This window comes from Populus nigra, chromosome 17 (genome assembly GCF_951802175.1).
Source record: "Populus nigra chromosome 17, ddPopNigr1.1, whole genome shotgun sequence".
NCBI classification, from domain to species: domain Eukaryota; kingdom Viridiplantae; phylum Streptophyta; class Magnoliopsida; order Malpighiales; family Salicaceae; genus Populus; species Populus nigra.
The window spans coordinates 1,527,914-1,597,751 of record NC_084868.1 but is presented as its reverse complement, the minus strand read 5'-3'; the positions used below and the strand labels follow the sequence as shown (position 1 = coordinate 1,597,751).

At 32.2% G+C, this 69,838-nt stretch overlaps 10 protein-coding genes and 1 long non-coding RNA gene across 15 annotated transcripts in view; 2 read left to right on the top strand and 9 right to left on the bottom strand.

Annotated features, from left to right (window-relative positions):
• LOC133677027 (uncharacterized) overlaps positions 1-1,426 on the bottom strand; it is a 3,538-nt gene extending 2,112 nt beyond the window's left edge. The window contains exons 1-4 of the mRNA XM_062098850.1: positions 1,240-1,426; positions 1,045-1,128; positions 694-751; positions 1-595 (exon numbers count right to left, since the gene is read on the bottom strand). The exon at positions 1-595 is cut by the window's left edge and continues 2,112 nt beyond it. Coding sequence (XP_061954834.1) covers positions 236-595; positions 694-735 — 402 coding nt within the window. The 5' untranslated portion in view covers positions 736-751; positions 1,045-1,128; positions 1,240-1,426 and the 3' untranslated portion in view covers positions 1-235. The remainder of the gene's footprint in view (positions 596-693; positions 752-1,044; positions 1,129-1,239) is intronic.
• An 18,938-nt stretch (positions 1,427-20,364) lies between these two features.
• Positions 20,365-22,736, top strand: LOC133676550 (uncharacterized). Its single transcript, XR_009835629.1, has 3 exons — positions 20,365-20,617; positions 21,330-22,294; positions 22,365-22,736. It is a non-coding gene; the product is annotated as an uncharacterized LOC133676550 (long non-coding RNA).
• Positions 22,737-24,471: 1,735 nt separating this feature from the next.
• On the top strand, positions 24,472-31,355 carry LOC133677346 (protein DETOXIFICATION 44, chloroplastic). Its single transcript, XM_062099327.1, is given in 14 exon segments — positions 24,472-24,562; positions 24,565-24,898; positions 25,005-25,126; positions 25,217-25,354; positions 25,438-25,580; positions 26,439-26,574; positions 26,940-27,036; positions 27,165-27,265; positions 28,078-28,241; positions 29,252-29,323; positions 29,441-29,557; positions 30,055-30,150; positions 30,230-30,351; positions 30,889-31,355. Coding segments are annotated over 14 exon segments (1,797 nt in total). The 3' UTR covers positions 30,953-31,355.
• A 176-nt stretch (positions 31,356-31,531) lies between these two features.
• On the bottom strand, positions 31,532-33,489 carry LOC133677347 (dehydration-responsive element-binding protein 2B-like). Of its 2 annotated transcripts, none has more exons than XM_062099328.1 (2): positions 33,218-33,489; positions 31,532-33,059 (listed from the first exon to the last, which is right to left on the bottom strand). In XM_062099328.1, the coding sequence occupies exon 2, from the start codon at positions 33,037-33,039 to the stop codon at positions 31,654-31,656; it is 1,386 nt and encodes a 461-aa protein (XP_061955312.1). In that variant the 5' UTR covers positions 33,040-33,059; positions 33,218-33,489; the 3' UTR covers positions 31,532-31,653. The 2 variants fall into 2 exon arrangements, with proteins under 2 accessions (XP_061955312.1, XP_061955313.1); XM_062099329.1 differs by having other exon boundaries at positions 33,248-33,489.
• A 1,772-nt stretch (positions 33,490-35,261) lies between these two features.
• On the bottom strand, positions 35,262-38,082 carry LOC133677588 (uncharacterized). Of its 2 annotated transcripts, none has more exons than XM_062099670.1 (3): positions 37,092-38,082; positions 36,789-36,885; positions 35,262-35,631 (listed from the first exon to the last, which is right to left on the bottom strand). In XM_062099670.1, the coding sequence occupies exons 1-2, from the start codon at positions 37,965-37,967 to the stop codon at positions 36,832-36,834; spliced, it is 930 nt and encodes a 309-aa protein (XP_061955654.1). In that variant the 5' UTR covers positions 37,968-38,082; the 3' UTR covers positions 35,262-35,631; positions 36,789-36,831. The 2 variants fall into 2 exon arrangements, with proteins under 2 accessions (XP_061955654.1, XP_061955653.1); XM_062099669.1 differs by having other exon boundaries at positions 35,262-35,579; positions 37,092-38,081.
• Positions 38,083-39,256: 1,174 nt separating this feature from the next.
• Positions 39,257-44,454, bottom strand: LOC133677211 (probably inactive leucine-rich repeat receptor-like protein kinase IMK2). The gene is made up of 2 exons (XM_062099104.1): positions 40,589-44,454; positions 39,257-40,152 (listed from the first exon to the last, which is right to left on the bottom strand). Exons 1-2 carry the CDS (start codon positions 42,441-42,443, stop codon positions 39,536-39,538), a joined length of 2,472 nt encoding a protein of 823 aa, XP_061955088.1. The 5' UTR covers positions 42,444-44,454; the 3' UTR covers positions 39,257-39,535.
• Positions 44,455-44,606: 152 nt separating this feature from the next.
• LOC133677212 (PRA1 family protein B4) lies at positions 44,607-45,639 on the bottom strand. The gene has a single exon (XM_062099105.1). It carries the CDS (start codon positions 45,521-45,523, stop codon positions 44,840-44,842), a length of 684 nt encoding a protein of 227 aa, XP_061955089.1. The 5' UTR covers positions 45,524-45,639; the 3' UTR covers positions 44,607-44,839.
• Positions 45,640-46,458: 819 nt separating this feature from the next.
• Positions 46,459-55,244, bottom strand: LOC133676869 (uncharacterized). 2 transcript variants are annotated; one of them, XR_009835675.1, is made up of 4 exons: positions 55,054-55,244; positions 53,984-54,184; positions 53,567-53,693; positions 46,459-46,633 (listed from the first exon to the last, which is right to left on the bottom strand). XR_009835675.1 is itself a non-coding variant. In XM_062098648.1 (3 exons), exons 1-3 carry the CDS (start codon positions 55,162-55,164, stop codon positions 53,658-53,660), a joined length of 348 nt encoding a protein of 115 aa, XP_061954632.1. In that variant the 5' UTR covers positions 55,165-55,244; the 3' UTR covers positions 53,371-53,657. The 2 variants fall into 2 exon arrangements, 1 of the variants encoding a protein (XP_061954632.1); XM_062098648.1 differs by lacking the exon at positions 46,459-46,633 and having other exon boundaries at positions 53,371-53,693.
• On the bottom strand, positions 46,649-48,331 carry LOC133677505 (uncharacterized). Its single transcript, XM_062099587.1, has 3 exons — positions 48,192-48,331; positions 47,080-47,280; positions 46,649-46,879 (listed from the first exon to the last, which is right to left on the bottom strand). Exons 1-3 carry the CDS (start codon positions 48,300-48,302, stop codon positions 46,649-46,651), a joined length of 543 nt encoding a protein of 180 aa, XP_061955571.1. The 5' UTR covers positions 48,303-48,331.
• Positions 55,245-59,292: 4,048 nt separating the features above from the next.
• LOC133676878 (uncharacterized) lies at positions 59,293-60,870 on the bottom strand. Its single transcript, XM_062098657.1, has 3 exons — positions 60,512-60,870; positions 59,751-59,951; positions 59,293-59,591 (listed from the first exon to the last, which is right to left on the bottom strand). The coding sequence occupies exons 1-3, from the start codon at positions 60,623-60,625 to the stop codon at positions 59,556-59,558; spliced, it is 351 nt and encodes a 116-aa protein (XP_061954641.1). The 5' UTR covers positions 60,626-60,870; the 3' UTR covers positions 59,293-59,555.
• A 2,947-nt stretch (positions 60,871-63,817) lies between these two features.
• LOC133677031 (uncharacterized) lies at positions 63,818-65,500 on the bottom strand. 2 transcript variants are annotated; one of them, XM_062098862.1, is made up of 3 exons: positions 65,307-65,500; positions 64,616-64,816; positions 63,818-64,289 (listed from the first exon to the last, which is right to left on the bottom strand). In XM_062098862.1, the coding sequence occupies exons 1-3, from the start codon at positions 65,394-65,396 to the stop codon at positions 64,254-64,256; spliced, it is 327 nt and encodes a 108-aa protein (XP_061954846.1). In that variant the 5' UTR covers positions 65,397-65,500; the 3' UTR covers positions 63,818-64,253. The 2 variants fall into 2 exon arrangements, with proteins under 2 accessions (XP_061954846.1, XP_061954844.1); XM_062098860.1 differs by having other exon boundaries at positions 65,286-65,494.
• Between the last annotated feature and the right edge of the window lie 4,338 nt (positions 65,501-69,838).

The window sequence follows — 69,838 nt, the reverse complement described above, 5'->3', positions numbered from 1 at the left end:
ATACCTTAAGCAATTCTGTATACAATTTGCTTTGTTATTAAACTCGCAGGTGCTGTCATTATGAACAGCATCAAATTTCTCCAACAAGTTACCCCTGAAATGACTTTTTTTATTATTATTATAGGGATGGCCAGACATGGTTCGCAGATAATTTAAGAGGTGAAATGAAAGTTTTTGAGATATGTTTACTCTATGAAGCTTCTGGATGGGTACATGCAGAGTAAAAAGAATTTTCCTAGTTTGATGAAGCCTCATCAAATATAATATCTTCAAAAACTGAGAGACCCATATCAAATGCATCCCCCTCATTTAAGAAAGCTCCTATGTCTGGGTCACCAAGAAGACTCCTTGCACGTTTCAATGCCTCAATGGAAACGGAAAAGGATCTTCCACCAGCAGTGTGGAATTTAAATGGTGGTGGTTTGGGAGCAGAATATTGTGCTTCAGGTTGCAACAAGTCTGTATCGACATCCTTTACCAATTGGCTTTTTAATATACCAGACTTGGAAACTAAAAGAGACCTGGGAACTAGCAGATCATCACCAATAACCCCATTATTTCTCACACCGGCCTTCATCCCTGAATGTGATAAATCCTGCAACACAAATTGCTCAACAGTGGATGGTTTCCACGCAAATTGCTGAACAGAAATTGCTTTCGCGATCAAAGATTGTCTCAATAGAACCGATTTACCTGATCCTGTATGGAAAATCGGTGCATTTCCATCATCTTCATTCGCTTTCTCCAAAAGCTACAGAAAACCAAATTCGTTATCTCCCCCACATGCTTCAACTGCCAAACAAACAAAACCATTTCCACAACAGTACAATAGACAACCAACAGAACGCTAACAAATTATTTCACTATCAATTTTAGGTGCTTAACATATGGCTTAAGCATTATAAATAAACTTAAAACGCTAAATCTAATAAAATAAACAAATACTTCAATAAGAAAAAATCACTCAGCAATTTAGATTCCTTAGGGTTTGTAAATAAACTAAAACCTAAAATGAAAAAAAAATTCATAGAGATGAACACGCACCGTCTTCGTTGTCTTCGCCACCGCCGAGGACAGCTAACGCTTTCGCAATCGAAGATTGCTTTAACGCAACTGATTTCCCTGATCCTGTGCGGAAAATCGGTGTATTTCCGTAAAGCGGACATCCTTCACTCAGACAAAAACACAATCCATACGTGAATACATGTATTACACGCGTATTTATACAGCTATACATACCCATATTGAAGAACCTTGGCGTAAGAGATCGGCCATAGAAGGGAGGTCAGTTTTGGTGCTGGGAGTGGAGTTAGGGCTCCGTTTGGTCTAGGTTCGGGTTTGGTGTGGATGATTTGACCGGGTATTTCCCATCGGATATTTTTTCCCCGCGTCGGAGAAGATTTGTCACGTCTACATTTTCCGTGAAATTAGGGATTTGTTTTTCTGCTGAGCGAGGTGGTGCTAAAAAAAAAAAAAAATTTGGGTGTGTGAAGAGGGCGGGAAAAGTGAAGAGTGTATTCGGAGGGGGAATTGGATTGAAGACACACTTGGGCTTGGATGTTTGGGTTATTTAATTGGGCTGGACCGGGGGAGTTGAGGCCCGTTAGCACAAAGAAAAGGAGTTTACTTGTGTTTATAAAAACCATTTAATGTTTTCCTAGTCAATGAATTATTTTCATGTGTGTCATTAATTTCTTGCCAAATTTTATCCATAGGTATTGTTGAGTTTATTTTAAAAAATAAATAGAGTAAATTCTAAGCTTTTATTAATGAGTTTGGTAGCAAGGAATATAACGGTAGGAATGGAAATGGAAGTCTAATTTCTATTTTTTATAGGAGTTTTGTTTAAAGAAATAAAATAAAAATGTGAATAAACAATGGAAATGAGAATAAAAGCTCATTTTATGGGAGTAATATTCAAATAAAAAACAAAAAAACCAGAATTATTTTTTAAGATAATATTTTATTTCCATTCATAAGAATTATTTTTTAAAATAATATTTCATTTCCATTCATTTAACTGCTTTTATTATATATTTTTCAACTCTTGATGTATATTTTATGAAAAATAATATTTTTCTTTCCTAATAAATTCTTCAACTCAACAATAAAAAAAAACCGGTTAACACATGATTCTCTAATACATATATAAAAGGGTAAAAAACCTCACAGCTTGACTTTTTGTTTAATATTTAGTTTAATCGCAAAGCCTGTGACCTCCACGATGCCAACATGTGTTAACCAATTAAATCACCTAATAAAGTTAATGACACATATTCCAATAATACATTAAGATTGTCTTTGTTTTCAAAGAAAATAATGTGTCGTCCACGAGGCTACACATGCTCTAACTAACTAAGCCACCAATCAAAATTAATGACAAATAATTCAAACAATATATCAAGCTAGTTTACTGTTGAGTGAAATCAACTCTCACTATTTTAATTGTGTTTATAATAAGCTGAAAAAAACTAAATTTAGGATGGTAAGTCCAAATCAAGGGATTATTTAATTATTTATGATACTAAATACAATAATTAAATAGCTATGATAAGCTAAAAAAAACTAAGTTATAATCTCTCTCCTGATGGATTAAAAAAGGAAAACGAAAAAAATTGTGTTTTTGATAGAAAAGTGCATAATACTTGTCTTCATATTTTTGAACTCATGGGGTGAAGAATTACGAGTAAAATTAGAAAATCGGAAAACATTTAAATCTGCGAGAGGTTTTCTCTCCATTATTGGAGAGAACCAAGATGGTGGGGGACCCACATGGGAAGATTGTCCCTCATTTCTCATATGGACAATTTCAACCACTTCGAATTTCAGTCCTTTCTCCCTTTCTTTCTTTCCACGTTTTATGCAGAGAGCATGGGGTCAAAGATTTTAAAGGTAAAAAAACAGAAGAATTTTTACCTTTTCTTTCTTCTCTTCTCTCTTTTTTTGTCTTTTATCTGATTTTGTACCAAGAAATTTTTGGCATTTACAAATCCTATTTTTATATATATAAATTCAACTTCTAGCGATGGTGATGAGCAAAAAATTTAAAACACCGATTAAACTGATTAAAATTTTAAAAAAACTAACTGTTTGATTTTGATTTTATAAGTCTAAAACTAAAAAAACCGAACCCAAATAAAAAAAACCGAGTCAAATCAAAAAAATCAAGTCAAACTGGTTTGAACTGATTTTTTCAAAAAAAAAGAAACCGGACTGTTTGAACCAGTTTCGATCCCGAGCCAAACCGAAAAAACCGAGCAAAACCAGTTGGAACCGGTTTTTGTCAAAAAAACACCAAAATCGGTCGGTTTGAACCGGTTTTGGTTCGATTTTGATTTTTTTAAATCGATTTGGTTATTATTTTTAATAAAAAATAAACCAAATCAAAAATGATTACCTCTAATTCTATTAGGATCGTTGAGCACTTTGATTTTTAATCTCTTGCTAAATATCTCTCAATAAAAACTATATTCAATAAAAGTTTTAATCTCTTGCTAAATATAGCCTTGAGAACATCGATGGTGTTTGAAATAATAATAGTATTAGTGTTTTAAAATAATTTTTTCTGAAAAAATTTTAAACTTATATTTATTTTAATTTTTTAAAATTTAATTTTTATATCAGGACATTAAAATATTTAAGATTATAAAAAAAATTCTAATTACACACGCGGGATCTTCCTGGGCGCGCGGCAATGCCTCAAGTGTACAGCTGGATCTTGATTTCATCAAAGTGGAAACTTGAAAAGTAGTCGGACCCTCGTAAAAGTCAATCCCTTTGTCCTCTCCAACACACTCCGAGGAGAAGAAAATTATAATAATTGCTGGAATTACGTATCGTCAAGGTTAAGTATGATAGGAATAACAGGACATACCTCACACGTATCAAGGATTTTGGGGATTGAGAATCTGAGATACCTCCTTAACTCGTCCGGTTTTGGCAAATACAAAATTGATCGCATTTACATCGAAGCAGCAGACAGTTGGCTATGTTTTTTTTTTTTTTTTAAATTTAACATTAGTGTCCGGATCAATTTGCGTGTATCTCGATTAATTCTACAGGTCTGAAGTTAACGACCATGTAACTTTCCAGTGGCCATCATATGAGCAACCACAGAGCTTGAACCTGATACCACAAAGAAAGCAAACCTCTTAGTCCCAAACTTTTACCATTAGACCATCACCTAAATGATTGACAGCTAACTATGTTTGTTTTTATGGCTAGTGTGATAAAATATTTTAATCTAGTTATATATTTTAAAATATTTGGTTTACTAGTGTATAATATAATTTTGTATGGGTTTTATTAAAAATTTTGTTTTAAAATATAGTTTAAAAAACTATAATTTGTAATTTTTTTTAGACTTAAAAACTATCATAATATCCAACAAACTTAACTTTGAATCCTCAAAATGAAAAGTTGGTATTTAGGGATGAGAGAAGTTGCTATTGTTGTTGTATAACTGAAGATCCACTGGCCATTCAACCTTTCCATGTTATAAAAAACACACACATAAAGGCTTTTATTCATTGATATTTAACATTTTTTTAAACGCTTTCTCACAATTTTGCAAGTATTTACCCTTATATTTTTAGGAATATTGCAAGGATTATAACTAATTAATTTAACAAGGATTCTAATTAATTAGTTTAATACAAATCTTTTCTAGACAATGATTCTTTTTTAGATTAGGATTCTAACCAATATCTAATAATCATTCTCTTGAATCGATGTTCTTAAACACTTAGTTTAACAATAAAAGATTTTAATTTCTTTTAACCTTGTATTGAACATCCATTCAATAGTCTTTTATCATTTTGAAAGCTCTGTCAATTCCCATATCTTTTTTTTCAATTGTATCAATTTCATAATCATAATCTTTTGCCAATTTTTTTCTTTTATGGCATTTTTGGAAGTTATAGTATTGCAAAATAAGAATAAAGCAAAATGAGTAAATAGATCATTAAATTATTCGATTTGGGTTACCTCATAATCACTCTTTCAAGCTAGTCTTTTTTCTAACACATTATGATTATTAATAATTTTTTAGTGATGTTACAAGTGGGATTTGATCATTTACTAGTTATAGTATATTTTCCATAAGCTTCTCCCTTTCTAAAGTAACTTTTTCAAACTCTTTTTCTATGAGAGAAGCAATACATTGAAGTTTACTTTTGTTTTCTAGCTCAAAAGCTTTCTATTTATCCTTTTAATAACTTTATATCTCTTCATATGCTTTTTTATCAACACAGCTCTTCAGTCCTTTCTTTGGCATCTCAATGCCTAACAATAAGTATACATGTTCATTCTGAATCACGTTGAACTATTCAGAGTGTTGCTCCATTTTATTTATGAAATCTTCACGTTCATGATTAAATGACTCAACATCTTACTTTTGTTGATCTTGTATTGCTTTATTCTCTAGTATAAGGTTATGACGCTTATCTTCGAGCAACCTATAAACAACTCTCTGTCATCAACTACATGTTCTTCCTTCCTTAGATCTCCTATTTCATTTGAAATCTTTCCTTCTAATTTTTCAGTTTGTCTTCCTCAGCCATAAGTTCTAGCTTTATAGCCTTAAAAATGTCTAAGTACCATAAATTTTGTTAATTTTTCTTGTTCATATGACAATACATCAATAAAGATGTTTCTTCTTTCTTTTCTGTATTATGGGTTGCTAAAAACAAAGTTTCATAAGCATATTTATTAGTCTTTATAAATTTTACGTGCATTTTTCCATTATTTGAGTTTTTTAATCAGCAGTCGCACTGATATGACCAAGCTTTTTACAGGGAAGACATTGAATATAAGACTTACAATCTTTTTGAAAATGGTCATACTTTTGAAATTTATGGCATTAGATTTGAGACTTGCTATTCTTATTTGAATCTCCACCACCTCTATTTTTATACTTATAATGTATCCTTGATGCTGATCAAATCTGTTATTTCTTTGACCTTTGCCTCCACTATTTTGACCACATTAATTATGCTTAATCTTGTTTAAGATTTTCTTTTTAGTCATCATGTTTAATTGAGATTGCAATGTTTTTTTAATGGCTACCACAAACTTTTTCAAATTCAAGCAATGTTCATGACCTGCTAATAAATTTTGTAATTCATTAATTAACATCTCACTCAAATCTTTTGATTATACAATAGTTACTATCATGTACTTAAGCGAAGTATTAGACTTTAAAAACTTTTCTTTATAACTAAGAGATCTATCATTTTTTTTTCCATTGGCTTTCATCTGATTAACTAATTTATGTGTTCACGAGAATACTCATCAATAGTCTCATAATTATTTATTCAGATAAGTCCAAACTCTATGCATAAAGTCTACAACTTTACTCTTTTTGCCTTGTCTGAAACTTTGTAAGATTTGTCTAAGACATCTAAAGCTTCTTTTGTAGTTTCAAAATGCATGACCTTCTCAAAAATAGATAATTTAACCTTTTAAAAAATGTGATATTGAGCTTTTTTTTTTCTTGGCTTGATTTGTTTCTTGCATATTCACTAACTCTAGAACTTCATTTTTTACAACATCCTAGGCATCAATATACCAATAAAAAAGATTGCATTTGAATTTTCCAGGGTTCAAAGTTGTTTCTGCCATCAAATTTGAACACTGAACAATCTATAAATTTTATATTGAAACTCATTCTTTTATTTGAATGGCTTCGCTACCAATTGTTAAAACACACTAATCCAAGATTTGATACTAGTTGTTACAAACAAAAACACACAAGCATTTAACCTCTCGACCTCATATTCATTTATATTCAACACTTTTTTAAACACATTTTCATAACATTTTAAATATATTAGCTCTTATATTTATATAAAGATCACAAGCTTTGACTGTCATAATTTATAAGGATTCTAACAAACTAATTTAATAAGGGTTCAAATAAAAAAGTCTAACACAAATTTTTTTTAGACAAAGATTCCTGCTTAAACTAGGATTCTAATTAATATCTAACATTCCATCATGATTATGTCATCCAAGTACTTTATCTTGATACTATGATTTTGTTTTTTGGTTGTAACTAACAAATCCACATGCATAATCAATTTTGATCAACAAAATAGCAAACTCATTTAGTAACTAAATAGAAATTTTAAAAGTTTTAATTCACTTTTTTTCTATTCCCATTACAATACCCTAGGCCTTGTTTGTTTCATAGAAAGTGTTTCCTGAAAATTACTTTTCAAACTTTTCAGTGTTTGTTTATCATTAAAAATGTTAGTCGATGAAAAACATCTTCCAATTAAAAAAAACAATAATTTGGTTTTTAGAGAAGTGTTTTCTTTTTATTTTGAGCAGAAAACATTTTCTAGAGAGTTGTAAAAAATTCAAAAATATATTTTTATTTGTTAATATTATAAAATTTAATCCTCGAACTTTTGATTGCTATATATTTTGTTTTGACTATTTTTTTTCAATTTCATCCCTTAAAATTTGATTTAATTTGATTTTTATACTAATTTTAGGCATAATTTTTTTTATTGTTATTTATGTTTCTCTTATCCTTTTTTTAATTGAGATTTTTTATCTATCAAATTTGATCTTTATTATTTTTATTACTATTTATTTTATTTAAAATAATTTTCGAGTCGAGATTATTTTTTTCAATTTCATTTTCTATTATATTTTTTATTTGTCAAATTTGATCTTAATTCTTTTGGTTGCTATTTGTTTTCTTTGGAATAATTTATGAAATTAGATTTTTTTTAATTTCATCCTCCTCCAACTTTTTTATGTGTCAGATTTGGTACTCATTCCTTAAATAAACTTGTAAAAAATATTAATAAGTTATTTTTCATCTTATTTTCAATGTCATATCTAAACATTGAAAAGTAATTTTCAACTTCTTTGAAATAATTTATGAAATTAGATTTGTTTTTTAATTTTACCATCCTTCATTTTTTTTATCTGTCAAATTTGTTACTCTTTCCTTTAATAAACTTGAAAAAAAATATTAATAAGTTATTTTTTATTTTATTTTTAATGTCATATCTAAACACTGAAAAATATTTTTGAATTAAATTTTTATAATATTATTAAATATTAAAAAATAATGATCTCTATAAAAACTTCTTCCTAAAAAAATATTATTCTCAACAAACAAACAAACAAAAACGCTATTCATAATATTTTTCAAACACATGGGGCGTAGTTCCTATGACCATAATAAATAAAGCGTATGACGATTCATCGTTGAATTCCAAACCGAACTCCTAAGGAACCTCTGAATCTCAATGCGTATAATGCGATCTTTTGTCTCTTCTCCAACTGCTGGTATCGACAAGTGTCAATAGACATAAACTTTGTTCAATTTAAAGATACATAGTGGGATCACGAGATGAATTGTGTTATATACTCGGAAGAGAACAACAAACGACGTTGCATTTTGCAAGATTTAATAATTTTTGAAAACTGTGATGATTTTTTTTTAAAATTCTAGTATTTATAAGTTCATTACACCCTAATTACTTTGGTTAAGTTAGACAATCCATTAAAAGATAAAACTCTTTCAATAATAATATACTTCAATTACAATACTTGAACTCGAGATTTTATTTAAAACTTTAAAAGAAATAAATACCAAATCACTTGAACTAACTAATCGTTATTGAAATTGTGATGATATTTAACATGTGTGGTTTAATTAATAAGGTTTTGATTAAATTTTTAATTATTTTTTATAATTTTAGATTGTTTTATGTAATCATATTAAAGATAATTTTTTTAAAATAAAAATATTAATTTAATATATTTATAAATAAAAATACTTAAAAAATACACACCACCGGAATCTTAAAATTTACCTTACTTTTGATTTTTTATTAGGTTGAAGACTTGAAGGGGCTAGCACGTGGCCCTAGAGTCATGAATCGCATAGGCACAGCTAGCCCGTGAGAAGGCAAACCTCTGACCACCACGTGGTGTATTTAGAATGAACCAGAGGCAGTATGGTGTGAACACGACGAGATCACAGCACTTCTCACCAAGACCGGCCTTGCCGTCTCTGGCTGGTTTTGGGCTTCCAGATTATGATATAAAAAACATCACGTATAGTTTTTTATTAAAAAAAACTCAATATTTATTTAGTTTTGAACTTGCTAGAATTTAAGAATAAATATTATTTAAGAAGTATAACATATTTTAATAACTGGTAAACGATACTGAGGTAATTAATTATTATCTTTAGAGCTGATATATATAAAAGAGATCTTAATTTTAGCTGGAGTCTAAAGAAGGTAACAAAAATATTTTTCCTGACAGTTGTGTGTTCAACACATTTTTTCATTGAAAATAGATTTGAATTTCAATAATTTTATCTTTTTTAGTAGTAATTAAGAAAGTAAGGTTTTTTTTTATTATTAACATGAATGTTCGGGCTAACTCGCATGTCTCCCAGCTAATCTCATGAGTTTTAAAATTAATAAACATGTAAACCTTTCCGTAATTTAAAAAGAATTCAAACTTATAAGTAACTATTTCTTAAAATTAAAGTAATGTTATTTTAATCCCTCCTAACGTAAACAGTAAATTAATTAAATAAACAATTTCTTAAGAAAAGTATAGTACATGAGCAGTGAGGTATACTTTTAACTCTCAAACAAAATTATCATCAAACGTTGCTATAATTATGAAGGAAGAAAATTGTTTCATTATTATTAAAAAAAAAATAAAGTCAATAATATTATAGGAACTTTTGATAATCTATTCCACCAACTTTTTTGCCTTTGAGTTGGGTTTTGCCGTCAGACTTTACTTTCAAGTTAGAATTCGAAGTTTTCTCCATTGATGGCTTTGTAAGCGACAATCCCTTTTGTTCTGTGTTTTCCCCTATTGAAAAATAATTAAGCTATAACTCTACTACCAAGATAGGTATTTTTTCTTAACTTTTTAAGTTTAAATATTGAAATCAATATAGTATTGAGTCAATATAAAAAATAAAATTATTGAAAGAAAAGTAATTTTAATTAATGTATAAACTTATCCGAATATAGTGTTTTTTTTAAGTAAAAAGCTTAAAAGCAAGTTATACTCAAAATTAATCTTGCTCGTTCAAAATCCGGGTTATAAGTTAAGTTTTTTTAATCCAAATAATATATATTTTTATTTTTTTAGTTTAAATTAAACTAAATTTTACTTTGTCATTTTAAATCAATTAAAATTTATTTTATTTTTAAAACTCAATTTAAATAAAAAAATAGGATCTTATATTAACTTATTTGTTATTGTTTAGTTACAGTTTCAGAACATAATTAAAATTATATTTTTAAAAAATTATATTTTTTATTTAAAATTATATTTTTTATATTTTTAAATTATTTTGATATACTAATATTAAAAATAATTTTTTAAAAAAATAAAAAAATATTATTTTAATATATTTTAAAAAATAACACCTCACTCACTACAAACACCCATTTTTGTCCTATCTTCTTCTTTTGAATGAAAAGTGCAATGATCTCAATCCTACGGCCAGGAATTCTCTAACACATGCCCCATGAATCATTGAGAAGGGGTACCCTAAAGGTCTGCAAATCCAGCTGCCATTACTGCGTCATAAATCGGTTTGACAGATGGTGTCATTAATATCATGCCCAAGAGGCATGATGACTCCAGCTTTCTTTAGATTGGATTTTATTTCCGTGAGAGAGGACCACGTACCAAGTTTACATTTTGGACTAATATGCCCTCGCCACCCCCCTTTATTCTCACTTTCAGAGGTGAAAATTACTCCAGTAATTTTTCTACAATTCTTCCCGATTAAAATTCCCTTCGTCTATGGCTGGTAATTAATTTATGAATAAGTGATAATTACTTTGTGAATAAGTAAAACATAGATTAAAATCAAATCAGTTCATATAAATATAAATTAATAACTATCTTTTTAATTTCAAATAATCACAGTTTATATCGGACATAATATAATTATAATTATTAAATTATAACATCATTTATAATAATTATTAAGTTTTTTCATGAATTTGTGTGTGGTTCGTGATTTTCCCAAGCTTTACAGTGTTTCGGCATGGTCAAAAGGCGTAGGAAGATATATCCCCATGGGCCTTAAGAGAATAAGTATTTTTTTGTATTTCTCAATTCCACAATACTTTGCGAGGGCTTGCAATAATAGAATGAAGCACTCAATCACAAATGGCATGGCTAATTAAACCAATTGGACTGTCTTAAACAGTGTAAGTGTTTATTTTTGTGTTTTAAAATGTTTTTTAATTTTTTTTTCTAAAAAAGTATTACATTGATACTTTTAAATGATTAATTTTAAATGATTTTTAGAAGCGTTGATGTTAAAAATTTAAAAAAAATAAGAAAACATTATTATGATACATTTTCAATTAAAAAGTACTTTACATTATAATATCAAATACACATGTATAAATTTTAATTCTCTTTATAAATAATAGTCTAGTCCCCAATCTCTAAAACTTATTTACAATCAAGTCAAACTTGATTAATCATCATATTTTAATTTCTAATTAATGATTCTTATATGTGTGACTCATTAAGTTTTCTAATAAGTTTATCCAAATATATATCACAATCCTAAATAAAATAGGATTAAATAAATTAATTTATTATCAATTCAATAATTGATTGGTTAATATTTAAAGATTAAGTACAATGTTAACATGTCATGATCCCCCGAATACCAAGAAAGTCATAAGTGATTTGACTTAATCTTTTAATGATTAGTTTCTCAGTGTAATTATTATTCGTTCATCAACAATGTTCTAATTTAAACATTATAACATAGATTGTGATTACTATGTCAAATCATGTTTGTTTTCTGCATCATAGTCATTAATTATTTGAATAAGATTTGAAAATCTTTTCAAATATAATTCTACCTTACACAAGGATTTATAATAATTCTATTTGAGAACATGTGAAATATTTTCTCTAATTTACCTAAGGTGATGAATCATCTCTTGATTACTTAAATATCTTTATATAGTTCTTGTTGTACCCAAAATTTGCTAGTTTGTTGCAATTGATTATAACAATGTATAGCAAGATCAAAACATATCATTCTCTATATAAGATAACTTAGTGTCTCAAGTATAAGGATCACTTACATAATAACCATCACATGAACCTTTCCATAGACACGAGTGATCTCTCCATATGGAATTCTTATGCGGTTCGGTTCGGTGTACATGTCATCTGACAATCACTTACATATTAGTTATATGTATTTTTCATACCTCAGCTTATTAGAATAACTGCTTTCTTTCATAAAACAAAGAGCATAATATGTATTAGTCTTAGCTTTAATTAATATTCATTCTTAATAAAACAATGACTAGGAACATGCAGGAACAATGTTTTAATGGAACAAAAATCCTATAATTATAATAATTTTATAATATTTTTTTGCAAAGTCGTTTTGTCCCAAGAACTTTATCTTTATTCTATATTCATCAATCAAATATTAGATTCTTTAATTAAATATTTGATGAGTATTAAAAATAAATAAAATCTTTATTAAAATTAAATATATTTATATGAATAAAGTCAATGTCATGTGTAACCAAGCTAATTGGCTACAAAGTATATATACTATCAATCCCATCACAAGAATTAATACCACATTATGCACACCATCGTTTTTAGAACATTTAGATGCCTATTTAACACATGCAACTTAAAATAGTATAATGCATTTCATTGTTCATACAATCCCATTTGACAGAACTTCACACATGTCACTCAAATTCTCCCTTTATGTACAAATACATAAGCATGCAAGTCATGACCAATCTCTTATATAAAAAATTATATTTACAATCCCATGTTATCATTAAAGTAGTCCTACTAGTTCATTATTTCTTTTACATCTTGAAAGAATCAGGATTCCACAAGAAAATATATAAAAATATAACCTTAGTTAGACTTGTATAATAACATGCTCGTCTATACATAAAGAGATACTTTAGACACACAATCTAAGTCATTTGAATCTATTAAGATTTTTGTAATCTATTTATCCATATCTAAATATAGTGGAAACTATTTTTTTATATATATAATCTTCTATTTTGTTATTCTTTTTATTGTTATTTTCACACCTTTACAACTTCAGATACCTTAACTCCTTTTAAGACAAAAACCAAACAATAAGGCTTTGGGATTGAATATGATTCATCCTATACAAGGGATGATACCTCTTTAATGGTTTTACATGTCATGAATTTAGCCAATCTTGGCAAATATTTTATAAAGACCAACACACACCGTATAAATTTATCTAAAATGATCTAAAATCTTTCTCTAGGTCTCTATAATCACGTATCTTTAAAAATATCATGGATCCTTTTCTATGTTTCCATTATTAGTTTTTCTCCAAAATGATACAGGATTTTTATTTATGCTTTAGATCTTCGTGATCTCTCATCTCCAACAATACCCAAGACTTTTCTTCCTAAAAGGCATTCTTAAACACATATATAAGTAAAATTAAATTCTTTTACACTTATTCTCTTGTATTAATCTTTGATTGCTCCTTTTAATAGATATAACTCAAGGAATAATCCTCATCATGCATAATCTAACAGCTCAAAAAGACCCCAAACCCTTGTCTTTAGAGCGGCAGAATAACAAAAAAAAGGCACCACATTGCTTTTAGAATGGCAAAACAACTCACATATTAGCAGAACCATGTCGAAAAAATCATAACAAACACTTAAATTTACTCGATTAACGAGGTTTGCCTCCTAAAGAAGACACCAATGCCACTTTCACACTCAATCCTAATCCTAAGATAAAACCCTATTTTGAAGGCCTTATTGCTAGTATATATAACTTGACCCAAAGTATCCATAACATTTTTACTAATCAAATCAGCCTCCTTTAACATTAAAGAATCTCCTACATTGCTACCTTCACACATTATTGTTTTAAATGACAAATCTTATTTGACAAGACTTATTAACTTTTATTTGGGCTGAGAACATATTGACTACAAATAAATTGTAGGGTTTCAATCTAGATCCCAAGATCCCTTGGCCTTAATGCTACCTTGGGTAGCACAGACAACCCTACAATTCTAATGATAATTGATCTTCTTGACAAGTTTAATAAATCATTTTAAATTGCTGAAAGCACTTTTAATACATAAAAGACTTGAGATTTTCTTAAACAATAGGCATCCTTAACTAAGCCTACCAGGAACATCCAAAGCACCATGATCAACATATAAAGATATCAAAAACCCTACGATTAGACTCTCACCTATTTTAATAAGTTGAACTCAAAACTAACACCAACGCTTTCATCTTGAAATCATTTATCTCTTAAGTAATCCCTCAACATGGGTTTTTTCTTTTACTTGATCCTAAATATTCATGCATGGTAAGGAAAAACCCTTCAAACCTCTAAGTTCAATACTAATATCTTTTTTTTCCATGTTAGGCAATGTTTCTTATTTAACAAAATGACCAACTCTTATACAACTCAAGATAGTTTTCAGTTTGTAGAGATTGTATGTTCCCAACCAGGTTCCTGAAACCTATTAGCTATGATGCTACCCGAGACGTCATGTTTAATAAATAGATAGGTAGTGGTAATAATGGAAATTAAAATAATTTATAAGTGCTCCTTTAAGGAGTTCACTTTTGACAAAATAAGCTGAAGTTTGTATATCACTATGACCACAAAGACTTGGAGGGGCAAGTGATGGGTTCAAAAACATATTCCTTCCCATCCTACTAATATGTCAGGGCCCAAAATGACAGGTCTAAGATAGGGCTTAGGGGTCCCCCCACTTTTAAAGACATTCCATAAGACTGGATCTAATGTTACTGCTTAAGTCTAATTTTGGCCACCAACCTTCTATATGATTGGTTCTCAACATTTAATGCTAGGATACTAACTCATTACCAAGTGTCATTTAAACATGCAACCTACTATTTCTTGTAAATAGGTGTGGCCCATTAGTATATACAAATTCCCCATTACTTCATATGTGCTTCTTCAAAGAGTTCTATTTTGACTAAAGTTTTTGCGTCACTATGAACACAAAGACTCAGAGGATGCAAGTGATGGTTTCAAAAAAAATATTCCTTGCCAATCCTACTAATACCCAAGCCCAAAGTGATGGGTCCAAGATAGGACTTAGGGGTCCCTTGGTCTTAGATGCACTCTACAAGACAAGATCCAATGTTATTACCCATGTTTGATTTTAGCCATTAACCTTTTACATGACTGGTCCTTAGCATTTAATGCTAAGGTAATACCTAACCACCAGGTGTTATTTGAACATGCAACTCATCACCATATGGCCCCGCTACTTCATGTAAGAGAGTATGACTCATGAGTATTTAAAAATTTCTCTTAACCATAAAAAAGATACAAATATATAAACACCCATGTAAAAATTTTAGACTCTCTTCTTGAACCTTCAATGTAAAAACATTTTTGCGTGGACACCATTACAACCTAAAAGACTTCTCTCTTTCTTTACAAACATTAATTTAAACACTAGATGGTCTCCAAATCCCTTCATAAAATTTTTTTTGCACGTATATTAGAAGTTCAAATTCAACAACCACATTCAATAGCTCAACCTCTAAGCTTAACAACCTATAAAGAAGGAGGCTCCTAAACTTTATTGATAGGCTAAAAAACACAACCTCCTCACCCATATTTCTTACCTTCACTTATTATGTTACCTTTGATATAAATTTGACAGTCAAATATCGTCAAAGGATTAGGTTATCATTAAAAAAAAAAACAGGGATTTACCTCGTGAAAATACAAGGATCGGTTAAGTTGTCATTAATTCAAGTATTTTTACAAACTAGGAGAGCTAAGGTGTTGACTAAGAGGTGCTGTTAATAATTTATAAAGGGAGGCATATTAAAATATTTTATAATAAACTTGCTTTAATTATGCCTTATAACATTGAAATATTCTTTTTTAAAAAAAAGAGTCGGTGCTAATATCCCAGTTGAATCCTGTAGGGGTATTTAGGGAAAGTACATTGACAGTCGCGAGGGGACTCTGAAATTCTGGTAAGCTTTCCTGTGCAGCTGCGCCTCTGTCCCTCTCCAGGCCTGGGAGGTGGGGGCTGGCTCATCATGTGACTGAAGAACTAGCAACAAAGGCCTGGGAAGAAGAAAGTTAAAAATGAAGCCAGAGAAGCTGGTACAATTTCGAAGGGGCTTCCATATAAGAGTCAGCGAAAAGTTTTATTTGGGTAAGAAGTGTTGACAGAGTTTGGGATTTTCCCAAAAATGGCACCCCGTTATTAAACACTGGTATTTGCAAGGAATTACTGGGTTTTCATCGCAAGAACAAGACATAGATATAGCCAGGGGTCAATAGAGCGTCTAGCATTGGCGTCATTGCCAATATCATCAATCATACGCTGAACATTTTATAAATGGGACCTTACTATACGAGACTGAATAGTTTTTTGGCACCATTTGCTTCAATTTTATTCCAATGGGGCAGGTATTGCTGGTTGCGAAGGTTATGGCATGTGATTTCCATTGGAAATCAATTCGAAATTTGTTCTCTGAGCATGAAAAGTTGGTGATAGTAGTTGAGCATTGTCAGATTGAGTGTTTCCAAATGCTATACAGAGTAAAATAGAGAATTTATTTCCATTGATTGCTATACATGAGGTGTGTGTTGTCATATCAAGGTACATAAAGAGAATGTGTGGATGCGATGTATGCAATGTGACTGTGGATGGTGTTTTTGGCAATGGAAGCAGTGGCTATAATGACTGTGGCAGGAGCATTGAATAGGCATGTAATTACTCGTCTTCGTACAAGATGATAATGCGGTTAAAGCAGTGTCTTGAGGAAATGTTATTTTCTGATCGGAAAATCTTGCACAAAGATATCTTAGTAATGCAGCCATGACCCATGAACGTCAACTGCTATACAATTCTCTTTTCGTGAAAGAGGTTGATGAACGTGCTAGGCTTTGTCTTTAGAAATGAGTGCCTCTGCCTTCCTCCTAGCCCAAAAACAAAAAAAATTGGTTGATAGAATTTTAAGTGGTGCAGTTAGATTTTAAGTTTGTTTTCTAAAAGTTATTGATTTGATTCTTATAAATTTTAGGGTTGTTGAAGGCTTATATGATTGTTAACTTTAGAATCCATGATATTAGTTGAGGTGCGTACAAGTTGGTCTTGACACCTGTGTTAATAATAAAAAAAAAATGATTGAGGGTGTTTTGATTCTTAAAAAATCACTAGTTTGAATGTTATAAATTTTAGGTTATTGAAAGTTTATATAATTGTTAATTTTAAGATCCGTAAGATTAGTCGAGTACACGCAAACTAGTTTAAATATTGACATTAATAAGAAAAAATGTTTAAGGGATGAATTATCTTCCATTTGGCTTTAAGTTATAAGTGGATGGCCTGTTTCGAATTTGACTAGGAAGGAATGTGGATTCGAACATGCTGCTTGAGATCAGCATACTATGAGATACTACGATGACCTTCAAGTTTTTCAGAAAATCAATTTAATCCTTATTTTCAAGTCTGTTTTTGCATCAATCCCTTAAGAATTATTACCAAATCTTCCAAAAATTTCAAAAATATTCTCATGGTATCCCTTAAACCCCGTAATATTTCTAACTTGACCGCCCGTTGATCCAGTCCATGCTCAGCCACCAATGCTATGAATGTAAGATTAAGAAAAATATTACAACTTAGTGCAGATTTTTCTGTTATTGTTTCTATCCCTTTAATTAAATATTTTTCTGTTCTTTCTGTAACTATTATTTTATTGTATAATATTAACTAAACGCAACTTTATATAATACTTGATTAATGTAATTAATGGTCGATGTAATTATCATCGAGAAAGGAACTTTCCCGATCACCGGAGAAGTTTTCAGAGCCGACACCAAACAATTAGGAAGGAGTACTTTCAGGTATCATAATTTTAATTAGAGTATATTTCCTGGTCCCGCGTCTTCATATTATATCATGATCACAGATTTGCCATTAATGGAGATAGCAATGATCAATAATTTAGGAGACAAGGTGAAATTCGTTTTGATTATGGAAACATTGATATGATGTGAAAAAAAAGAGTCTTGAAACATGATTCGGAGCTGAGAAAAGATTCGGTGAGGACATTTGAGCCTAAGCTCGTTTCATGTGTCGATGTCCCATAGGCCTTAATTAGTACTTTCACACGTTAAAACTTGGAATAGATAGATGTTATTTTTTAAAGTTTATTTTAGTTTTTTATTTAAAAATATATTAAAATAATATTTATTTTCTTGAAAAATTATATCAGTATATTAAATTAATCAAAAAATATTAAAAAAATTAACTTGAGGATATAAAAATTTAAAAATCTTCAAAAACACGGTTGGATTGTTATATAAAGGAAGATTTGGGAAGGAGAGATTTTTTTTTTCAAACATTCAATATATTAATATCGTATTTGATATGGTCCTGTTTCTATTTGTGTTTTAAAAGCGTTTTTTAAAAGAATTAATTTTTTTTTATTTTTTTGCTTCAAAATTAAAATATTTTTTGTGTTTTTATATTATTTTAATGCACTGATATCAAAAATAATTTTTAAAAAATAATAAAAAATATTATTTTAATACATTTATAATTGAAAAATATTTTAAAAAATAACCGCAACTATATTTTATATATATATATATAAATCAAAATAAAAAGTAATTTATCTTGTAAAAAGAAAGGAGAAGAGTTTGGCATTTTTTTTTAAAAAAAAAAACAAGGAGGAGTTTGAATTTGAATCTTACTCTACTCACGAGAAAGAAAAAGGGCAAGAAATCGAGATAGTTATTGAGAAACTATTTAGCACCATCAAAAATCAACTTTGATCTTTAAAATAAATTTCAAAATATGTAGCTTCGTTCCCTACTTTTTCCTACCAGACGTTTAAAAAATATGCATTGAATTGCATAGCTAGATTTTTTCAAACTTACCTATTTCCACCAAACACACATGCATGTGTAATTAATGAAAATGTGTATGATAAGATTATTAGTGTTTCTGAATAAAATGAATAAATACAGAAATGAAAAGAGAACTATAAAATAAATCTATATTTAAAATAATTTTTTAAAAAAAAATTGTAATTTTAAAACAAAAATTATAAAAAAACTTATTTATTTTGTCTCAAGATAATAATTAAATATTACATAATTGTGCTACGATTGAAATCATGTTTTAAAAAAGTTTAATTTTTTAATATTTTTGTATTGTTTTGATGTATTGTTAATATCAAAAATAATTTTTTAAAATATTTTAAATAAAAAATATTAAAAAAAATTAATTACAATCATATAAAAACACGTAAAAGATAAGAACTAAAAACTGAGTTAGCAGAAATAAAGTGAGAAAATGGGCCAACAACATGGTAAATACGCGGTATATCATAATTAAACAAGATATAAACTTCTAGTACACCATAGTCTTGCCTGTTGAAAAAACTACGACGGTAATCATTAATCAGAAGATTAACTAGAAAGGATAAGTAAGTAATCATGAAGCAAAGAAATTGTGGGAGTACAATATTTCACCAGAGAAAGAAAGAATGTACGTATACCGTATAAACCTCCCCGTATATCATTATATTCCAACCGTAGTCGGCAGAGACATTAAATACGCTTTGACCCTCAGCACACAAAAAACCATTGAAAACTAAGCATTGATTTGTTCTGCATAATAAAATATTTGGCTTGAATTTTTTTTTGATAAAATATTTTTTAATGATGATAATAGAGGAGGAAGAGGTACTGAGAGATCGTGGTGATTATAGTATTAGACTATTAGTGACTGTGAGATTATGATGATGGATCAAGAAGGAAATGAAATAGTTAAATAATATTCTAAAAAGATTATTATTTTATAAATTTTTATGAATTGAAATTATTTTTTTAAAAATGAAATAATTGTGCTGGTGATAAAAAAAAATGATGGTTAAAATAGTTAAATGATATTATAAAAAGATTATTATTTATAAAATATTTTATAAAAATTTTATGAGCTGAAATTATTTTTAAACAAATGAACTAAATTTAAAGATTAACAGTAAAATATTTTTTATTGAAGAATTTTTCTTTGAAATATTTTAGGAGAAACAAACACAAAATAAATCCATAAAACATTTTTCTATAAAAATATTATATACAAAACAAACATCCCCTAAACCAGAAAACACTGTTATTTGTCAATGAGGGTATTTAGTCAAGTTCTTATGGGGCTCCAGAAATGACATTTGTCTTCACACCCCCACGTTCTCTTATGAGTTTCTGCTATAAATACACCTTCCCCTCCTTCAAACCATCCCCACCATTACTAACCTCGGCTATGGTTTTGGTCCCTTTGAAGCTAACTAGCTAAAAGGCTTGATATATAGAAGTATGGAAGAATCTGTTAAGCTCAGGAGGGATAGCGCCCTAAGGATAGCCATGGGCTCTTTTTATTTGGTTTTTGACTATCAGTGGCGCTATCCATCCTGAGTTTTACTGGTTCTTCTTGCTACGATCAGCTCCTGGATCCTCCCTGTTGCTTCAGGATTAACGTGCCATTTCTTCTCTTTGAGAAGGTGATTTATGTGCGGTATGATTCATTAGCGCTTTTATGTTTATATATTTCTTGTTGATATTTCTTTTTGTAGTTTCCATGGTTGATTAACGAGGGAAAATTCCTATGCTCAATATATGAATAAAGTATATATTTATTATATATGGTTTCTGTTCAAAGGGCCATTATGAGCTATGTGCTCATGCTTGGAAACCATCATAGCGTACCTTCGTTTAGAAATACGCCATTGATGAAGGTAAAATGGTTGATGCATACTCACTATTTTTGCACATATGTTGATAATGTTTTACATTTATCTACATATCATACCTCTGCTTATGCAGCTCTATTACACTGTTTTGGTTCCCTCTTGGCACTCTGATCATGGTTATGGAGGGAGCTAAACTTCTGCTTTACATATAAATGATGAAAGTGATTGTGATGGTGATGATCATAATACCTACAAAAAAAAAACTCTAAAATAATATCAGTTTACAATAGTAATTATAATACAGAAACAAAATAATGCAGGGCTAGCTTATCCATTTGTCAATTTTGGGAGTTGGGATGATGAACTTAGCGACTTTGTCTTCTTCCCATCTTCGTGCAAGTCACGGTTCCTAGCTAGTCTTTTTGTGTCTTCTACTTTACATTACATCAGTTATCTAAAAATTTAAGACAAGGGTTTGTGCAATTAATTTCTGCACTCATTTCCAGCTTTAACTCTGATATTTTACTCCCTTTTCAGGTGGCTGTGTTTCCACGCTTCCTCCATTGTTTCCACTAAAATATCTCAAGTGGCCATTTTAGATTTGTTTTCTATATCACAGCAGAATCTTTTCAGATTTTAACGTGTTCATGGAATTTACAGTGAAATAATTATTAAGTGTTTGTTGCCATAAATCTCAGCATAGTCTGAGGAGGTCCCAAGTTTGATGCGGCTTCTTGTGTTCCTTAATTTGGTTAACAGACAAAGGTATTGCCTTTACTAAAATCCCTTTTCACTGGCCATCAAAATTTCAAAATTTCCAACCATGGAGAAGCTTCAACATCTCGTATTTGATTCAGATTTTTATATACATTATTCATAATCTTGAGACCATTCTTGAATTTCGTTATCTCGTCTGGGAAAAAACATATCAAGGCCAATGACTTGGATTTCTCCTAAAGCACTGTAGAATTTTTTGCAAGTTTGAATATATCATACCTTCATAATTATTGAAATATCATGAAAGTTAAAAGTTCGTCTGTGAATTTGTATTTTTTTAAATTTTTTTTAATTAATAAGCATTTTATATTTATTTAAACAATATATGTATCCAAGGATTGGTTTGACAAGTCAATTGGATAACTTCGAGGGTGATTTTAACCGTGTCGGTGGAAAAATAGTTTTTTTATGAATTTTTTTTTTAAAAATTTAAATTAACTCGAATTAACTTATTCTTCCATATGGTTGTTTGTGTTAACTTTTAGATTGAATTTCTGTATTAATAAGACAACGAGAAGTTAACAATTTGAAAAACTTTCCTTGCAGATATGAAGGAAATGATATCTTTGACATTTGGAAAGATATGCTTAAGTTAGGTGATGTGCAGATTGAGGACTAGTTTTGTAGCTATATCAGTGTTTCCATGCGAACCTACCACACAAATTTTGCTCAAGCCCAGGCAATGTGTGCTAGGAGCATTTCTTGTTCTAGTTATCTAAGAACAGGTATTAGGTATTCATCATTTCTAACGTTTGTACTTGGTTGAACTTATCCTAATCTTGTGAATAATCGCAGGTTGCCACCACATTGGGATTGTGACTTGACATGTCAATGACCACAAGAAGTTCACGAAGCTTTAATGGAGATAAGCCAGCAAAGACAAGAGAGGAGACGACATCATTTGTAGTGGCCGGAATTCATGGAGGAGGGTTACCGACATTTCACCAGTCCTTTACCTTTTCTACACTTGTACAAGGACAAATTTTAACCCCTTCTTTTCGTATCCGGAATACCTTTTTGCATGTGTAATCAGAGAGGTTTTCCCTTCTTTTTATGTTTTTTTTCTTCTATATAGTTGTCATGTAATGTTTGGTTATTCATAATGATAGAATTCTCCTGTGGATTCAAGCAAGGTGGTTAATTTGTATGCAATATATGGTTATAAAACCCGCCGTATTTATGAGCTGATTGATAACTTAGATTATATTAGTTTAATAATTTGAACCATAACTTAAACTTTAATGTGTTGATTCATAACTTGAATTATATCAGTTTTAAAAAATAAATAAATAAAATTTAATTGAACCCTACTGATTTAATGAATTGATCTATAACTTGAAATATATCAGTTTTAAAAATAAAAAAACCATATTGGTTAAAAAAATAAAAATAAAGTTTGGTTTATCTGTTTAAAAACTCAGTTCTAGTTCTAATTTTTTTTAATTAAAATAATGTTTTTAATAAAATCTGTCCTCTTTATCCATGTCCTAGACCTTCTTATTTCATGTCGGGTTTTACAGCTAATATAGTAAGGAATAAAGCTCCAATACAAAGAGAAAGGTGTCAAGATTTGATAGACCTGGAGCCCATAGGATGAGCCTAAAAGCTAAAGTCCAAACAGCTGAAGCTGTAATACGCTCAACCCAGTAAGACATCTCATAAGCCTTTTTGGATAATAATAATAATAATAATTAATTAATTAACAGAAAATCTTTCTTCCTACTATAAAGAGATATTATTTGAGTTTTGAGATATCATCATCTCTCAATTTTTTTTTCTCTAAAAAAAAGCATGGGTAATAGTAAATTTTGTGGTTGTGATTTTAAAAAATAAGAAAAAAATAAATAAATTGTAATTTTTTTCCATCAAAATTTTAGAAGAGTTTTTGATATGTGTTAGTTAACTAAATATTTTTAAATTTTTTATTAAGATAAAACACATATGACACTATAGTACAGCATAGAAATAAATGGAATCTTAATCGTAAATAAAACAGACAAATACCAAGGAATTTGTTTTACAGCTAATATTGTGCACATTACCGAAATCATCATGTTTAATCCACGTACCATCAGTCTACTTATCATAAATGACAATTATTTTTCTTGATTTAATTGACAGAAGTAACTTTCTATACGTTTAGATAAATAAATGAACGAATAAAAATTTCACTGTTGTCATAGAAAAAGCGATTATCAGACATTTCTACTATTTAGTGTAACAGAAAAATTGTTAGGTAATCTTTAGTGGTTAAAAAGATTTATTTTCTCGATTTAAATTTTAACTTTGAAATATAATTACGAGAAATGATTTAAATACCGACTTAAAAAGGGGTTTGGATGAAAGATCAACCCATGAATCTTCCAAACAATCCGAATCAATTATTTCATTATTTTTTATAAAATATTGTTATTTATCTTATAAGTTAAACTAGATTTAATTATATTAATCTGGTTACTAAAAATCTTGTTAACTTAATTAAGTTTAATTCAACTAAAATCTTAATCTGAGTTAAGTTTTGAATTAACCCATCAAATTAAACTAAATTTAACAATAATGTTTTGAATTTCTACACCTAGTGCATTTATTCCTTAAAAACATCACATTTTTTATATCATTAAAAAAAATAAGTCTCGATTTACATATAATATAACTTAAGGATAATTTTATCGTCGATCAAAAGTAAAAACTCCTGCTTATATTGCGTAGTAGCAATTTGAACTGGGAGGCCCAAACGAGATTGTGGAGTCTAGAAATTCTATATTGGGCCGCTCAATTTTGAAGACGCGAATTATTCGGTCCATGTAATACACTGAAGAGCCCATTAGGCCCATGTAATTCACTGAACGAAGATATTTTTTTTTGTTCTTTTTCAAGAGGCGCGCAAGCAATCTATCTGTTAATGGAAGCCATAAACAAACTTCTGGCTTCCAGCCCCTCTTCATCTAGATTTTTACTTTCCTTTCCAACCAAAATTCAAAACACGCACACACAGAGAAAAAAAAAAATTCAAACAAAATGGCCACAGTAGCTCTCTCACTCAAGCTTCTAAGCATACACAATTTCCACACAAATCCTTCCTTTATTTCTCAAAAAAGAAACGAAAATTTATCCGCTCCTTTAAAAACCACCGTCCTTAGATCATCACCTCCTCAAAACAACAGCGCAACCACCATCACCACCACCACGAAGACGACGAAAACGACGTCGCTTGATAACAATACCCCTAACGAACCGAAACTAAAACCGACTTCCGTTGACAGCAAACCTTCTTCAACTTCCACGTCATCTCTAACCGATTCGGTTGCTAATCTGTTTACTCGTCTCAGGTGCATTAACTACTGGTAACAAGTAGAAACGGTTAAATTTGGTGATTAGGTTTTAATTATAATCTTTACAGCGATTAATTACTTTTTCTGGCTTATAATTGTGTAGAGATGGAGTTAAAATTGATGAGGTTGGTGTGGAGATTTTATCAATTGCATTGCCGGCTGCTTTGGCCCTTGCTGCTGATCCTATTGCCTCACTTGTTGATACTGCTTATGTTGGTCATATCGGTATTTATTCATTTTTTGTTTCTCATTTTTAATTAGTTTTAATTAATTAAGAATTTAATTTTGTTGATTAGATTTGTTAAATAATTGTAGGATCGGTTGAATTGGCGGCGGTTGGAGTGTCAATTTCGATATTTAATTTGGTTTCCAAGTTGTTTAATGTTCCTTTGCTTAATATTACTACTTCCTTTGTCGCCGAAGAGCAAGCATTGATTAGCAAAAGTAACGATGGTAATTTAATTAGCTTTTATTTATTTACTTATTTATTTTATTTGAGATTTTTTTTAATTTTAATTTTATTTTTTTATGTTTAGATTCGGTGAAGGATCAGGAAGGGAAGCGAGTTCTTCCTTCAGTTTCGACTTCTTTAGCGCTTGCTGCTGCTGTTGGTGTTGCAGAAACGGTGGCCCTCTCAGTTGGCTCGGGATTCTTGATGAATATCATGGGTATACCTGTTGTACGTCAAGTTTAGTTTTGAATTTTTTATTTTCTCTTAACATTTTTAGTTGTGAAATTAATTTAGATTTCTTGCATCAGTTGCTCTCTTGGATAGAGAATTTATGTTTTTTTGGGATTGGTAATGTCAGTGATCAGTCACCTAAATGTCAATGCTGCATACGACCGCGATGCGAAAGTCGTCTAAATGTCAATGCTGCATTTGATCACCATGATAAATTGAAATTCAAGTCATTTTAATTATGTTGCTTTGATATGGTTATATCCATGGTAAAACTGGAGTCTAATACTTATTAATTTTTTTGTTTGTGAGATTTTGACAATTTGGGTTAATTTGCTGACCTTGTAATTGTACATTACATATGAATTTTGTTTGACATAATGGATCGGACTCCTTTCAAGTTAGGTGTAACATGATCTACATGTTAGGAATATCCGGATCATTGTTTTGAATTTCGATGGCTAGGATTTCATATCATCCAACTAGTGGGCGGTTAGGATTTTTTCTTAAAAAAAATTGGTAGTTAGTTAAAAATTTTTTTTCTATAAGGAAATCTAAACTATTGAAATTCAAATCAATGGTTTGGATTCACCTAACATGATGTATCGTTGCCCCTAATTTAAGAGGAATCCAATCCTGTGATATTGGCTTCTATCTTGCATTTTGGCTCTTAATGATTGCCTGTTAGAATGTTAATATGGCAAGCTTGTACTGATGATCTTCATCAAGTAATCTGTCAAGTTACTTGGATATACTGTAAATTTGAGGGTACATTACTGTAAAATGAATTTTAAATATTATAATATTGACACAGGATTATGGTTCAAAAAGTCTTTTGAGATTTTTTTCATGTCACAGGATTCACCAATGCGAGTGCCAGCTGAGCAGTTTCTTACCTTGAGGGCCTTTGGTGCTCCACCCATTGTAATTGCACTTGCAGCACAAGGCACATTTCGAGGATTTATGGATACAAAGACACCCTTATATGCCATTGGCAAGTATTGCAGCACTGTTTTCCTCGTCCTTTCCTTGCAATCCATTAGAGTTCACAGGGACAGAAAGTATATAGATGGATTTTCCTTTATTAAGTACACCAATAGTTGAATATAGTAGTTGGTACACCTTTATTAGTTAGCAAGGAAATTGCAACAAGTCAGTAAAATGTATTTGCAATAAACATTTATGCATTTACATGTTTGGTTGATGATGTAAGCAAAAGATGGCCTCATATTCACCACCAATATCAGCAACAGGGTCCCATATGCTCTGAAAATATGTCTAGCATTTCAGGCTACTTCTTCTGATTGCATGATTTTGTTGCGAACCACACTTGTGATAAATTTGTATTTTGACTATCAGGTGCCGGCAACTTACTGAATGCAATATTGGATGCAATATTCATTGTTGTATTTGGTTTCGGTGTTGGTGCTGCTGCAGTTGCTACAGTGATTTCTGAGTATGTTAATAATGTGGTAAACTATATAATATCAGTGTCCTTTGCACATGATATTATTGTGGTTTTTTTTTTTAATGGAACTGATTAACTGTTCTCTCCTATAAATTTAACTGTCCCTTTTTCTACAGATATCTCATTGCTTTCATCCTTCTCTGGGAGTTGAATGACAAGGTGCAGCTAATCTCTCCAAACATTGATGCAAGAGAAGTTGTCCGCTATCTGAATTCTGGTATGTTTCTTACCAGCTCCGTTACATCTATTTTCATTTCAATTTGATGTCATTAAGAAAATTCTATCATAGAGAAATACAGTTTTCCATGCAACTAAATCACCAGCCTTTTTGGTGGGGCATGCTAAACCCACTTTTGGCTACCTTAGTTACCCAAGGGTGACAACATATGCACATAAGTATTTCATATTGAACATTTTTTCTGTGGATTTCTTTTCTGTTCAGTTAAAAGATCAAAGTCCACTGTAAACTATAACACCCACTACAAGTATCATGAATGAGAGAACAACTCATTTATTTTTCTGCATGTTACACAGTTCACACATAATAAGTTTTTAAGCCTGTTATGGGCATGTTGTAGATGTGTCATCAGTAATTGATTAAAATATTTCTGGGTTAGCTGGCAACGAATTTGTTACACATATCCTGTTGAGAAGATTGTTTGCCAGATGAATGGGGGAGGCCAGGGGGGCATGACTAATGTGTCTAAGAAAAGAAGTTCTTATCATGTACTTTCAACACCTATGAGTACTACTTATGCTTCCTGCCAGCATTGCATGTGAATGCAACGTTCAGTGGGATCCCTTCACCTTGGCTGTCGGCTAGCTAATTTCCTGAGCTCAGTTGAAATTTTATGTTTCACTTTCAAGCATCTTAACCAAAGTGATATCCTTTATGACTGATGAATTCAGTCCAATAGAACAAGGGACGCAAAAAGGAGTAGACAAATTATAATGCTCTGTCAATCATAGAATGCTGCAACTACTGAAGTTTTTTAATTAACCATGTGACAAGTTTTATGAAACTTGCAGGTGGTCTTCTTATTGGCAGGACCATTGCAGTGCTGTTAACAATGACATTAGCAACATCCATGGCAGCTAGGGAAGGCCCCATACAAATGGCAGGTCATCAAATTTGCATGCAAGTCTGGTTAGCTGTATCTTTGCTTAATGATGCTTTAGCCATCGCTGGCCAGGTAAAGAGTGTGCAGTTTAGTCTGTAAAGTGTATTTTACACGTGCTGATGTGAAATTGCATTAAAATACTGAATAGTATGACTAGGCTAGAGCTGTTTGATCAATAGTTCTGAGTCTGGCATTTTGGTGTTCATACATAAGCTGTAGCTTCATTTTTAGATAAATGAAGCTACAGTAACCCTCAATGGCCAGGTACATAGTTTACAGTTTTCACAGATGTAAAGTGTACTTCACAGATGTATGTGAAATTGCATTGGAATGCTGGACAGTTTGACCTGACAGCTATTTTCGTAGCCTGACATTTTGATGTTCATATGTAAGTTGTGGCTAAATGAAGCTAAATCTGTGGGGAAAATTTGATCTTTCTGTTTGAAATGTTTTTTTTTCCATCTCAAATATATAAATATGTGATTTAATTTGATGGCATTTGCGTAGAAGAGCTGTATCCTGAGTGGTAACCTTGTTGGATGATCCTTGAAGCCAGTGATTGTTCTCCTTCATTGAAACCATTTGACTCCATTGTGCACACTGGAATTCCCTGTAGTTGAAAAGTGGAACATGCATGCCATCATTGTTTCTGTAATCATCACTCTTCTGCCTATCTGTCACAACTCCTGTGCTTGTTGTCTTGATTACTCCTTTGACATGTTCCAAAAAGAAGAAACAAAATGTTACTAGCTTCCACTGCTTGAGTAATCTTGGTATGTTGGCTTAAATAAAGAAAACAAAATGAATATTGTCACAAAAAGTTTGGAACTAGAGCCAAAGTGCAAAGGTCAAGACAGAACAACTGCAGTCATTGTTTGATCTTAAATTAGGTAGAAGTTGTTGTTAAAACCGTGTTTCTAATAGTCTTAGAAGGGAGGCTTCTATACATAGAAGTAAGGTATTTGGAAAATTTTGCAGCCTCCATTTTTGATCTTTTGATTCTGAACTTACCGTCATAGATAGGGTTGCTGAGAAGTGCTGATCATTTCAGTTCCATCATTGCTGTTCTGTTTCTCTTACAGGCTCTTCTGGCCAGTGGTTACTCCCAAGGGAATTATGAACAAGCACGACTAGTGATTTATAGAGTTCTGCAGGTTGCTGATACTTCTAGCTATTTTGCTGTATTCACTGTTGGTTGGCTTCATAGTTTTTGACATTAGAAAAATTAACCAAATTGAATTCCATTATGCTATCACTTGATTGAAGAGCAGATTGGTTTGGTAACTGGAATTGCTTTGGGTGTGATATTATCCCTTGGGTTTGGAGCTTTTTCCAGTTTGTTTAGTACAGATCCAGAAGTTCTGGGAGTTGTCTGGTCTGGCATTTGGGTGAGGATTTCTTTTCTGCTAATTTTTTTCTTGTTGGAGGTCATTTATATGTTCTTAATAAATATATTGATAGAAAAAACTAATGTAATCGACAATGAATCATAAAAGCAAACAGATAAGCCTAAAAAAAAAAGAACTTAGTAATAGGTCTTTGTTGCCTTGTAGCTACCTAATTTTTAGTTTTGATTTTTGGTCAATTGCAATGCTGAGAAGTCAAAAATAGAAAGGTGTCCAGTTTCAAAATACTTGCGCCTTATGGTGCTGGTCACTAGAACCCTCAAGGTTGCAGTTGAGGTTTATGCCTTAACCTATGTGGTTTTGTCCTAGCATCACGTCAGGCATCTTGAAAAAACCTTTTCACATATGGTTGAATTTAAGGATTCTATTTGTAGCTTCTCAATTCCTATGAAGCCATAGTTTGGATCCTACTTATGAAACTTGGACAATCCAATTGTTTTGCCTAACTTCACCTAAACATTAACACTGCTTTTTTGCAGTTTGTTGCTGGGTCTCAGCCAATGAATGCTCTTGCATTTGTTCTTGATGGGCTATATTATGGGGTTTCAGACTTTGGCTTTGCTGCCTACTCTATGGTTTGTTCTTGTTTCTTTTGTAACAAGTGTATTATATGATGTGCCCTTTCCCTTCTCAGCTCCACATTTGTGATTGTAGGTGCTGGTTTCTCTGATTTCTTCTGTCTTCGTACTTGTGGCTGCTCCTGTATTTGGTCTCACTGGAGTCTGGGCAGGTTTATTTCTCTTCATGACCTTGCGTGTAGTGGCTGGAGTTTGGAGGTAATAATTCTCATACTTGAGAAACTTTTCTTCTAAACCATTCCGCAATCATTTCACTTAATCATGTAGGTAAATTTTCTTCTAACCATTCCGCAACCATTTCACATAATCATATAGGTGTCTATAAATTGTATTTTGAAGTTAGATCATCAGTCAATTGCATCACAAGTTTTTTTTTTTAATTTACTTTTAATGTAATGAAAAACCATATTTGGTTAGAACGAGTCAAACGGGAATGTGAGATTTTCTGGTTACAATATATCCTAGCTCCGCCCACTCATGTCATATCAAACTAGTATGTATCTGCTATTCCAGTCTAACTACCTGTTAGAACTCCTGAATTGCATCTCTACTATCAAAATGTTTATGCTTCATTCATGGGTCCAAATCATGACTTCATGAAGAGTAAACATTCTTTTGGGCTTGAGATATAGCTAAGGTCTCTACGAAATACTTTCTTGCACTTGTTTGTGTATATCGAATTGCTTTTTCCTGCCACCTTGCACCAGGTCTTCCTAAAATCTCAATCTCTTTTAGGCTGGGCACAAAAAGGGGACCGTGGGAAATGGTCTGGGTGAATTCGCAACAGGAAAGCGAGTGAGATGGCTCAACAGTGTAGGCTTGTGATGCCATACGAGGACAGGGTCCTACAACATGGCGCCAGGAGTACTCAAGACGAGATATTGAAAACCATCGAGCAACACGCATCGGTGCCCTAGATCATGCTGTCTTCATGGAACTTGAAATGGATTGCATCTTTGTTGATGGAGGTGGCTGTTAAAAGGGTTGATTATTACTGAACTCACGAGTTACACGACAGTGGCTGATTTTAGAAATAGTGAGCTAGAACAAATTATTGTATATGGAGAATTCTAGTTAGGAGCTGAAAGGCCAATTTTTTTCTCTTTATATATAAATAAATAAAAAACTGTAATTGGAGGACAAATTTAGACAGAAACTTGCCAAGATTTTGCAAGAGCTATAGAAATGCTCCTTTTAGTGCATCTCTGAAGAGTGATTGTCAGTATATATTGTACAAGATTGTTCCCCTCTCAAAGGAACTACATATTCTATAGAAAATGACATGCATACAAAGTCAGCAAATATTTGTACAAGATTGTTAAAATTCTCTGCCGGGAGTTCAAAGAGATTGAATTGCTACAGATCCTTCCACCGCAGATAGAGTAAAAGAGAGACATATATATCAGGCCAAGGTTCAAAAATTACAGCTAGCTTTAGCACCATCAATGGTACTCGCCGCTAGATACCAAAGCAACTTGTTTTATTGATACTCGAATATTACTAGAATTGTAATTCGGGGAACCAGGGATCAAGCAATTCTGGCTCTCCAACTAAGCCCCAGTTGATGTCCTGCTTCGACAGATCAAAATTACAGCCCCCGCCTAAATCTGCCTCCTGAATGTAGCTCAAGCTCCCTGGTAGATTTGTTCCTGGGCTCTGCAACTGCCAGGAGAGTTCAGGTGGCCGTCCACTCTGTAACTGGCAGGAGAGTTCAGGTGGCCTTCCACTCTGTAACTGGCTTGCAGCATGAACCTCGCCGTGAACATACCCATAATTCCTCTCTCCCTTTAAAGCAGAACTGTCAGGAATACCTTGGATAAAAGGCTTGATATCAATTTCTGGATTGCATAAACCCAGGTCCATGTCATCATGCCTGGCCTCAAAGTGGTTAGAGTTGCCAACTGTCAAGCCTGAAAACTCTTCTCCCGTCGTTAATGGCATCTGAGCATCATAGAAAGATTTACGATCAGTTCTCATATCATGGTCGGAAGACAAGCATTCATGGAGTCCGTTGCTCAATCTGGACTCCGCAATCTCATTCTTTAATTTATATTCTACATTTTCAGTCTGATTCTGCAAGAAATCATATCTGTCGTCGATACCATGACAGCCCCAAGATTCCACAATTTCTGCAAGGTCTCCATCCATTTCTCCCCTCAATACGGGTGCTTCAGCTTCAACAGGATGAGAAGACATCCATTCATTTGTTAAATCCCATACCTCAGCTTTCAACTCCCTTCCACTGCTCTCTGCCACCTGAAATTTCTCAACTTCCTCCTCCGATTCATTGACAGCATAAATCCCAGAAGAGCCTGATTGTTTATTTACTTCTCTTGACCCACAATAACCCATCTTCAATCTCTCAACCTTATTATCCTCATAGTTATCCAGTGTTGTTTTAGACTCAGTTGCAGTCATCGAAGACGATAAGCTACCCAACTGACCCCCTGATTCATGAGAGTAGTCTGGGAAATTGAGTATGGCATTAGGACCATACATGGCTCTTGCAGCATAATCATAAGCACGAGCAGCTTCAATAGCAGTAGAAAATGTACCCAGCCAGAGTCTAATTCTTCTTTTGTTCGTTACGCTGCCTTTTTTGACAGGCTCTCTAATTTCAGCAACCCACTTGCCCCAAGTTCTCTGCCTAACACCTCTATATCGACAGCTCTTATTCTCTGGGCCACCTTTTCCTTTCATGCAACCTTTCTTCGACCCCTTGCCTGGAACCTTGGTTATCTGAAGTTTGTTGTTTTTCTTCCACTTTGCAAGTGTATCTTCTATTGATTCACAACCATTCCGCCTTCTCTGCCACTTCTTCTTGTTCTTGCTGCTAAACCCAAGCGCAGAACTCTGTCTCAACGAATCTTCCATGTCAATACTCATTAAAGACGTTCAAGCTTGTTCTAAAACCACAAAATGAAAAGGTTTATGAGAACAAAACCCCATGTGTTTCTCGTAAGAATCTCAAAGAGAATCCGGTCTTTGCTTACGATAATAACAAGTCAGTAACCGCTAATAAAAATAACCTAAGTTGTCTGAAGTCTAAAAACAGAGAACTCACCAAAAGTAACTTGATTGATACCCTCCTTACCTTCCCTTTTCTTTCTTCTAACTCCTTCAAGTGTCCTTCTCCCTTTTATTTTTGTCTACTGAGGTTTATCTAGGGTTTTAGGAATATAAGTTGGTGCTCGTGTTCTTGTGGGGCTTTGTTGCTCTATGATCGTGGTGGTCTTTTCTATTCCAGAAACTCTGCTGGGAGGACTTATCTTCGATGCGAAGCAACGATCGTCTACTATTACTCCTTCAGATTTCAGGACTTTAGGAGGGAATGGATATGCTTGCACTTCTGCTTTTATAGTCCCAAGATAGATGATGCTTTGTTGACGTGGCCCTGTAAGACTTTGTCGTGGCTTACATTTGGCCACTGCATAGTACACGTGGCAATACCCCATTACTTGCTTCATGTCATTTTCTTGGAGACCAAGGCATCGCGTCTGATATTTTCTTCTGGTCTATCCAAGAAAATATCAATTTGGGCCGAATTGCGGCTATTTATTAGAGCATCAAATACGGGAAGAAAAAGATAAAAAGAAAAGGTAAAGGAGCGGAAGCGTAAGTTTTTTTACTTTTCTTTGTCTTGACAGAGGCCAAGGATCCGTGTAACTTCTACTTTCTTTCCTTTTTACGCGTTGTTTTTATGTTACATTACAGCATCTTTTTAATTTTTTTAAAATTAAATTAATATTCTTTTTAAATATTTGCATGCATTCTATTGTGAGTCGGATTATTATTTTTTTAATATTTTTAAAAAAGTTAGGAATATGGAGAATTTTTTTAGCAGAATTATTAAATCTAATATAATTAGCTTGAGTTTCTAATTAAACGATGTGGAAGCTGATGTAAAATGAATTATTTAATTTAATGAGTTCAAAGATAATTTGGATAACCGGTAAAAATATGATATAATTTTTTTAAAAAAACTTTAAAACAACAATTTGTTTTTATATTGAGACAATACAAGATTGGATCGATCTTGGTTACCTTGCAATCTGGGTTATGAACTTTAACAAATTTAATAATTTTATTATTTTTATAAATTATTTTTATCTAATTTTATAATAATATTAGATTCTTTCAAAATTGAGTATCAACTCTAAGAAAATATTTATTTAAAATCATGATAACCCTATAGAAAATATAAAAAAATAAATAATGAATTCTATTTCTAAACTAGTCCAATATTGAATAAGAGTGAAATAAAAAAAAATAAAAAAATTAAAAGACTAGAAACTAAAAAAACATATCAGGTTTGATAGGTAAACCCATTAAACCCGTGAATTAGGTAACCCAAGTCAACACGTCAAACCACAAACTAGGTAATGGACTCCATTGAAATTAATAACTTGTTTTTTTAAAACTATTTTTATTTAACTATATAATAAAAAAAATAAACAATTACAAAATTAAATGTCAAACTAATACTAAGATATTTTTTAAGACTATACTAACCTCATAAAAAGTAAAACAAAATAAATTATAAAACTTGATTTTCAATCAGTTCAATATCAAAAGATAAAATAAAAAATAATTTAAAAAAAAAACTTACACAACTTTCTAAAATTTAATAACATTTTTTTATTAAAATTATTTTTTTAACTATATAATTAAAAAATAAATAATCACATAATTAAGTTCAATTTAAAAAAAAAAACCTTGCTAAACCCGCAAACCATGAATATCATGATTACCTCACCAAATTCGCAAACCAGATCATTGACTTCACAAAGTTTATTAACCAAGTTTTTTAAAAAAATTCACCATCCAACAATGCTATGATATTTTTTTTTATACCAATCCAATATTAAAGTATTTCTTTATAACTTTAAATCCCATAAACATATCATACAAGAGCTAAACTAAAAAAAAAATCAATAACATAGGAAAAAAAAGATAAAAAACGATAGTGCTAATGATTGCGGGGAAAACACTGACTGAATGAATACAGTAGAAACCTAACATGAGAGTACAAATTGCCATCCTTAGGCAATGGTATCAGAACCAGACCGGATTGGGTGCACAAATGAAAACTTCAATAAGCAGAGATCAAAGCAGCATAACCATTTGATTTCATTTCTTTTCTAAACCAACATCAAGTTCTCAGTTCTCCTTGTATAAGCAAATTCAAGATAGCACAAAGCAACGATTTTAATACAATGAAAGTGTACAGTGTACACAAACTCAAAAAGAAGGGGGCAATGAGCCGTTCTGAAAATCCACCGCAAAGCAGTTGCTGGTATCATCTGCGGTTCAATGATAATCAGGCATCTTGAACTCCCGCCACAAATATACAACAACGGTAGCAATCAATACTAATTTCTTGATTACAGATCTCCCAAACAATGGCTACGTGATTGGGCACCTTCCTGTTCACAAAGATTCCCCCAAAACAACATGGCAGGAGGAAAAATGAGAAATCTAAAGCGGATCAGCTTCTAACATTTCAGCCAAGTGCTAAGAAAATTAGAACTTCGATATCAAATGGAAGATCACACTTTTCAGTCAGCTCACAAAGAAAAATGGCACCAAATTCTAATAATTTGTTAAAATGTAAGATTACTCGGCCACAAACACAAAAGACAGGTTCTACTAGAATCATGACTACACCTTCACAACAGTCTATACTGCCTCAAAGCCACGGACAAGATTATAGGGTATCCAGGAGAAAAGTTGCAAATGAATAAAGAGATTTCTGAGAACCATTCAGACAAGTTTTCTGAGGCTTAGATTCAAACGGTTATTATAGACTGCTATAAAAAATAACAGGGACCATGAACAGTTGTAAGAGATGAATCTCAAATCAAGCGTTACAATTTAAGAAGGGAAATCATGACACCATAACACAGAGAGAATTGACTTGGCTAAGTAGCTAGCTAATATAGGATAAACTTGAATAACCATAAATAGCTTTGTCATAAGTAGAAACCATACACATCAAGCTAAAGAGAGAAACAATTTGTTCATAAAATGTTGTGAAGCTATAGGGAACCCGTGTTTTTATTCTTACACGAGTCTAGTCCCTCTTCGGGCAAGTTAAACTTAAAACCATATAAAGAAGTAATACTTGGATAAGCCTAATCGGATTCTTTTGATCTTTAAGCATACATGTGACTCAAAAAGTAAAAAACTACATTAAAGAGAAGTTCAGGAGTTAATGTGAAGAGGGGGGAAAAAACATGTTGTGCACAAATCTTTTATGCAAAGATGAGCACAATATATGAACTCTAGCTTCCTTGAAAAACCAGGAAAACAACCCCGTGAAAGCGCATACTCTCACCAAACAGTAAATTATAGTGAACTTGAGAGCATAAGAACTCGAGTATTCTCACACAACAAACTCTCAACATATTGCGAAATGGATGAATTGATGCTAGTTCTCTATCCAATTTCTCACTGTGACGCACAAGATTCAATTCATAAATCTTGTAACCCATCATTTATTCATGTTGCAGTTATTATGATTGTAGCCGCTCTGCATAGAGCTCTATTTTCTAACAAAATACCACACTTAATTTTTTATTTTTTTAATAATGCAGCAAAGAAAAGAAAAACCTCAGCAAAAGAAACAAAATTACCTGATACAATAAGAAAAAAAACTTAAAAACAGGACTGAAGCAGTTATTCTGGTACAGGCCTGGCAATTTTGTACCTCAGTTTCCTATTATGATTTTCCTGCCAAAAGTTCAAAGCAAACATCAATGCCATTCAAACCCATCCAGGACAAACATGCCTAATCCACAAGGCAGAGTTCAATACTTAAATCTTTCTGCCTTCTAATTGATGATTGGCCATGACAAACTACAACTATCAGTACTGTAAACCATTATTAAGAAGCTAATCACAAAATGCATGCACAAATACAATTATCCAATGCTTACCATCTCCAACACCTTAGCATTACTCTTCTCAACTTGCCTAGCCAAATTGTCAAGCTTACCCAACATTTTCTCATACAAATCCTCCAAACTCATTGTTGAATTCAGCGTCTCCGATCCCATCAACTTCCCTAAATCCTTAACACAAAACCCTTCTGCAACCATATCCAACTCCTTTTGATCATTTAAAACCCTATCCATCCTATTTAAACCCTCCCCCACCTCATCATTCATCGCCGATGCACACTTCAACTCCGGAAACGGCGAATTAGGGCTAAAACACCCGTAGTTTCCTCGAAAATCCGGCCCAATGTTATCAATCCCAATCGATTTCGGGTCAAAACACCTTGAATTAACCCGAAACTGATACGCGCGATACTCGTGCGTATGGTACAACAACTCGCCTTGTACTGGTGTGGTAAATAACAAAAATACGCACGGATTCAAATCCTTCTCACCTTTCGCCGCTGTCTTGAGGCGGCTCAAAGATTGCGAAACGCAGAATTCCCTCATCGAAGGGCGGATTGGGGACTTCCTTCTCGCGGAAAACCAGCCGAGGAAATTACTGGTGCTACTGCTACTACTGCTTTGATGAGTTGTTGGGGAGACGAGTCGGTGGAGAGTCACTGAGTCCACTCGGCCGAGCGAGTCGTAGAAGGAGAGAGGGATATTAGGGCAGAAGAAGGAGGTAATCGTAGCGATTACGTTAGAATCGGGGTTTTGGGGAGTGTTGTCGTCGGTGAGGGTAGAAGGGGTGAGATGGGTTACGTGGCCGAATAAGAGACCGTCCACGTCGCCGAGGGAAGTGGTGATGCGGTGCATCAAGGCGGATAATGTGGGGCCTGATATTGTGATCTTTTGGAATGGAAGATCGTCCATGGCGAGAGAGATAGAGAGAGAGCGAGAGAGCGAGAGAGGGCTAGGTATTGGGAGAGACGAGTGTGTTTTTTTTGGTTTGAGGGAGAAGATAAGAAACGGTGTCGTTTGAATGGCTGGGCAATGAATAAATACTGTGTTCGGTTTGAGAAAAAAAGGAGGGAAGGAAAGGAAAGAGAAATTATTGGCTTTTTAATTTTCCTTCCATTATTAATATAGTTATTAAATTCAGTTCGGCCCATAAGCTAATAGAAATTTAGAGAGTGATTCAGATTGAATATTCAATTAAATTAGATAATATATTGATTCAGTAAAGTTTTAATTTATTAAATTTGTTTTTAATTGATTCAATAAAATTTAAATTTAATTTAATTTTAAAAAATAAAATAATATTTTTTAATTAAAATAATTGATTCAAGATTGATAGGTAATTTCTAAATAAAAGTAGATGGACATCGATCATAAGCATGATTTCTACCTTATATTATATATTTTTTTACGAACAATTCCTAATTTCATAATAAATATTGCAAGAATCAAAGAATCCGTGGACTTCCCTCGTATAGTTAACCTTCCAAAATAAATTGGAAGCCAAAATTAGTCGTTTTTTACTCCTCAAAAAGTACAGGAAAATGCTAGAATTTTGCTTAATCTCCTGTACTTGCCACCAAAGAACTTGTCGGAACCGCTCTAGTTGCAATGCATCAAGCAACTCATCATCACTAATGGTTGGCGAGTCCCTCACGAGCTCTAAATCACACTCGATGATGGCTGGCTTGCTTGCTCATCAGTCATCAAGCAGTGTGGAAGAAGAGAGGGGACAAGGTCATTTGTTGTTATAATTTGTTCTCATGGAAGGAGGAAAACTCTTTTCAATAAAGATAATGATTCTTTAACCAATTTTATTCTCTCTATAAATTCAAAGAATGTTAACCTTGTTAATTGATGTTGTTATATTTTGTTTCAAGTTAGAATAATATCATTTAAAAGATTTGTTTTTTAAAATAAAATAAAATCAAACCTTATTTTAGTAAGAATAAACTAAATCAATTTTAAATTGATTTTTAAAAAAATATTCTTCAATTCACAAGATTAGGTATGTTTAATAACTACGGGAGCGTTTGGAAACACATTTCTTTTCATGTTTTCAAAAAAAATTAATTTTTTTTTGTATGTTTTGGATCTTTTTGATGCACTAATCTAAAAAATAACATCAAAAAATACATTTTATCATGAAAAACAATTGTAACCATATTTCTAAACATGCCTAAATGTAAGAGAAATACAGACAATTATGAAATTTGATAATTTTGATTATTTAAGATTTTTTTCTGTTTACTAACAGAATGATGAATTGAAAGAATACATTATTATTCCAATAAAAAAAGATTACATTTTTCAAAAGAACTCACTGGCTTGTATATACATAAAGTAGACAGGAATATAAGAATTAAAGAATTTGATTACTACCCCCTCCCCTCCCCTATCATAGAGCGCACCACCTTGTAAAGCAGCACAAATAAACTGTAACAAAACATTATTTCTTGCACGCAAAAAGAATAGGATACTCTTTATTCAGTTGTTGGTGGGACTTCGGCTCCTTCATCAGCACCAGCAGCAGCTAGCTCTGGCTTAATCTCCTCAAGTTGCTGAACAACTTGTTCGGCTTCAGGACGAGCTGCTGGTGTGGGATCAACACAATGCAGAGCTAATTTCAAAGTGTTAAGCAACTCATCATCACCTATAGTTTGTGCATCCCTCATAATCTCTAAATCAAAGACTTCATTAGTCCACTCTTCCTTCACTATTGATGCAACCCATTGTGGCAAATCCATGCCATTCATTGGTTCACCTGGTGATTTCCCAGTCAAAAGCTCTAAAATGATCACCCCGAGGCTGTACACATCAGTCTTCGTGCTGGCGTTCTTGAGTTTTGAGAGCTCTGGTGCGCGATAGCCGAGTGTTCCAGCAGTGGCAATCACATTCGTGTTGGCAGCAGCAGTCATGAGCCTGGAGAGGCCAAAGTCTGCAATGTGTGCATTAGTTTGCTCGTCCAGTAATACGTTGCTTGATGTGAGATTCCCATGAATGATGTTCTCTTGGCTGTGGAGGTGATTTAGTCCACGCGCAACGCCAATGGCTATGTTCATCCTTGTTGGCCAATTGACAGTGGTTTCAGGCCCACGAGCTGCAAACGAAAGATAGACAAGAATCGCTCCTGATGGTTAGGAATTTGCATAGCAAGACAAGGCCAGTTATTACTTTTTCTTTAAATTTTTCATTCCATCCTTGGTCTTTAATTCCTTGCCATCAATGTTCCCATGAAGCATAATAGACAGTTCTTGCTCAAAACTCATCTTTTACACCAAAACTGTACCTCACAAGTTCAATACAATCATTAACAACATCTTTTGGCTATTTAAGATTCATGAAAGCATGATCATAAATTTCCTTTGTTTCAAACCAAGTGTTTCATGCTACTTTCAGCCTTCTTAATTTTTATTTCGTCTTGATTTTAGTTCTCTAAAATGTTTCCTAAATTATGAATTAATACAAGCAGTCAAAATGAATCATTAAATGTGCAGATAGTGTAGATGACATAAAAACTGGTAGAATTAACTTACCATGGAGGTAGGATGCAAGGCTCCCTTTATGCATGTAGTCAAAAACAAGAAGCTTCTCTCCTTTGGGACCTAAATAATAAGCCCTTAGTGCTAAGAGATTTGGGTGCCTAATCTTTCCAAGAGCAGCAGCCTCAGTCTCAAACTCCCTCTGCCCCTTTGTAGTCTTCTCCCTCAACCTTTTCACCGCAACTTGATTTCCATCCTCTAATGTTGCCTTGTATGCTGTTCCGTAAGTGCTCTTTCCCATTATCTCCGCAGTTGCACACAACAAGTCATCTGCTGTAAACAAAAATGGGCCATCAAAGTGGACTAACTTCCCACCCATTTCACCTCCAGATTCAACTTCAGGACCTGCCACAGCACCTGTTTTCTCACCTTTCCCTGGGAGCCCCCGCGTAGTAGTTTTGCCACTCTTTTCTTTAGAAGCAGACCTTTTCTTCATCAAACAACAGAGCAGAATGGAACAGAGAAGCAGCAGCACAACTAAGAGGATACCAGCCGCTATGAGGATGATGTCTTTGGTGCTAAGTTTTCGGTGATGATGTTTCGGTGATCCTTTTGTTGGAGCTGGAAGAATTTCTGGAGGGGGTGAAGGACATGGGGTTGAAATGCTATAGCCACATAGCTGAAGGTTTCCCACAAAGGAGCTTGAATTGAACTTTTTAGCAATAGAAGAGGGAACAGAACCAGAAAGGTTGTTGTAAGAAACATTGAAATAAGTGAGATTGGCTAGGCGAGCAAGAGAAGCTGGAATTTCTCCACTAAAATTATTTTGGGCTAAATCAAGCTGGTTGATGCTAGAAATGTTTCCAATAGAAGCTGGGATAGGGCCTTTGAACTGATTGTTTTTCAGGTTTAGCATTGAGAGGTTATGCAATCTATCAAAACCTTCTGGGATCTGATTGTCTAGACGGTTTCCCTCAAGATTCAGAGAGACTAATGAGGTTAAATTGGAGATGCTAAATGGAATGCTTCCACTGAAAGCATTGTTTGAAATATCTAGCTTTTGGAGCCTTGAGAGACTCCCCATTTCATAAGGTATGGCCCCAGAAAGCTGATTGTGACTAAGAGAAATCTCTTGAAGTAAAGCCAACTTGCTAAGACTAACAGGAATAGTTCCAGAAATGCGATTATGATCAAGGGTCAAGAACTGAAGGAGAGAAGAATAGTTCCCTTTACTCCCCCAAGAATCTGGGATTGGCCCAGAGAGGTTGTTGTGTTGGATAGCAAGGAAAATGAGAGAAGGGGATTGAGTAAGACCAACTGGGATCGACCCCATTAACGAATTAAAGCTCAAATTAAGTCTATATAACTTAGTAGAATTTGTAAGACTTGGAGGAATTGTACCAATGAGTGAATTGTGACTTACATCAAGACTCTGAAGAACAGGACAGTTACCAAGTGAGGGAGGAATAGAACCTGAAAGCCGGTTGTTGAAGAGGTAAACCCCTCTAAGATTGCGAAGAAAACCAAGAGAAGAAGGGACAGTGCCACCAAGAACATTGTCATGTAAACTAATCTTTCTGAGTGCTTGAAGCTGACCAATCTTCTCGGAGATTCTGCCACCTAGTCCCTTCCAAGGAAGCTGGATAGCAATAACCTGTCCTTTGACACATTTGATTCCTACCCACCTACCAGAGCAAGCTCCATATCCACTATCATTCCAGCTGCGTAGAAACCCTTTGAAGTCAATCAGTTCATTCTTTATAGCTCGAAGAGATCGATAATCTGATTGGGTGACAACTACACCGTCCCCTTTTTGGCTCGAAGCAAACTGGGGCAAAAAAACTAGTAGAAACAAGCATAAGTGTGCACACAGAAAGCACTTGTCGCGGGAATGACAAGTATTTTCCATGAACAACTTCAAGAAACAAGAACGTTGAAAGAAATGAAGAGAGTTTCTAAGAGTGTCTGCACTCTCCTCTCTTGAAGAAAGAAAGAGAGAATAGCGAGGAGGAGAAATTTGGTCCGTGAGGGAGCAATGTGATAGTGGAGGTTAGAGAGGAGATAGGGGGGGGGACAAAAGGAGGGGGAGGGTGTAGTTTCTTCTCTGCTTCCAACGGCTAGTTTTACTTGTATACAATATGTTACTGAACGTTCATGAGCTGCTGAACCAGTCTTCAACCTGAACAGGGACCCTCCTTCAACGGCTATATTTCTTGGTCAGGGAACCACACAACACACATGCTTTCAGTCTCGGTCAAAATTACAATTTCACCACAGTAAACTAGCATCTAGACTCCAGGCAATACGTGGTAGTGTTAATTATTGGCACATCATGAGACTAGTTTTCTCTGTTCTTCGTACGGGGCTAATCATTAAATTCAAGCTTTTCTATGCACTCAACAGATTGATCTGCTCTCGTCATCGCCAAAAAGCTTGGGCATCACTCTGAACCTCTTGATTGCATTGCATGGATGCTTTTGGACCACAATAGTTCATTGAGATCTTAGTATAATGCATTTGCCTTTTTCAACTTTAGAAAATAAATAAATCCGCTGCTACAGGCCACCACAGTGCACTCTCATAAGTTTATTCATGCAGTATTATTATATTTATTTAAAAAATTAAGCCTCCCCACAAAAGCCCAATTAGATGGGAAAAAGGCCCGAATTCAATTGTTGAGAATAGAACCATGACCGTCTTCCTCCATGTGACGGCAGAGGGCGGAAATTTGGGTCCATCACTTGCAGACAGAGCAATGCAAAAATAGTATCCAGCTATAGATTTATTAGGCCTAAATTACAGTGCAGATGTGCAAAACCAACGATAATAACCCTTCCGAACAACAACCTGTTTGCAGACATAGCAATCATGCAAACATGCTGATTTCCAGCTGCATGAGACCTGTAAACTGAACCACAAAAACCTGATGAAGATATGTCAAGTGAGAAGCATCCTACCGTAATGCTATAAAATGAAATCAAATGAACAAAGGGTTCTGGAGGCCAACAAAATTGACACATTCAGCTGCAACGAAGAACATGATGACTTGTAAGGAAAAGGTCATGATCAAGATCAAGACAGAACATCATCTTGCATGACATAAAAGAGGGGGTTGTATGCACCTGAGTTAAATTTTGGCTTAAAAATCATTAGCACAAGGCATAGACACCGCAATGACAAGAACAAACTCATGCAACCAAGACCATGCTCGATTGAGCTTGGGGTGGAGTTGCTAGAAATCTCATGCCCATTTACCTCAATAACTTCATTACACACAGTATGGAGAGTATAGCCCCAAAAGGAAAACTACTGCTAAAGCAAAAGGAATAAGCAAAACACCATCATGCAAGAAGTCCACAAAACGTATCCCTGCTTGACAAAAATCATAATTGGTGGTTCACACAATATGAATCCGTTATAGCCTAAGCACACAGAAGAATAGCACATTAGATTATCAAAGGTATGCATACTATTTACTTACTAATTACCATGACTAGTAAAAAATCCTATATAGATTCTCCAAGAACAGCATTGCTCCTAATTTCTCTGAGCTTGGAACCTCATCACCATTCAAATTAACCACCAATGGCACAGTCATGATGCTAGCCAAGATCATACTGATCTAGACATTGCATTTAGGACCAACTCAATCAATAAATCAAGCATGCCCACAAACTAATCTACGTAAGGACATCTAAATCAGAATACACTTCTAAAACACATGAATCAGACGCAAGCAACAAAAAGAAAACCTGTTGAAGGATATCCTGTCCTGTCAAGACAAACAAATTCATTGATGCAAATTCCTTTATGACTGATCAGTTGCAAGAACAAAAGTTATAACCTCACTACATCAAAAGGTCTCAGACCCTTCCTTCCTAACAATGACAAAATCAATGTCTTGAAAATTTGATCATGCATGCATTCCAATTAACAGGCTACCAACAAAGTTCATCAGCATTCGACTCTTACGAACGAAAACACATAACCAAGACACAGCAATCTCCCAACCACAAAATCAACCCCAAGATCCCATAGATCTGTCCAAATATTTCGAGTATGCACAATCCAATCACAGTAAAACAAGATAAAGATTCACTAATCATGTAAAATCAAACTAATTACAACCAATCATATGAATTACATCCTAAAAAGAAAGAAAAAACTTGTAGATCCGTACAAAACCCCATATGAAAAATCAAAAATAATAATATAAATCCATACAAATTAGACCAAAATCCATTTAAGATCCGTGTTTATTTCATCTATTAAAACACGTTAATTGATACCACATCCTCCAGATCCTCAAGCACGGGCGGCAGCCATAATAGGAGCGGCGGAGGCGACAACATTAGAGGCAGCGCCACCGAGGAATGAAGACAAGAACCCTGTACTCGCGTTTTCTTGAACATCATCCAAGAAAAGATCCTCAGGAACACGGAAAGCGCCATGAGCACAGACAATCCCCACACCGACCAAAAGCGCCGTGATGATCACTGATCCAACGTTCGTTAGAAAAACCACGAAAACGCTCAGAACGATTAGAATCCCGAGCGTTTCACGGTCACTGAATGTCCGGCCGAAGAGGACCAGAGGCTGATCGGAAGCGCGGAAGAGATACAAGAAAAGCCAGGAGCAGAGGAGACCGACAAGGAGAAGGAGGGAGAAGGGGTTAGTAAGGAGGGAGAATGCGAGGATGACGAAAATGGTGGCGAGGTAATTGATGCGGAAATAGGCGTAGTTTTTGCGGATCCGGGTTGTGGCTTCGGATATGGATTCGGGTTTGGAGAAAGCGGATCGGTCGATTAGTTCGGTAAAGGGGCGGCGTTGGGAGAAGCCGTTGCGGACGGATTCGGTTATGTTGTTAAGGAATGCGCGTAAGGCGTGTGGAGGGAGTGGTGGTTGGGAAGCTGTAGCGGTGGTGGTGGTGGTGGTGGTGGTTGGTTGGAGGTTTGTGATAGGGAGGACTGGCGGAGATTGAGACGACATCGTATAGATTTTTGTTTTGTTTGAAGGAAGGGAATTTAGGGAGATGACAATGGCCAAGCTTAGAGAAACGATTTAAGGAATGATTTAGCGTAGGGAGTTGAGAGAGAGAGAGAGAGAGAGAGAGAGATTTTATTATTATTAATATTTTTTTTATTTTTTACGGTCAATGTTTACTTTCCTTCTTAATTACGGTTCAGTCACCGACACGGGAGGACCAGCTTCGTCTTGCCTTCCTACCGTCAATTTGACTAATAAAAAGGTTTGACATGCCAGCTTGCTTGGTAGTTGGTTGGTACGTTCCTGTCTCTCTCCTTTCTGCTGGAAGGATGGTGAAAGCCTAGAAGGGAAGGGTTAAATTTTGGAAGCCCAATGGGGTTTCAAGTGGGTTTGGGCTTAGCACAAAAAAAAGCCCACCTTGACCCAGGGATTAGCGGGATCGGCGGGGTAAGGTAATGATGATTAAGAAATAAAAATAAAAATTAAGGATGTTTTTTGCATCTCTTAGCTTGCGAGGTGAAAATAAAAATACGTTTTTTTGATATATTATTTATTTTTATCATATGCTAACTTCTCTAGCTCCATTGACAAGTCTTTTACCATCTGGAAGTGAGGATATTGTGCATGGGGGCCTGGCAGAGATGATTCTTTGGAATTGAGAATGAATGGGCATCAAATGAGCAGCAAAGATGCATGCAAGATTAATTACTTGCTTCAAGCAGGTGCAGAGGCATCTTGAATCACTGTTTTTGATACATGAATGATGATTTGCAAGAATCTGTATCATGCGCCAGGTTCGAACAATTTGTAGCTCTAGTAGCTTGCAACACAGAAGAAAATGATACTAGAGTGCCTTTTATGGAGATGGTTTGAACAATCCAATGTCTGAGTTCTCTTCGTTGCAGGGTTAACAAGATTTATGCTGAACAGTCTGAACAAGAATCAGTAACTAGTTTGAGATCATATGAGGATGCAAAGTCTAAATATGCATGTCAAAGAACATCCATTAATGACTAAACAGTTATTTAGGTTAGATTTCAAGCAAAAACATAGTTTTCCCTAGAAGAGACACAGTTTAAAAGCATTCACGTTCTACATGCCATAACCCTAGACGGAAACAGAAATATCCTACTTAGATGAGGTTTCTACAGCCGCAAAGCACCAAAGACGCGCATCTGTCTGAAAGCGTGGTGTCAAGTCTGATAGCAAATCAGGCAAGAAGCTGGATTTAGAAGGTGGAACCATTCCAACCAAGGTGGGAGCGCTGTAAAATAAAGCAAGCATCAAACCATTAGTAGTGGCAGAAAAAACCCATAAAACGGCAGTCGCTATCAACAAAATCAGAAAATAAGCTGAATCCTAAGGGAATTCAGCAATTGTTCTCCCAGTTTAAAAACAGTAAGGATTAATTACATGATCTAGTACTGGTGTAAAGCATGCAAACACTGTGCATAATCTTGGCTTTGATGGGCCCTAAATACACGAAGAATGCAATGATAAGAAAAATGCGCAGATGACAATGATCATCTTCTGGAAAATTAGATGTTGAGATGGCTTGCCTGGACATCATAAAACTTGAGGAAGAACCGGGACTTGGGCACCGATAGCTTTGACAAAAGAATAGTTGAAATTGCAGAACTCAATTTCTTGTTCACATCACTGCTAAGGCCACCGATAGATACCAATTCACCATAAGCTGCTGGCTCCTCAGTTCCTCCAAATGAAATTGGAACCGAGCCCTTCAACACAATCATCACATACTGCAGGATTGCACGTACGCACAAAAATAGTGAAAAGAGACATCTAGTGGGCAAACTAGGATATCAATCAATGCAAACATGCAACTTTCTTTTAGGTTGTAAAAACTGAAAACTAACAAAAACATAAAAGCAGAAAAAAAAAATCTAATCAAAGAGACTACGTACTGGTGTAGGTGTAATGAACATAATTGTCGACGTCCACTATAAAGATAAACTAGCCAAGAACATGCAGCCAGTGTTGAAACCCATTTTATCTTTCATGGCCAAACAAGTGATAGTTGAATTAACTATATTATAAGCTACGTACACGAATCACTTCGCCCAATCGCACATTAAACATTGGATTTCTCAAGAAACAAGTGATAGTCAAAACCTAAACCTATCCAGGTCAAAATCAAACGATAAACAACCCAATCATATCAAGTGAGTTTAGAACCATAAACAAACTCAAGCTGCCATGACCGTGCCAAGAACTCAAGTATCCAGGAAAGAAGATTGTAAACAAGCATATAAATACACTTAGGGCTAGCACATTTAACAATATCAACAATAACCCACTTAATCATTACAGAAATAAATACATATTTCCAAAACTTTTGAGCATCAAAAGAAAATATAAAAACACATTAACCAAATCATGAATACACACTTTAGAACATTTAACAGACTAATTGTTTAAATAATACAGAATCCTTTTATTGCACAGAGGAACCCACACAAAGAAGTTGTATCAGACCATAAATTTTTATTATTCTATCCACATTTCAGCATTCAAGGCTAAAAAAACATGTATTAACAAAAGGATATTACCAAAATGAGGAGATTGAACTAAACACCCTAAAACCACAAAATAAAATGAAATAAAAAGAAACTTCAAAGAATCTGAGGCAAAAGGAAAAAAAAAATCTTACAGACTCAGGTTTCTTGATGATTTTGGCGACCTGAGAGGAGGCTTCGGAGAGGATGGCAGATGTGTTGACGCCATCAAGATTAACGTTCGTCGAAATGTTCAAGCAAGGCATTTTCTCTGTCGATTGTTTCCACTAAGCTCTTGTTCTCTTTCCTGCACATAAAACCCGCCTGCAAATAACTATATAAAAGAAGCCTCACCACGTTGCCTTCTACGGACTGTTCTGGAAGTATAAATTGGTGAAATGACTGAAGGGCCCTTGTTGCCATGCTCGTGTGTAGTGTACGTAGAAGTGCTTTTCTAAGCACAGTTTTGGCTACGTAGCGGCGTCCACGTTACCCACAGCTAAATTTTGCAAGCTATTTAGTTAATTAACAAATACTTATTACTATACATGGATCTCAAAAAATATTGTATTTGAAACACAAGAAAAAAAAAACAGCTAGGAGCTGCTACCTGCACGTTAAAATAAAAAACCGTGCTTCACTCTTCAGTAAACAGTGGATGCATACATGCTTTCACTGTTTATTAAACAATTTTTTTAAAAAAAAAAATTAATGTAGTTAATTGATTTCACTCGTACTGTTTACATGAACAATAATTTTTTTTGTTTTTTTAAACTAGTTTAAGGTGAATTAAATTTACTTGTACTGTAATCTTAATTTTATTCCTGATAATATTTTATCTAATTTTGTAGTTCTTGTCAGATGAATTTTGTTCGTAATGAAATTGTAGATAGTTTAATGAAACAATAAATTTTTTTATATATAAAGTATGATTTATTTCATGATGTAATAGTAATAGTTAAATCTATAATATTTAAATTAAAAACCATCAATATTAATATATATTTTTTAAAATTATTTTATAACCTCAATTTCAAAAGCACTCTTAACCAAACACATTAAACTACTTTTTCTTCAACCTCAATTTCAACCATAGTTTTAACCAAACACCTATTTTTTCAAACCAACCTCAACTAAAAGTACTTTTTATAAAACAACTTTTTTCAAACCACAACCACAACAATTACTGCAATGCCAAACACACTCTTACTCTATTGATGTTCGGTGCTTTTTTTTTAGTCGACCTCCTAATATTAAAATTATTGAAAAGAAAAAATAAATACATTTTTAGTATTAATTTTATTAAAATGAATTTCTTAAACAATCGATATTTTAAAATAAATATATTGTTAATTTTACTATTAACGATTTTTTTAATTAGTAATTGGTCTTTTTTTTTCTAGTTCATTTTTTTTTGTCGCTAACTTTTTTTTAATCATATTATTAAATAAAAAAAAATTATTGAACTCATTTGAGTCAATGACCTGAATCTTATACTTTTCTTGGTCCTTAAAGATGTTATTATTGCTTGGACATTTTTATATATATATATATATATATATATATATATATATTAGAAATATTTTGATCCAGCCTACGACATAGCACCATCCACCTATCTAGTCAATCCTAATCCATGTATTATTTTATTTTAATATTCAATATTTATCTTACATTTCTACCATTTGATTGAAAGCACTTATAAATAAAAACATCGCTCTCAATGTGAAGCATTAGAATTATTATTTTTTTAATCAATTGGAATTTCTTTTATGTTCTATTTTGGTTTTCAAATAAAAAAAATAAAATTAGTAGTAAAGAATTACTTTTTGTGTTTTATAAATCAATTCAATTCAATGTCTAATGTAATTAAATATAAACATAAAATAAATCAATTCTTTGGAATAGTGTTTTGTTTTTTTTTTCAATTTCAATTGTAGTCCTTTTATTTTCAATCTTTTAAAAATCAAAAATCCAAACTAGTTTTTGCAAAGTCAAGCCCAAACCTAAGGAGAGAATTTTTCTAATTTTTTGAGAACTCCACATAAATTTCACTTAATCAAACTATGAAAAGTAATCTCGAATAAAATCAATGTAGAATGATCAAATAAAAAAAATAAAAACTATATGACTAAAAAAAACTAAAAGACAAAAAAGAGAGCAAACAATGAATGAACAGTAGAAGAAATAGTAAAACACATATGCCTTTTAGTTTTTTTAATTAGGTTAACCTGGCAAACCTTGGATTCGTGTCGTGAAAGTTTGATAACTAAATAGAAAAAAAAAATTGATAGGTTAACACAAAATTAACTGGGTTAACCCGTCAAACCAGGTTAACCCGTTTGAACATTAACAAACTAAGTTAAATGAAAAAAATTAATTAAAAAGAAAAAAACAAACAAAAAAGCATCAGCCTTTTCACAGTGGACTCCAGTGTGCAGTCCACAGTTAAAGGTATAAAAACAGCAAAAAAGCAAAAAGAAAAACTAAAGGCATCAGTCGATAACTAAATAGAAAAAATTTAATATTGATGAACTAAATTAAATAAAAAAAATATTAAATAAAAAGAAACAATAAAAGAAAAAAAATTATAAGAAGAAAAAAACTAATGAAGAAAAAGAAAGAAAAAATCTAAATTAACTGAGTTAATCCGTCAAACTTAAGATTCGTGTCATGAAAGTCTAATAACTAAATAGAAAAAAATTTAATATCAACAAACTAAATAAAAAAAATTAATTAAAAAGAAAAAAAAAAGCATCAGCTTTTTCACCGTAGACTGCACTGTGCAGTCCACTATGAAAGGCATAAGAAAAGCAAAAAAAAAAACTAAAGGCTTCAGCCTTTTTACTATGAACTGCATACAATATTAAAAGATGAAATCGAAAGAACAAAACTAATAAGGAAAAAGAAAAAAAATCTGAATCAACCGGGTTAACCTGTCAAATCTGGAATTCTTGTCATGAAAGTGTGATAACTAAATAGAAAAAAGATTTATTATTAATGAAATAAATTAAAAAAAAAAGATTAATTAAAAAGGAAAAAGCAAAGAGAAAAAAAACCTACAGGAAGAAAAAAAATCTGAAGAAACTGCGTTAACCCGTCAAACCTGGGATCCATGTCATGAAAGTTTGATAATTAAATAGAAAAAAAATTTAATATTAAGAAACTAAATTAAAAAAATTAATAAAAAAAGACAAAAAAACTAAAGACATCAGTTTTTTCACTGTGGATTGTACTGTGCAATCCACAATAAAAGGTTTAAAAAGAAAAGGAGAAAAAAAAGGCACGCCACGGGTTAATTTTTTTTTCTTACATAAAAAATATCAAAAAGAGCTAAGATCTAAGAGTGTTAGGTCTTTCTGCAAAGATATGCCAAGGAGCCTTTGGTTTAGCTGCAATACTTGACCCAAGAGTAATATTTATAATATTAATAATAGTATTAAACTTACATGACTCAAGTTTAAGTGAGTCTGGCTGCAACACCGGATCCAAGAGCCTTGAATGTGGGTCTGGCTGCAAGGTCGTGTCATAAAAGTGTGATAATTAAATAGATTAATGAAAAAAAAAGAAAAAAAACCAACAGGAAGAAAAAAAACTAATGAAGAAAAAGAAAAGAATTTGAATTAACCGGGTTAACCCATTAAACTTAAGATTCGCGTCATGAAAGTTTGATAACTAAATAGAAAAATAAATTAACGGGTTAACCCGTCAAGTCCGGAATACGTGTCATGAAAGTCTGATAATTAAATAGAAAAAAAATTAACATTAAAAAACTAAACTAAACAACTAAATAAAAAAAATTAATTAAAAAGAAAAAAACAAATAATTAAAAAGAAAAAAAGTAAAAAAAAAAATTTTAGGTTAACTCGTCAAACCCGGGATCCGTGTCATGAAAATCTGATAACTAAATAAAAAATTAACATTAACAAAATAAATTAAATATAAAAAATTCATTAAAAGAAAAAAAACACAAAGAAAAAAGCCAAAAAAAACCCATAAAGGCATAGAAAATGAAAAAAAAAACAAAAAAAAAACAAAAAGAAAACGGAAAATAAAACAGAAAAAAATGAAAAAATGAAAAAAAAAAAGAAGACAGCTCAGCGTTTCACTGTGGACTTGCACAATAAAACACTGAACAGTTTTAGTTTATTGTTAATAATTAATAATAATACTTTTCAATATTATTTTTTTGAAAAAAACAAAAATCCAAACTATTTTTTTTTTTGTAAAATTAAGCACAAACCTAATGATGTGATGTTTTGTGATGTTGAGTTCACCAAAATAAATTATCAAAGTTAATCTTAAATAAAATTAATGTGAAAGGAAAAAATTGAAAAAATAATCTATGTGAAGAAAAAAAAAATCTTAAAGGACAAAAAAGTGAGAGAGAGGAAGCAATTTTGTTAATAATAATAATAATAATTTGATAATTATATATTGGTCCCCTATTTATGGGTTTTATATTTTCCTGGCATTATATTTTTGGATTTGTTTCCATATTTTTAGATACAGTTTATCTATTTCAAGGGAGGAAATATTTATTTAATAAGAAATTAATCAAAGTAGGGAAAACATGGAATTAATCGAAAGAATGATTCATTTCATGGAGTTGTTCATCAAAGTAGAAACTGAAAGTGACAAGGAAGGAACATCAACAAAGGAAAAGGAAAGAAAAGCAAAGCAAGGTTGATGTTTTCAATCATATGTTTTAAGGTATCCAAGAAAGCATTTTTATAGCTAGGCTGAACCTTCGATTATCTCCGATCGAGATCGTGTATAACATAATTTTATTTTGTTATATTATATTATATTATATAGATGATAATTTAATTATATTATATTATAAAGATATTGATAATTTAATCATATATTATGGAACTGATAAAATAGTTTCCATCCTTGATTTATTGTAAGCATGTTCCTTTAAATGACAAAAATTATCATCAACTAAAAAGAAAGATTTAATGCAAAAAAGAAGAGGAAGCATACCGTTAACATTTCTTTGTAGTTGTATAAGAAAAACAAAAGAACAATTGATACGGGAAAACTATATCAAAATTGACAATAAAAAAATAAAATATATATTTTATTTCCATTAAATATTTATGGACTATTTTTTTATATAAAACTTTGCATATTTAACAGGCTTATATATAATGATTTATAATATAATTTTTTATTTACCATAAAAAACTCAAACCTTAGCATAAAATTATGACATAAACGGGTTTTTTTTTTAATATCCTTTTAATACACAAATGATAATTTCCAAGAATCTGTATCATGTCCCAGATTCAAACAATTTGCAGCGCTAGAAGCAACACAGAAGAAATAATACTAGAGTGTCTTTTATGTAGATGGTTTGAACACTCCCATGCCTTAGTTTAAGATCATAAGAGGATGCAAAGGATAAAAACACAACCCTGAGCATGTCAAAGAACATCCACTCATGACTAAACGGTTGTTAGGTTTCAAGCAAAACATAGTTTTCCCATAAAAGAGGCACAGTTTAAAAGCATTCACGTTCTACAGAAACAGAAATATCCTACTTAGATTTCTACAACCGCAGAGCACCAAAGACGTGGTGTCAAGTCGCTAGCAGCTCAAGCGAGAAGCTGGATTTAGAAGGTGGAACCATTCCAACCAAAGTGGGAACCCTGCAAAATAAAGCAAGCACCAAACCATTAGTCGTGGCGGAAAAACAATAAAATGGCAGTCAATATGAACATAATCAGAAAATAAGTTGAATTTTAAGGGAATTCAGTAACTATTTTCACAGTTTAAAACAGTAAGGATTTATTTACATGATCTAGTACTGGTGTAAAGCATGTAAACACTGTGCATATTCTTGGCTTTGATGGGCCTAAACATACAGCAAGAATGCAATGATAAGAAACATGCAAATGGCAATGATCATTCTTGACAATCAGAAGTTGAGATAGCTTGCCTTGGCATCAAAAAATTTGAGGAAGAACCGTGACTTGGGCACCGACAGCTTTGACTCAAGAATTGTTGCAATTGCAGAACTCAGTTTCTTGTTCACATCACTGTTAAGGCCACCAACAGATACCAGTTCACCATAAGCTGCTGGCTGCTCGGTTCCTCCAAATGAAATTGGAACTGAGCCCTTCAACACAATCATCACATACTGCATGATTGCACGCACAAACGGTTAAAAGACATATCCAGTGGGAAACCATGATAGCAATCAATGCAAACATGCAAATTCCTTTTAGGTTGTAAGAGCTGAAAAATAACACAAACATAAAAGCAGAAAAAAATTTAAATTATGAGACTTTGAGTTTTGCAGGTGTAAGGTGTACAGAACATAATTGTCGTCCACTATAAAGATAAACTAACAAAGAACATTCAGAGAAAAAATCCATTTCATCTTTCATGGTCAAACAAGTGACATCCGAATTGACTATATTATAAGCTTACCCGAATCAATTCAGCCAAATCACTCTTTGACCATTGGAGTTGAGTTCTCAACGAAACTCTTCAAAAGAGAAACCTCCCAGAAAGTTTAAAAAAAAAGCCATTGGAGACAAAAGCACAACTAGATACTCAAAACCTAAACTTATCCAGTTCAAAATCAAATGATAAACAACCCAATCATATCAAGCGAGTTGAGAACCATAAATAAACCCAAGCTGCCATGGACCCCCCAAGAACTCAAGTATCCAGGAGAGAAGATTGTAAACAAGCATATAAATACACTTAAGGCAATCAAATTTAACATCAACAAAAACCCACTTAATCATTACAAAAATGAATATTTCCAAAACTTTTGAGCATTAAGAAAATATAAATACAGTGAACCAATTTTAATACCAGCAGCTAGAATACACACTAACCAAATCACTAAAAACCCACTTTAGAACTTTAAACAGAATAATACAAAATCTTTTCTTGTACTGAGTAACTCACAAAAAAGTTGTAACAGTCCATAAATTCTTAACATTGCAGCAATCAAAAAAACATTAAAGAATCTGAGGCAAAAGGAAAAAATCTTACAGACTCGGGTTTTTTGATGATTTTGGCTACTTGAGAGGAGGCTTCAGAGAGGATGGCAGATGTGTTGACGCCATCAAGATTAACGTTCGTCGAAATGTTCAAGCAAGGCATTTTCTCTGTCGACAACACTTCACAGCACGCACTTGTACTCTTTGCTGTACATAAAACCCTCCTACAAATAAAAATAAATAAAAGCAAAAACCGGCACCACACTTGCCTTCTATGGATTGTTCTGGAAATATAAATTGGTGAAATGACTGAAGGACCCTTATTGTATAGAAGTGCTTTTTATTTTTTTATTTTTCATTTTTAACTCAATTGGTGTTTGGTGCCCTTCACCTCCTAATATTAAAAAATATTGAAAAACAAAAATTTATGCCTTTTGAATATAATTTTAAAACTCAGCCTGAGATTAGGTAGGTCAGTTCAAGATTTAACCACCTCAGGGCTAGTGCTGGATTTTAAAAAACATAGAGGAAGGTAACACCTCGGATGATTTGGTTAAAAATTTGAGTTGGTTTAGTAATTTAATTGATTTGGTTAAAAACCAAGATGGATAAAAAAATTAAAAAACTGATTAAACTGAGAAAACTGGAAAAAAATAACCGAAAAAACCAAACCGTGAAAAAAAACTGATTAAACCAATAAAATTTTGAAAAAACCAACCGGTTTGGTTTTAATTTTATAAGCCTTAAACTGAAAAAACCAAATCGAACCAAATCCAAATTGAAAAAACAAAAAAAAAAACCGAGCCAAAACTGAAAAACAGAACCAAACCAAAAAAAACTAAGCTAAACTAATTTGAATTAATTTTTATTTTAAAAATTAAATCAAATTGAAACCGGTCAATTTAAAGTTTGAACAATTGATGCAAATTTGTCAAGCATAAGTAAGAGCAATTTTTTTTTTTAGAAGTGCTAAGCTTTTGCTACCATTTAATTATTAGTCATCCATTACAAGTATAATTATTTAAGTGATACAGGGCTCTGACTATGAATTAAATAAGTTAATTCAAATAATTTTTTTTAAAAATTAAAATAATATTATTTTAATTTTTTAAAATAAATAGATTTAGACCAAGAATTAAGCTAATTCAGATTTATAACCAATTCATACCTAATCCTTATTATTTTGAAACCTAACTAAAACTAGGTCTCGACATAGTTTTCAGATTCGGCTCGATTCAAGACCTGGGTTCCGGATTTTGACCCGGTCACTGGGTCGTCCGGGTCAATTCTTTTTTTTTTTTAAATTAAAACGATATTGTTTTAGTAGAAAATAAACAAAAGTTAACAAGTTGCAACCGGGTTTTTGACCGGATCAACCGGGTCACACCAAGTTTTTCTTTCCTCTATTTTTCTTCAACCTGACTCAATTCCAGTCCTGGATCAACCCGTCAACCCAAGCCGAGTTTCAAAACTATGGGTCTCGTGATTACCCACCAGCATAGAATGAGTTTAATACCCAAGATTACAAGGGAGGTAATATTTATTTAATACGAAATTAATCAATGTAGAGAAGGCATGGAATTGAAAGAATGAAACTGTCAGTCCTATATCTATAAACCCTATGGGGAGATCATAATTTACTGCCGACACAAATTGTAGCATTTACAAGCCTCATCCGGCACAAGAGGGGCCTGCTTTGATATTCCATTATAAGCTGTAAAATATTTTCAAAACCTTCGGATCTTTATATGAGGGGCCTGCTTTGATATTTCTTTACATGCTGTCTGGAATTTTTTAAATTGAATTTAGCTATGGAGTTAATCAATTTTTGTATTTAAATTTTTTAAAAAATATTAATTTGAACTTCAAATAAAATTCAAGTAAAAAAAATAGATAAAAACACTATAAATCAACTCCTCTCCAAATTAACACTCAAAATAATATTTGAAAAATACCCATCATCAACTATTTGCCAATCTATTTATTTTGTTTATGTTTTTCCTATATATTTGGAGCCATGAAGAGATATATTTGTTATTTAAACTCAAACAACGCACCCAAGTCCAGGTGTTGGGTGTGAGCTCGGGCATCACACCCAAGCCTACACTTAGTGCCCTTTGGGCTTGGGTAGCTCGCTTGAGCTTAGGTGCTAAGTGAGTGCCCAACATTCCGTGGGCTTGGACAACACCTTCGACCCTAGGTGTGAATTGACACCCAATACTTTTTGGGCTTGGATATTATTTCAAAATGAACATCTTGCAAGCTTGGGTAACGTGCCGAAATAAACACTTATATTATAATAATATTGATTATTTAATTATTTCTATATTATAAAAATAATTATGGTAAGTTTCAATCTCTATTTTTCTTCTAATGATAAAGGTAAAATGTTTCAAGTTATTTTTTTTACCTTCAATTATATTAAGTTATTTAATAATGGTTTTATTTTTATTTTACTTTATGGGCTATAAACAACATATATAGAGGGGGGGTATTGGCTAGACTACTTTTTTTTAGCTAGAATATTACATTACAATTACAATTATAGTTAAAATAAATAAAAGGCTTAATCATTTATTGTATGCACACTCACATTTTGGATTCATATAAAAAATAATCATTTTATCCTTACCAACAAAAAACTTATACTTAGTATGAGGGGTAAAATAGTCTTTTCCAAGAGATTAAATTGTCAATGCAAATTCCATAGGGACACCTAAGTCTTTTCACTTTTAAGTTGTACAATAAAATTACTAAAATACTTTTAAAAACTAAATTAATTGAACTTGAGAGTGGAGGGCTTTTTCAGACATTTCAATTGTTTTGCATAATAAAATCCCCAAATTACCCTTAAACTTAAATTTTCTTAAAGTTACGGTCAAGGTTATTTTTCATCATTTCATATAAGTTTTTTTTGCAATTGACAAGCTGTTTTAAGGATATTTAGATCTTTTAATAAAAATAAAATATTATTTAAAATAAAAATGGTTGGCATATGGGTGTGGGAGGTGCCCATGCACTTTGAGAGGTGCGTACAACGTCTCCTAGTAGTCAAACATCACATTCAGGAGAGACATTCAGAGCATCTTGCCCCCCATTAAGGTGATGCGGTGTGTGTCAACACCCCTTCACGGTGGAGCTCTGACGATGTTTTTTCTCCTCCCCTTCTTTTCTCTCTCCTCGACTTCTAAAAACACACTGACCTTGCAAAAACTCAAAAAAATTATCATCTATTGATTTTATTAAATTTGATCCTTAGTCTTTTAATTGTATGAAATTTGATTTATATGTTTTTTAATTTCATCTTTGACATTTTATTTTTATATCAAATCTAGTTCTTATTCTTTTTATTGTTAATTGTTTTTTCTTATACTTTTCTTGGTTGAGATTTTTTTAATTTCATCCAAGATAAATTTATAGTTTAATTAAGAAGATTTTTTTTATGTAATATAAAAGGTATCATGAATTTGAATCTTACCCATTAACATTCAAGATGATGGTTAACCTATACAAATTTTTAAGTTTAAAAAGATTTTGCATGAGAATATATATTAAAAGATAATATATAATTAATTAATAGAGTTTATCTAACAATTCAAACTTTTATATCCAAATTTTTTTAAAAAGTGCAAATATATAATCTAGCACCGCACCAATGTTTTGCAAGTTTTTGAATTTTTTTTTAAATTAAAATTTTAAATATTTTTGTATCGTTTTAATGTATTGATGTAAAAAATAAATTTTAAAAAATAAAAAATATTATTTTAATATATTTCTAAACAAAAATACTTTAAAAAATAACCTTCATTCCTATACCAAACACCTCCAATAGTCAATTGAGACCACTCTTTTAAAACCTAACTGATAACCTGAGTGATTTAAAATCTAGGTTTAAAATAAATTTTAATAAAAATAAAAAGAGAATTAACTCAGTATGGCTAATAGAAAATAAGTTTCAACCGTAATAATTAGGCCTAAAGGTAAAATTCAAATCACGTTTAAAATTAAACCTATGATGGGAGGCTTCCTAAAAAAAAGGAAAGTACATGGACTAGCGACATGTTGCTGCCGACACAATTTGCGGCATTGACAAGCCTCATGCAGCACAAAAGCAGCCTCCTTCGAAATCATACGCAAGATTCCCAATCAGATTTCATCCTTCCAAAAGAAATGGAAAGCATCATCTCTGGTTTGCATGTCAATTTGTTGAAAGCTAAAATGGGGATGCCAACCCAAGTGAATTATGTCTTAAGCAAGCTCACCTCAAATATTCTCGATAAAAATCGCAAAATAATCAGAAAATAATACAACAATAATATATAGATTTCAATCCCAAAAACAAATCATGTGCCATAGGCACACCATAGTACAACACTAATGTCGACCAAATGTCAAGCCAACATGAGATTTCCCCATTAAAAAGGGACTCCACATGAAAATAAAATCAAATAAAATCTATTTTATCGAAGCCAAGCTTCTACAAGAGGAGAAAACCTAGACACATCGTATTGAATAATGTAGGAGACTTCAAGCTTGGGGGCAAGATCGCTGGCTTTAGAAGGTGGAACCATTCCATCCAAAGTGGGTACCCTGCAAAATAGAGAACATATCAGCATCATCGACGGTGGCAGCAAGAGCCATATAAAATTAATGGCTGCTAAAATTCTAGCAGGAGGAATGCAGTGCTACGAAATATGTGTGCATGGCAACAATCCATGTTCTTGACAGTTAAAAGTTGAGATGGCTTGCCTGACAGTCATAGAATTTAAGGAAGATTCGTGACTTGGGAATGCACAGCTTTGTCTCCAGAATTTCTGCAATTGCAGCACTGAGATTCTTGTTCACCTCAGGGCTAAGACCACCGATGGACACCAGCTCACCAAAAGCTGCTGGCTCCTGAGATCCTCCTAATGAAATGGGTATGGATCCCCTCAATACAATCATCACATCCTGCATGAAAACACACATGAAAATGGTTGAGCAAAGGCAGATCCAATCTCCAAAATATGACATCAAAAGACAGCATGAAAATAGCAGAAAGGAAAAAAAGATTTGCCCAGAATACAATATGGATTCCAGTGATTTTAATTAAAATCATAAATAAACCCCAAATTCATAAGACTCCACCAAGAAATCAAGCCTGATCACACCTATACATCCAAGAAATCTTTCTATGTCCTTAAATATTGTTTTTCACAACTGAAATAATGAATAAAAATTCACAACATGTTTTTTGAGAAAAAGACAGATCTTTATTTCAGACAAAAAAAAAAATAAAAAAAACACCAGAGAGAAGTATTTTAGGATGTCCAAAATCTTCGAAGTCTCAAAATACCAAAAAGAAAAGAAAATAAACAAAATCTATATTACATATAGAGCCAGCCACATGATCACTGAAAAGTCCAAAAGATCACGAAGGGAATTGAAAACACAAATAATTTAAAGAACTTTATATAGATTGCTTGAAAATAATAATAATTAAAAAAAAGGGGGCTGAGAACAAGACTTACGGCCTCGGTTTTGCCTGCAATGATCTTGGCAAGTTTAGCGGTGGCTTCAGATTGGATAGCAGAGACATCAACGCCATCAAGGCTGACGTTTGTGGAAATGTTCAAGGCTGGCATCTTCTCTATCAAAAAAAATACAAAATCCCTTTATCTCTTTGCTGTTATGGCTGCCAATCAAAGTAATACAAGCCTCTGTTTCCTGCTTTTATCTTGGTTTTGTTATTCTGTATCCACCATTTATATAGAGGTGCATGGTCATACCTTGTTTGGTCAAAGGGGGCGGTTAGCTGAGATATTATTGGCTCCTAGAGAGGTAGTCGTTTACAATTCTTTTCCAAGATGGCAAACACTGAGGGATGCGAGACTGTTCTAGAGAACAACTTTGGTTTTTATTCATATCATGTTGCGTCTCTCTCTTTTCTTTTTTTCTTCTTTTTTTAATCTACGCCCACCTTACTCCATTTTCTTTTCTTTTTATTTTTCTTTTTTTTTCGACAGGTCATTTTATGTGCGGTAGACGACTTGTAGTATCATGCATAATTTAGAGTTTTTTAACCCTAAAATCCTATTTCTAATTTGTTTTCATATAAAAATAGCCTCTAATATTTCTAAAAATAAAAATTAAATGAACAAAGTTTAAGGATTCTATTCTAATTTTTCTGACATAGTTAGTGAATAATACCACCTTTATTGAATTTTACTCGAAAAAACAAACCAATTGCCATCAAAATATTTCACCTATTTTTGTAGCAATAATGAATAATCTATTTAATTACTTGACTCCACTTGGTTTTTTAATTTCTCTTTTTTTTGTATTATATATATAGGAGGATTATGTACTTCCCTTTTTAACAACTCGTGGCTTGTAAAAATATCCTTGAGGGAAAATAATCTCTCCCTCTCCCTTTTTTTATTGAACCAAATTATATTAAATTATAAAATTATTATCAATTAATTTTTTTTAAAAAAACCCTTTAAGAAAAAAATCAATTCTCTGAGTAAGAATTGTAAATGTTAATTAGGTACAATAAAAAAGCTATATTTTCATTATTTTTAAGAAGTGGATTGTTTTTTCACCCATTAGTATTAAATTATATATTTCTCAATTTTTTTAGGAACGGACGGGTTGGATATCGACTTTTCAAGCCAATTTGATGAAGACACGGCTCCACTTATAAATGAAGACAATACGCTTGAAGCCACTTTTGAATTGGGATTTAATTCGCTTGATGAAGCATATGCCTTTTTCATTTTGCAATATTATATCTATTTTAGGAATGTGATTGTGATTATGACTGTTTTTTAAAATATTTTTTATATTAAAATATATAAAAAAATATTTTTTATTTTTTAAAAATTATTTTTAAAATCAACGCATCAAAACAATCTAAAATATATAAAAAAATTAATTTTTAATAAAAAAAATTAATTTTTTTAAAAACACGAGTACAACCGCATTTTCAAATACTCTCATTTGATTTGGCACTTCAAAGTTTGCTAATTGTCACTCAAAAATATCTACTGAATTTCTTGGTGCAAATCTTGCAATTCCAAGAGTTTTTTTAAATATAAAGTGTAGATTTTGTTTATGACATTTTTGAGAAAAAATTCCGAAAATGATTGGACAAGTCTTGGAGGGAAGAATAATTTGCGTATAGTTTTTGGAAAAAAATTTGCAAGCAATTGGTGCCTACTTTCATGAAAAAGAAAATCTTTGGAGCTAAGTCTACAATTCATTGATCTAAAAATATAAATTCTCATTTTTTGGGATAAACATGTGTTAAAAATGAAAACATCTAAGTAGTTTCTAGAGAAGCACCAGAAAGAGAAAAGAAAGTCTTTCCTCCTGATTTTAACATGGCATGGGAATCCATCTTTGAAGAGCGTGTTTCACAATGTGATTGCGAGTGTTTTTCAAATAATTTTTCGTGTTAAAATGCATATTAATGATGTTTTTTTTATTTTTTTAAAATTATTTTTGATATCAGCACATCAAAACGATCCAAAACATACAAATCATATTAAATTTCAGCTAAAAAAAAATTTAAATTTTTTAAAAATACAGTCGCAGCTACATTCCCAAACATTGCTGAAGTCTGCATGACCTTTTCGAAAAACAGTTGTTAGGTGTGTCAAGTGTGTTTTTTTGTGTGGTGTAGTTGATTTTTTTAAAGAATATTTATTTATATTTTAAATTAATTTTTTAAAATTTTTTAATTCTTTTAATAAGATGATATCAAAAATTAATTTTAACAAATAAAAAATATTATTTTAATATATTTTTAAATAAAAAATACTTGAAAAAACAATATATAAAAAAAAACACTGTTAAAAGACTTTAAGAGATTCAACCAAAAGAAAATACAGTGACATAACTTTGTTTAGAGTTTGGGATTTTGCATTTAAAGATCTGGTGGACCTAAATTGTTTATTTCTCCAATAAGTTCACCTCAAACTTGCCCAATGGGTTTTACTCGGAAAACCCACCACCTATAATCAAGCCTTGCCTGGATTTCAATTTAAACAAAAGATGAAATTGGCTAGTCTAAATTCGATTAACATGAAAAGTTAACTATGATTCTGTTAATCTAATCCATATTTTAGTATTTTTTTTTAAAATAAAATAATATTATATTAATAAAAAATAATTAACTCGAGTTGATTTATGAAAGGTTTAGATTCCAACCCTTTTTTGGTCGGATTTCAAATCTGTTACATTAATAAAAGCTAATAAAAGTTGAAGGGCAGGCATTATTTATATTAACAGTGAATCTCCTGCCAATTTTTTTTTAAATATTTTTTTCAATTGTATTTTTTTACTATCACCTTAAATTCACAATAATTTTTATTTTAGTTTAAAAATTTATTTTGTTTATTTTTTAGTTATTGACTTAAAAAGAGGTAAGAGAAAATTATGAAAAAAAAAAATTAATTATCATAATACTAATAACAAAAATGATCAAATTTAGTGTGTACTAGTTCTATTCAATAAAGAAAGTTTAATTGTGGTGAGTATTAAGTTCTGTTTTTATTTTTTATGTTCAATTGATTTTGGTTTTTTTTTTAATGATTTTAAAGTTAATATGTGAATTAAAAAGATTTTTATAGTATTTATTAGATATTTTAAGATGAAAAATAGTTGGAAATTAATTATCAACCGAAAATTTATATTTCACAATTTTCCAACCACCAAATAATAGCCGAATTTTAAGCTGTCGTCTGCGACAATTCGCCTCATTTATTTTTATAAAAAAAAAATTACACAAGTTCAAAAAATACTTAGTCCAACCTGTAGCGCTGCAAAAGAAGTAAAATAGTAATAACCAAAATAAATAACCAAAATAAATGTCACCAAGACTCAAACCTGCTTCACCAAAGAAAGCAACTACATATACATCCAATCGTTAGGCTACACCTGTTATATAAACACCCTTTCATTACTAGTAAAAGAAAAATCGGTTTTGGCTAATTAGCTAAAAACAATCTGAATACAATTTCTCAGAAAGCAAGGCCAAAGCACTCCAAAGAACATTGCTCATAAGCTGACAATGGTTCAACAACAGCAGATATTCACTCCCAGATCATGTGCCGTGAGCACCATGATGCTTATAAGGATGGATATCTGTAGCCTGTAGATTCTGTACAGCTTAACAAGGCTAAGTTTCTGTAATAACAGAACACCAAGGGCGCATATCTTATTGGATCTCTGACATTAATTCGAAGACAACAAAGAACGAAGCTGGATTTAGAAGGTGGAACCATTCCACCCAAAGTGGGTGCCCTGCAAAATAAAGCACATATCAGTATCATTGATAGTGGCAACAAGAACCACACAAAATGGCTGCTAATGAGGACACAATCTGAGAAATAAGTATAGGTTGAACCCTAAGGCACGTTTAATTTAACTTCATAACTATGCTCACAGTTTAAAGGAAAAAAAAAGGATTGATTTACAGGATTTGATGCGGATATCAAGCATGCAAACATCATGCATATTCTTGGCTATGAAAGGCCTGAACAAACAGAAAGAAAGAATGCAATATGAAGAAAAATGTACATTGCAATTATCCACGTTCTCGATGACAGTTAAGAGTTGAGATGGCTTGCCTGAGAATCATAGAATTTAAGGAAGAGCCGTGACTTGGGTACTGACAACTTCTTCTCCAGAATTGATGCAACTACAGAGCTCAGAGTCTTGTTCACATCAGGGCTAAGGCCACCAATAGATACCAACTCCCCATAAGCTGCTGGCTCCTCAGTTCCTCCTAATGAAATTGGAATTGATCCCTTCAATACAATCATCACATACTGCAAGACAACAAACATAAATTAGTCAAGAACGCACATTCTATAGCTAGAATTCACCAAACAAATTAATAACTGACAAGAAAAAACTAACAAAGCACAGAAAGGAGGTTGGAAGTCGAGGTGTAAAGAACATAATTCTTGTCCAATGTATTGATAAATGAGTAAAGAAATCACTGTAATGTAGCAAAATCTATTTCAATTTTCTAATGGTACAGGCCATAGTAAACAACATCACAACTCAGGCGAACATAACCATAGCTATCCATATCAGAATTGAATAATCCAGATCCCAGTGCTGTGGATTCTTCATCAAGTGATGTTAGATTCATAAAAAAAAAAATTAAAAAACCAAACTTCTAAGATCCAACCAAGACATCAACCAAATTTTAAGTGATCAGTAAAACTAACAATCCTACCAGACAACACCTGCCAGACAAATTTTTCAGATCAAATATAAAACAACACTTACTTTCTCAGGTTTGCCGATAACCTTGGCAACTTCAGAGGTTGCTTCTGAGAGGATGGAGGAGGTGTCAACTCCATCAAGGCTGACGTTTGTGGAGATGATCAAAGCAGGCATCTTCACTCTCTATGTATATAAAATTTTTTCTGTGTTTTTGGTGTCTCTCTTCGCTATAATTGTTACAGCTGCCAATAAAATAAAGAGGGGAAAGCTTACCAAACTTCATTGTATCTTGGCTTTACCGTATCCACCATTAATAAATGGCAAAGGAAATGCTAGTTACCATACAGCCCTTAGTTGAGTGGCTGGATATTATTGTGGAAAAAAATAAAAAAAAATGGCTACGCTTTTTGGTCAATTTGATATTGCTGGGCGGGGACCACAGCATTCCCACCTTGTCCGAATAATTTTGAGTTCAGACCTCAATGTTAGAAAACAATAAAAGAAGAGAAAAAAGAAAAATTATCTTTTGATTTCACAATTCATGGACTTTTTGGCATCGGATTAACCGAGACTCTCAAGTTCCATGTGTTGAATTCATGAATTGAACTTTGAGGGTTAACCTCGTAGTTAAAAATTATGGTTTCTTATTTTATTTTTTTATTAAAAATATCATTTTAAAAATTTATTAAATTTATCTATATGTATTATATTGACATAGATATATATTTTTAAAATTAATTGAGAAAAATATATTTTTGATTAATATATAGATTATTCTGATAATATCTCTTACTATGAAATAAAAAGTTTATGAATTCAAGATTTCTTGATTCAATGGTATTATTGAATATATTTGATTGTTTCGCTTTAAATAAAAGTTTTGAGATTTATTTATTTAGTTTTCAAGATTTTAATCCAAATTGGCATTTGCTTTATATTCTTTTCAGGTGACATCATATATAGTCAATTTAAAAGAAAATTTGTATTTTGAAGTAGTAAATTTAGTGATTTTATCCGAGGAAGTGTCCTGCTATTGTATTAGTCAAATTTAAAAGATAAAAATGGTTATGAGATTTCATGACATGACCACTATTTTTATCCTTGCTCTTTATTGAGCTTCTTAGCCTTTCTTTTAATCGTTGGTGTTCTTAGAGAAGGGCTTGTAAGAGAAGGCTGTGTTTGTTTTTTATTAGTTTTTGTGATTGTAGTGAAATAAAAACAGGAAGATATTTAATAATAAATTAAATTGTGTTTTGCACTATAGGTCTACTAAAAAATTAAATTTAAAAATTAGTTTTTGTACAGCAGTTTTTATATATTTTTTAACTGAGTTTTATAAAATTCTATTTATTTTTATGTTTCAAAAATGTTTTTAAAAAAATTTTAAATTTTTTTTCTTTACTTTAAATTGATATATTTTTAGTGTTTTCAGATCATTTTGATATGTTGATATCAAAAATAATAAAAAAAACAAACACACTCTAAATCAATTTATTGGTTTATAGATGATGAAAATTTGTGATGGGTGTTTTTTTTTTGCGACTTTTATTTTCTTTCATCTAGATTTTTTCCACCATGTATCACGCTGCATCTTCTACTGTTGTTCACTGCCTTTACTCTAGTGTTTTCAGGCAGTCATGGTGGCTTCATTTGTGATGTACGTTGAAACATTTTATTTCTATGTTGATTAATTCTGTTTACTTGATGTCCATTTTGAGTGATTTCGGTTTCTTTCCTATGTAACTTTTTGTTAGTTGTTTGAAAATTAAATAAATTTTGATCTGATTATTAGATTAAGTTGAAAATTTACTAGAAATTTTCAAAGGTTCTGTTTTATATACGGTTAAAATTTAAAGTCCATCGACTATTGAGAAGGTCTTGAAATAAAATCCAGAAAATATCGTGAGGTAATTGCATTATTTTTCTAATTGATTTATATTTTTTTTTCTATTTAGAATAGTATTCTTTTATTATTTTTCCAGACTTGTTTAGAAAGTCTTTTTACCTATTATAAACAGAGTTATTTAATTAGTTTTTATTTGATTTTTTTATAGATTTTGATTTTAGAATAATATTGCTTGTGTGTGAGAGATATTCTTGTATTTTTTGGTTATTTAAAGAATCTATTTAACTTATCAAAGAACAACTATCTTTATAGTGTTTTCCTTATACTTTCCATTCATAAATTGATATTCATTGGGTGGGGGTTCATTGCAATAATATTGGTGTTTAGATTCAAGTAATCTCTGTGTTACATTCCTATCAAACCTGACTCTTTAGCTTTTCGGGATTTGTCTTTCTTGCATGTGGGTTGTGTAAACATGTAATTACGAGGTTTGAATTAATTGGTATAAGAGCTTGACTCCTCTTATCAGATTATATCCTTTTACGTGTTGAAACTCATTATTTCCAATCTTCATCTATTCCTTTTGAATTGTGGCAACAACTACACTTACAAAAAAAAAAGTCATTTTGTTTTGTTAGTGTCTTTACATATATCAATAACAAAAAAAATTAAGAAAAAAGAAGGTCGATTAAACAAAGACATTATTGATATTCTTGTAGAAATTACAAAAAGTGAAATTGGATAAAACCACATTGAAATTATTTGAAAATTTATATTCTGACTATTTAGAGTCTAATGGCACTATCATAAAATTTGAAATCAATTGGACATCATTTGGTTGAGATTCCAGATTCAAGTTTAGTTTGCATAAAACATGTTTGATTTGTATCAACTATTGAAACTTGCTTTGCTACTGTTGAAATTGATTTATGTAGTATACTAAAGTATTTTTTTGGGATATTTGGGTGTCAATCAAGTCATTTTCATAATATCTACTTTTGATTTTTTTTCATGTCTTAAAAAACATTTATATCTCATTCAAATTCGCTTGCTACTCATGAAATTGTAATTGTAGTCTTGTTTTTGCTTATTTCCATATATTTCTTGCTTCTTGGGTCAATTATATTTATTTGGATTACGCTACTAAGCTGTTCTCTTTGGTTGTGTTAATTTCGGTTTTGTAAGAGCCAAAAACAAGGTGAGATGAGAGAAAAAAGATGCAGCAAAAATATTATAGTGAAAAACCTATAATTTATATGAAACATAAGAGGTGTGAGGATATTTTTTATACTTACAACCTTTTTACATATTCAAAATGTCTGAAGAAAAGGGAGATACACCACCTTTTATGGAGAATAACAACTTGAAACTTCAGATTTAAGGTCTAGCAGAGATGTTAGAGAGGTTTAACTTGATGGTTAGTAATGTGCAAAAGAGGTTTGATAGGGTAAAGAGGCGAGACAACAATAATAATGGATACAAAAATAGGGTTGATCAGATGAGTAACCATGATAGGAGACTTGAACGACATGCAAACCATAACTTGGATGATTTTGAGGATGGGGATGATGTTGTGGGAGATGGTGATTTTGAGCATGAGATCGTAGGTCATGAGGATGATTTTTGATAGCCAAGGCTGAAGGGATGATGAATTTAGACATAGGGGTCAATTTAGCCATATAAGGGATTTTGGAAACTATGGAAACTGTGACGATAAGGATGGTGATGTGGATTCTATTAAACTGAAAATTCTTAGTTTTCAAGGTAAAAACAATCTCAAGGCTTATTTAGAGTGAGAAAAGAAGATGGACTAATTTTTTTTTATTTCTATAGTTATTCTGAGTAGAAAAAAATGAAATTTATGGTGATTGAATTTGTTGATTACATGATTATTTATTGGGATCAGATTGTGACTTGTAGGAGGAGGAATAAAGAGAGATCTATTGATATTTGAGATGATATGAAGGCTTTAATGAGAAACGATTTATTCCTAATCATTATCACATGAAACTTTATCAAAAACTATAAGGTTTAAGTTAGGATTCCAAGTTTGTGGAAGATTACCATAAAAAATAGAGATAATAATGATTCGAGCTAATGTAGTACATAATAGGGAGGTCACTATAACTAGGTTTCTTAAAGGGTAGGATATGGATATTGCTAATGTAGTAGAGTTACAATATTATATGGAGTCGGAGGACATGGTTCATATGATAATGAAGGTGGATAGACAAATTAAAAGGAGGGGTAGCTCATAACCACAGTTCAATTCAGCTTCATTTTCCTATAGGCTGAATGTGAAGAGAGAGGGGGTTTCCCAGTATAAGACTTTTGTGAATGCTAAGGTTGAACCATCTAAGGCAGAAAAAAGACTCCTATAGATGCTAAAGGTAAACCTAAAACTCAACCTACTCGTAATCGTGATATAAAATATTTTAGATTCTTAGGGGTTAAACACATTGATTCTCAATGTCCAAAAAAAAGAGTTATGATTTTGAAAGACCATAAGAAGATAGAGTCTACAAGTGATAGATCTGATGATGATGAGGTGCCGCCTTTGGAGGATTATAGTGATGTTGAGATTGCATACTCGGTTGAGAGGGAGGCCTTGATTATAAGGTGTGTGCTTACTATGCAAGTTAAAGAAGAAGTTGATAAGCAAAGAGAGAACATCTTCCATACACAATGTCACATCCAAAACAAGGTATGTACTATGATAATTGATGGAGGCAGTTATGCCAATATAGCTAATACTACTCTTGTTAGGATG

Excerpts from the sequence above, each read along its gene's own strand:
- LOC133677588 (XM_062099670.1), bottom strand. The coding sequence starts at position 37,967 with ATGGACGATCTTCCATTCCAAAAGATCACAATATCAGGCCCCACATTA. Across the intron at positions 36,886-37,091 it reads ATGCTAAGGTGTTGGAGATG|GAAAATCATAATAGGAAACT; the intron begins GTAAGCATTGGA and ends AACTTTTGGCAG.
- LOC133677212 (XM_062099105.1), bottom strand. The coding sequence starts at position 45,523 with ATGTCGTCTCAATCTCCGCCAGTCCTCCCTATCACAAACCTCCAACCA.
- LOC133676869 (XM_062098648.1), bottom strand. The coding sequence starts at position 55,164 with ATGCCTTGCTTGAACATTTCGACGAACGTTAATCTTGATGGCGTCAAC. Across the intron at positions 54,185-55,053 it reads TCATCAAAAAACCCGAGTCT|TATGTGATGATTGTGTTGAA; the intron begins GTAAGATTTTTT and ends GCAATCATGCAG. Across the intron at positions 53,694-53,983 it reads TCAAATTTTTTGATGCCAAG|GGTTCCCACTTTGGTTGGAA; the intron begins GCAAGCTATCTC and ends TTTATTTTGCAG.
- LOC133677031 (XM_062098860.1), bottom strand. The coding sequence starts at position 65,396 with ATGCCTGCTTTGATCATCTCCACAAACGTCAGCCTTGATGGAGTTGAC. Across the intron at positions 64,817-65,285 it reads TTATCGGCAAACCTGAGAAA|TATGTGATGATTGTATTGAA; the intron begins GTAAGTGTTGTT and ends GTTGTCTTGCAG. Across the intron at positions 64,290-64,615 it reads TTAAATTCTATGATTCTCAG|GGCACCCACTTTGGGTGGAA; the intron begins GCAAGCCATCTC and ends TTTATTTTGCAG.
- LOC133676878 (XM_062098657.1), bottom strand. The coding sequence starts at position 60,625 with ATGCCAGCCTTGAACATTTCCACAAACGTCAGCCTTGATGGCGTTGAT. Across the intron at positions 59,952-60,511 it reads TTGCAGGCAAAACCGAGGCC|GATGTGATGATTGTATTGAG; the intron begins GTAAGTCTTGTT and ends GTTTTCATGCAG. Across the intron at positions 59,592-59,750 it reads TTAAATTCTATGACTGTCAG|GGTACCCACTTTGGATGGAA; the intron begins GCAAGCCATCTC and ends TCTATTTTGCAG.
- LOC133677347 (XM_062099328.1), bottom strand. The coding sequence starts at position 33,039 with ATGAGTATTGACATGGAAGATTCGTTGAGACAGAGTTCTGCGCTTGGG.
- LOC133677211 (XM_062099104.1), bottom strand. The coding sequence starts at position 42,443 with ATGGAAAATACTTGTCATTCCCGCGACAAGTGCTTTCTGTGTGCACAC. Across the intron at positions 40,153-40,588 it reads CCTTGCATCCTACCTCCATG|CTCGTGGGCCTGAAACCACT; the intron begins GTAAGTTAATTC and ends TTTCGTTTGCAG.
- LOC133677505 (XM_062099587.1), bottom strand. The coding sequence starts at position 48,302 with ATGCCTTGCTTGAACATTTCGACGAACGTTAATCTTGATGGCGTCAAC. Across the intron at positions 47,281-48,191 it reads TCATCAAGAAACCTGAGTCT|TATGTGATGATTGTGTTGAA; the intron begins GTAAGATTTTTT and ends GCAATCCTGCAG. Across the intron at positions 46,880-47,079 it reads TCAAGTTTTATGATGTCCAG|GATTCAGCTTATTTTCTGAT; the intron begins GCAAGCCATCTC and ends GAATTCCCTTAG.